Below are 72,089 nucleotides of genomic sequence, written 5' to 3'. Positions count from 1 at the left end.
ACCACACAGTCACTTCCTAGTGACGATTATGCATCAATAGGCAATAAGAATGATTCTGTCACTCCCAATATCTTTGCGCACAAGCATACGATGTAATTTATGCGACAACCTGCAGAATAGTGGTTGCACAACAAAACAGGGCACTTTCCTGAGTGCCTGTGGAAAACTTTCGCCACCAAAATGGGCCTCGAAATGGCCTCGAATCAAAAAAATAATTTCACCACTCACCCTCTTGCCACACAGCAAAGGGCTTCCCAATCTGAGACAGTGCACTCTTGCACTTTTCGGCTGTGCTACCTGCAGAGACTTGCCCCCAAACTCAAAAAAAAAAGGAAAGCAACACTGATCCTCTTACTAGGACATCGCGAACTTGGTTTGCTTTCTTGAGCTCCTTACCACGAACCAAGCTTTGATACCATGTGAAGAGAGTGGGAGAGAAGGAAGGACTCTCACTTGTAGCTTTCTCACATACACAATGGGGGAATATACACAAAGGTGAAGGCTAAAAACAGTTTTCCTCTTCTTAGTTGTGAAAGCCAAAAGAACTCTAAGTACAAAAGAATAGGTGAACCCTATATGTGGGTCTCAAACCAAACTCAACTAACTAAGGTGGCTTACTAACTGAGCCACTAACTAGAGTACATAAAGAAAGCTGTCATCCAGCTATCATTCATGGGTGGTGTACCAACCGCATCTGCAGCTAACAAGTCAGTGACATAAATGCACAACGGTCACCTTGGCATATCACGAGTGGAGCTCGATATCTCAACAATAAGAGCCACATTGCATGAGAATTTGCTACTAAAAAATAAATTATATTAGCAATTCTAATATGATCTACTCAGCCCTACCAGATTTATTGCAGAAAATACAAAATAAGATTAACGACTATTATAGGCCACACAGGCCGAGATCACACTAGAAGATCTCATCATTAGTATCTCATATCTTGTCAACAACCCAATCTTCCACGGACTCCACGTCTGTATCCCTAACATAACTACAATGAAGGAAGAAATTCAAGCAGTCACAGATTGTTTCTTTATAATCTCTTTGGGAGGCCCTTATTGTTCTTTCAGCATCCTGATAATTGGCCATACCGAGTGCTTCGATAACGTAGGTTGCTTAAGAAGACTAAGAGATCTTGACATGCTTTTATAATACATTGTAAAAGTCTTTCGCTCTCTGCTATCTTCTGAGTCTCCTCCCTCTCTGTCACATCTGTGCATCGAATTCCTCTCTCTCCATCCATGTTAGTGGAGAGCCTTGTCGAATTCTTGTGTCTCTCCTTGCTCCTTGGTCAACAAAACATTCTTTGAGACCATCGATTCTAGACTCCATGTCTTCAATGATGCCAAGGACATCCATGGTGGGTGGAGAGATGATAAATTAAGAGTGATGAACGAAGAATGTGCTTGTAGAAGGACTAGGATGGACGAAAGAAGGGACTATAATAATTATATTATTCTTGTCTTCAATCACTTTATTTCATAGATTTAAACCGATTCAAAATCTATCATCTCATGTGTCTCTCACATATACGGTCTTTCTTTTTTTACTTCACTCAATGGACAACTCACCTCTCTAAATTTATTAAATCGGTTTTACTTCTTTTGAAGTCTAACTTATTATATACAATAAATATCTCATGATGAGAATCTAATAATTATATCATTCTTGTGTTCCATCACTTTATTTTATAGATTTCAATGTACTCAAAATCTATCATCTCACATGTCTCGCATTATGGTCTTGCATCTGCAAGTCTAACTTATTATATAATTTTTTTTCCTCATGATGAGATTCTAATAATTATATCATTCTTGTGTTCCATCACTTTATTTTATAGAGTTCAATGTACTCAAAATCTACCATCTCACATGTTTCGCATTACGGTCTTGCATCTGTTACTTCACACAATCTATTCATCTCAGCCTCTCCCAATTCTTTATTCTAAATCTTTCATCTCACATTATGAGTCTGCACTTCTATAAATCCCTCTCTAGTCGTTCTTCTTCTACATCTCGCCCGCAGCAAACACTTCTTCCACTTTGCTCTTCTTACCTTACTCCTCTCCTCAAGCTTACTCCTTCCATCTTGCCCGCAGCCTTACCTCCTCTCCTCAAGCATACTCCTTCCATCTTGCCTTACCTCCTCTCGTTACCTTCCTTGCTCTCGTTACCTTCTTCCTCTTGTTTATATGGATCTTTTTGAGGTAATCAATTCCGTCGAGCAAGCCATTAGTAGCAGCAAATAATGGATTGCCGAGAACTAGGGGAAGAGAGAGGAGAGAGCGAAATTCAGCTCCGTTAACCCAATATGAGAAGGATGACTTTGCTTGTCTTAAGGGCTTAGAGAAGGAGGAGAAAGGAAAAATAAGTATGGCTACTAGTGAAATAGATAAATTGCATTCATATAGGAGAGAGCTAATAGACTTTCAAAGTGAGATATCATCGTGTGTGGCTCATTATGGAAGATTTCCACTCCAGGAAGCGCAAGCCATTCGGAATAAACAAAGTGTTATACAGGAGAAAATTCATCAATCCTTACTTCTCTTTTGTAGTTTTAACTACATCGATGAGGATGAGATGAGCTCAGCCCTTGAATGATGTAGTCACCCACAAGTATAGGTGAAACGCAAAGGACTAGTAACACTTATTTCATTAATTTTGGACTCATATGTCTACATTTGGACTAATCCTAAAACTCCTTCCCAAATGAAAAGTTTACTTTATGAAAATGTTGTTCGAGAATCAAAAGTTTACTTTTTGGCACTGTCATTTCCACATAATAAATTTCATAATATCTCTCTATAACGTTGCACTTAATAACAATTTAAATTAATAATTTAATAAAAAAGAAAGTTTAATTACATGTATGAAAACATTATATGTATCCATGCATGTATGCATGTATGTATGCATGCATGAATGCATGTATGTATGTATGGCCCATGCATGACATTAATTTACCATAAGAGTCCTCTAAAATCTTCAAGATATCATAACGATATTAACAAACACCTTTTGAGAGTTTAAAAGCTCTAAAATCTAGTAGATATGGAGTCACACACGACACTATACATGCATGCAAGGAAAGTAAATGTCCTTGGTTTTTCGATGGAAGGCCATTGATACATATGGTGCAACTAGTGCATTGCACTTGTCCATGTGGCATGGGCATGACCGTAGGGCTTTTAGTTGATCTGTGTCGGTGTGTGATTCATGCTGCGATGACTATTGATGGAGGGGAGGGAGAGGGAAAGAGAGAAAGGGAGGGAGGTAAGAAAGAGAGGAAAAGGAAGGGGGAAGGGAAGGAGAGGGGGAAAGGAAAGGAAGGGAAGGAGAAAGGGAAGGGAAGAGGGGAGAGAGAGAGAGAGAGAGGGGGGGGGGGGGAGGAAGGGGGAAGGGGAGGGGAGGTGAGGTGAAGGGGAAGGGAAGGGAAGGGCAGGGTAAGGAAGGGGGAAGGGGAGAGGAGGTGGAGGGAGGAAGGGGAGGGGAGGGAAGGGGAATGGGGATGGGGAGGGGAGGGAAAGGGAGAGGGGTGAGGAGGTGGAGAGAGGAAGGGGAGGGGAGGGGAGGGAAGCAGAATGGGGATGGGGAGGGGAGGGAAGGGGAATGGGGTGAAGGAACATGTGGCAAGCTATCTCTATGAATGGAAAGGAAAGAATGCAAGACAATGGAAATAAAATGAAATGGAAGTAGACAATAGTATTGAACCAAAATACTCACATGTAGATAGCTTGATGTTGACTGATGTAACAAAACTAGAAAGTACAATGCCTTTATAGAATAGGCACACACACTCTAGGTGTCACATGTATATGGGATAAGTCCCATAGTGACACATGGCACTCTAGGATACAAAGTAGTCTAGTACTACTCTAGAACACTAGAAAACACTCACTTTGGCTTCATGTTCCAACACCCCCCCATGAAGGCAAGGTGAGAGATTACTAGAATGGAGCCAAGAACAAGACATGACATGATGAATCTACTAATCTGTACATCCCAAATAGCTCAGAGGCTCAAAAGAGAAGCATGGCTACCTGACCCAACAAAACGGTCTAGGGAGTGCACCAACATCCTGGAACTCGGCCAGGCCTGATAACGAAATCCATCAATGCCAATAATAGGACTCTCATAGTACATCCCCCCCTGGCTTCATAACATGAAGTGGTAGGAAGCCACACACAAATAAAGTAAAAGAGAATAACATCATTTTAGGAGGACTATCCAAGGCTGAGAACCTTTATTGATTCAACACACATGATTTATTTGCATTCATTTTAGGGGGACTCCCAAGGCAGAGTACCTTCGACACACTCAAAAAACAAAGTCAAGATCATCCAGTGCATAGACCTCTTTATTAAGAGAGAGATCTTGGATGTGAGCAGTGAGAGCATGAATTGGAGTAGAGGTGTCTACATCGTCTTCGTCTTCGTTGGATATAGTCCCAACCAAGTTGGCATGGTCTTTAGATTGTTGTTTGGCCAGCTTTTGGAAGCAACGATCTTCGGTGTGACCAAGCTTTCCACAGTAAGTGCACTCGAAAGGTTTGAAGTTACCTTTCCCTTTAGGAAACCTCCCTTTAGAAAATAGTGCATTGGCGTCAAAAGTATCACTATGCCTTCTTTCATGATCAAGAAGCATAGCAACCATGTCATGGTAGCTCATTCTTGCCACTCTTAATGCTGGTATGATCTCCCGATACTTAGGAATTTCTTCAATGCTCGTGAGGAGCACTGCAACCTGGTCATCATCCCCAACTGGGGCCTTCAACGTAGCAAGTTGAGTGATGAGAGACTCCATATGATTCAAATGGGTGAGAAGAGAGTCCTCATGCTTCATCTGGAGTTTGAAGAATTCTTGACAGAGAAAGACCTTAGAATTGATTACCTTATTGCCAAAGAGACCTTCAAACTTCTCCCATAATTCTTGAGCAGTAGTGGAATCAAAGTCGAAATGATTAACTTCATCACCCAAACCCAAACCAATGAGAGAAAGGGCTTTGTCGTTTAAATTCTCCCAGTGTAGAATTTTCTTCTCATCTGATTGTGGCTTTTTATCCTTGCCACAAACAACATTCCACGCCCCGTCTTTCATAAGGATAAGACGCAACTTTGTTTGCCATGTCGGAAAGTTCTTACCCGTGAACTTTTCAATAAAGGCACTTAACTTCGAGGACTCCATGGCAATCAACTTGCAAGTAGCAAATTCAGGGGTGGAACCTTCTCAGAACCTTGTGAACGTCAATACCTCGTGTAGGTAATGAAGCAGGGAGCCACGAGCTAGATCCAAGGGCAGCCACGAATTGGAGCAAGGTAATCCATGAACGAAGAAGACATCACGGGCAGTTGGAGTAGATGCAACAGGGCAGCGGCATAGGAGAGGTAAACTGCATGTTGTTATGCAGCCAAGAGATGTGCCACAAGGAGGAAGAACATGGTGCTCGATGAAGACAGCAGGTGCATGTAGGAAATGGGCAGAATTCAGTAGCTTCTCCACGCAGATAGTAAACAGCTGTAGCTTCTTCTCGTAGGCAGCTTCTCCACGATAAAATTCAGCAGCTCGAAATTGTGAAGATGATCGTGCTGAGGATGGGCAGCATTTGTGCTTGTTGAAGAGCTTCTCCACGCAGCACGGTGCATGCATGAAATAGACAGAATTCAGCAGCTGCTCCAAACGATCTGCTACAGTAGGAAATGGTGAGCTCACGATATGGAGATGAAGGTGGACAGCGATGCGTGCTTGAGCTGATGATCAATGGCAGCAAGTTCCATGGAAGCTGGGGAGGCAAGTAGAGTGGAGAAGGGAGGAAGAAGGAGACGATGATGAGGTTAAGGAAAGGGAGCATCTCTTTTGCACTTAGAGAAAGAGAGAGGGCGTGGCTTCCTTTTCTAGCCTCCCTCTCCTCAATCTCTAAGAGCAATGTGGCTCTGATACCACATGAAGGAACATGTGGCAAGCTAGAGGCAAGCTATCTCTATGAATGGAAAGGAAAGAATGCAAGACAATGGAAATAAAATGAAATGGAAGTAGACAATAGTATTGAACCAAAATACTCACATGTAGATAGCTTGATGTTGACTGATGTAACAAAACTAGAAAGTACAATGCCTTTATAGAATAGGCACACACACTCTAGGTGTCACATGTATATGGGATAAGTCCCATAGTGACACATGGCACTCTAGGATATAAAGTAGTCTAGTACTACTCTAGAACACTCTTAGAACACTAGAAAACACTCACTTTGGCTTCATGTTCCAACATGGGGATGGGGAGGGGAGGGAAAGGGAGAGGGGTGAGGAGGTGGAGGGAGGAAGGGGAGGGGAGGGAAGCGGAATGGGGATGGGGAGGGGAGGGGAAGGGAGAGGAGTGAGGAAGGGAGGGAAAGGGAAGGGGGTGAGGAAGGAGGAAGGGGGAAGGGAGAGGAGGGGGAGGGAGGAAGGGGAGGGGAGGGGAGGGGAATGGTGAGGGGGAGGGGAGGGAAAGGGAGAGGGGTGAGGAAGGGAAGGGGAGGGGAAGGGGGATGGGGAGGGGAGGGGAGGGAAGGGGGAAGGGGAGGGGAGGGGAAAGAGGGAGGGGGAGGGGAGGGAGGAAGGAAGGGGGGGGGGAGGGGTGAGGAAGGGAAGAGTGGGGAGGGGGCCTCCCTAATGCATGCTCTAGCGGCTATGGCCACCAAGCACCTAAAGAGACAATAGAAGGAAATTTAAAACGGAGAGGAGGGAAAGGGGAAGGGAGGGGAGGGGTGAGGAAGGGAAGGAGAGGAGAGGGGACTCACAAATACATGCTATGGTGGCTGCGGTTGCCAAGCTCCTCCGCAATTTTTATTTATTTATTTATTTTTATTTTTATTTTTATTTTGCAGAGGGGCCACGGCCGCCTAATTGGTGTTTTGGATTTTGGAATGGGGAAGGGTGAAGGGAAGAGAGAGGGAAGGGAGAGGGAAAGACGAGCGGAAGGGGATGAGAGAGGAAGAGGGGAGAGGAAGAAGAGGCAAGAGAGGGAGAAGAGGGGACGAGAGGGGAGAAGAGAGAGAGAGAGAGGGGAGGGAAGAGAGAGAGGGGAGAGGAAGGGGAAAGCGAAGGGAGGGAGAGGGAGGGGGAATGTGAGAGGGGAGGGAGACGGGAGGCGAATGGCGATATATAAAGCATGAAACCCTAAATTTTTTGAATTCAAACAGGGAGAGGAGAAAGGAGCGGGAAGTTTGCATTCTAGGAGAGAGAAGGGAGAGAAGGGCGAGGAGAGAGAGTGAGACATTCGAATTCTAAGGAGAGAGCAGGAGTGGGAGAGGGAGAAGGGAAAAAGAGAGGGAAATTTAAAACTTTAGGATTCCGTGGCTTATATATGGCCTCTCACATTCTCCAACCTTCGCTTTCCCCTTCCTTTCCCCTCTTCTTCCTGTCCCTCTGAGAGTGCTCTAAGCGGAAGCAAGAATGGAAGAGGGAGAGAGAGAAACAGAGAGCCACACAAGTTTTAGTGGGTGCAGAACCACCCTAATCTTCTTTTTCATTCATTTATATATGTGTTTGAGTATTGTACATAACCGGGGTAAAGGCACAGTGACCTTTAACCCCCACACCCTCCCACTTAAAGGACAATGTGCCTTTAAGGTAGAACAACCAGTGAGCATACTATCCAATGCCCATCAATACATGACAATACTCAAACCGCTGACTAGGTAGACTCTTCGTCAGCATATCTACAGGGTTATCATCTGTATGAACCTTGACAAGCTCTATGCGCTTGTCCTCAAGTACCTCCCTGATGAAATGGTACCTGACCTCAATGTGTTTGGTCTTTGCATGAAAGACCGGATTCCGTGCTAGCTGAATAGCACTCATGGAATCACTATGCAATGTCGGTACACCTGTATGAATCCCCAAATCTCCCACTAGCTGATCAAGCCATATAGCCTCCTTGCAACCCTCTGTGGCTGCAACATACTCAGCCTCTGTGGTAGACAAAGCAATGCACTTCTGTGCACGAGACATCCATGACACTGCTCCACCTGCAAAGGTGAACACATAACCAGAAGTGGATCTCCTACTATCCACATGCCCTGCATAGTCTGAATCTGTGTACCCAAGTACATGCATGTCTCCTTTACCAAAGCAGATGCACATCTCCTTGGTACCCTTCATGTACCTCATGATGCACTTAAGTGCCTCCCAATGCCTCTTTCCTGGATTAGCCATATACCGGCTAACAACTCCCACTACAAATGCAATGTCTGGTCTAGTAGCTATCATAGCATACATAAGACTCCCAACCGCTGATGCATAAGCAACCTTGGACATCATGGCCCTTTCCTCATCTGATTTGGGACTATCTGTATAACTCAGTTTCACATATGGAGGCAATGGAGTACTCACTGCCTTCCCCCCCTCCATATTGAAATGCTGCAATACTTTTGTAACATACTCCTTTTGTGAAAGCCAAAGGAGTTTCCTACTCCGATCACACGTGATGCGCATACCAAGAATATGACTTCCAAGTCCCAAATCCTTCATATCAAAGGCCTCATGCAACTTGGCCTTTAAGGCATCTAGCTCATAATTATTCTTGCTAGCCAATAGCATATCATCCACATATAGTGCCAGGATTATCAGGCTATTATCCTTAGCCCTTTTAGTGTAGAGGTAGTGATCAATTTCACTCCTTCTAAAACCCTTGGACCGAATGAAAGCATCAAACTTCTGATACCATTCTCTAGGCACTTGCTTAAGACCATAGAGACTCTTCTTCAGCTTGTAAACTAAATGCTCTTTGCCCTTTTCTTCAAAGCCTTCCGCCTGCACCATGTAAATTTCCTCATGCAAATACCCATGCAAGAAAGCTATCTTGACATCCATCTACATAAGCTCCATATCCTCTGCTGCCACTAGTCCAAGCATTCATCTAAGTGTGGTCATATTCACAACCGGAGAGAATATCTCATCAAAGTCCACACCCTTCTCTTGCTTGAACCCTTTAGTGACCAAACGGGCCTCATCTTGTAGACCCATTTACATGGCAATGCTTTCTTTCCATGTGGCAAAGAAACCAAGTCCCAAGTCTTATTCTTCATAAGTGAACTCATCTCTGATTGCATAGCATACTCCCACTTGCATTGATCCTCGCGCATCATAGCCTCTCTGTAGTAAGAAGGCTCCCCGCAATCAGTAAGCATCACATAGTCTACCCCTGGAACAAACCTATCAGGTGGTCTAGACACTCTAGATGGTCTTCTCAAGGGCATTTCAGCTTGTTGTCCCACCTGCATATCAGCCACATTTGGCTCATCATTTCCACCAATAGATGATCCATCATCTACCCTTGATTGTATGCCTATGGGAGTACTTGGTGGTACCATTTCTTGCACATTTGGTGCATGGACAGCTTGCTATCTATCAACATATGTAGGTGGATTCACATCCTGGAAAGTGATTCTCCTCATTTCCACATCCCTCATGGGTGCCTTATGCATCTTCTTCTCATTGAAGACTACATCATGGCTACGTATGATCTTCTTTGCTTCTGGATCCCAAAGACGATAGCCCATCTCTCCACTTTCACCATAACCCAGAAAGATGCATTTCCTAGACTTAGGATCTAGCTTCTTTCAAAGCTCTTTCAGCACATGTGCATATGTCTCACACCCAAATATACGCAAATGAGAGTAAGAGGGCTTCTTGCCACTCCATGCCTCTTCAGGAATACCACCATCCAAACTCTTACTAGGTGATCTATTGATCACATGTACTGCAGCCTTCATTGCCTCAACCCAAAAACCACCAGAAAGACTTGCATTGGAAAGCATGCATTGCAACCTTTCTTGAATGGTATGGTTCATCTTTTCTTCAACTGGATTTTGCTCTGGATTACGAGGGGATGTGAGCTCCCTCTTAATCCCATGTGTATCACAGAAATGCTGAAAGCCATGAGAGAGATACTCTCCACCATTGTCAATCCGTAGGCATTTAAGCGTTCTACCTTACTGATTCTCAACCAAGGCCAGCCATTTCTGAAATACCAAGAACACATCACTCTTCCGAGCTATACCATAAGCCCACACTTTCCTAGTTGCATCATCAATGAATGTCAAATAGTATTCAGCCCCACCTAATGACTGTGTAGGCATGGGACCACATACGTCTGAATGCACCAAATCAAGCTTTTCAAACTCTTTCTTCCCCTTTCTTTTATGGGCTGATTTAGTCTGCTTCCCATAGAGACAGTGCTCACAAAATTCAAAATCAGAGAAACTCAAATGTGGTACATAACCCAAACGGCATAAGAGTTTCATTCCATTCTGGCTCATGTGCCCCCGCAATGCCACAAAGAAGTGCTTGGCTGCTCGGTTATTCCAACAACATGATCAAATACCCCTGATACATGTAAGGGATACAAAGTCCCACACTTGGCACCCCTGGCCAAAAGCATAGAGCCCTTCTGAATTTTCCAACTCTGAAAGCCAAAAGTGGTGTGAAAACCAGCATCATCTAGCTGACCCACTAAAATAAGACTCTTGGTCAACTTAGGCACATGTCTCACATGTTTCAAAATAAATGCAGACCCATTTGCAAAAGAAAACTTTATGTCACCTACTCCCACTATGTCACATGCATAGTCATTTCCAAGATGCACACAACCTGTCTTTCCACTGTCATAAGTAAAGAACCATTCCCTATGGGGAGTAACATGAAATGAAGCACCAGAATCCAAAAGCCAATCCTGGGAATATGCATCATCTGAAGTGGTAAGCAACTCTACAGATAAACTAGACATGAAGAGAACGTCATTGTCACTATCATGTGTGACTGCATTGATCTCCTCGATCTTCACTTTTCCTTTGTCCTCCCTTGGACTCTCTTCCTTTTGATTTGCACCCCAATTTGCATTCTTTTTCTTATCCTTTTGCTCTCTTTTCAGCTTGTAGCAATCCTTTTTCATATGGCCCTTCTTGCCACAATGGTAACACTGAATGTTCTGTGCCCTGGATTTGCTACAAGACTTCCCTCTTTCTTGGGACTTCCCCCTGAACTGTGATCTGCCCCTTTGCACATTTAAGGCTGCATCCTGCTTGTTGCCGTCCATAGACTTCCATCTAATAGCCTCGCCCAACAAGCTACCCACAACATCATCAAATTTTAGTACTCCACCAGGTGCAGAGTTACTAACAGCTGTACGAAAGGTATCCCATGAGGATGGCAATGAACATAAGAGAAATATTGCCTTAGTCTCTGCATCAAAATTCATCTTTTGAGCCTGAAGCTGGCTGAAAATAATATTGAATTCATTCAAGTGAGAAGCAATGGAGACCCCTTCCTTCATCTGTAGCTCAAACAACCTCTTTATGAGGTAAACTTTATTAGAGGCAGTTTCCTTTTCATAAGTGGCACATAGTTTCTTCCACAAATCTTCCGTAGTCTGCTCATTTACTACTGTGAAATAAACTGACTCTGCAAGATGAAGTCTAATAGTAGATTTTGCTAATGCATCCAACTCATTCCAATCATCCTCAGACATATTTGTAGGCTTAGCTTCAATCCCTGCCAAGGGATTAATCTACTTCTTTTGAATAAGCACATCCCTTATTTATTCTTTCCACAAAGAAAAGTTTGTCCCATCAAACTTTTTAATGCTAAAAAACTCCTTTTCAGACATGGAAGAGGATGCCATGATGCAAATGAAGCAAAAATCCCAAATGCTAGTGCCTACAAGAGAGAATCACACTAAATACCAGGTGCACCCAAATGTATGGCATTTGGGTGCATGCCACAATAGAGTGAAATATCACCAAAACTCATGTCTCAAAGCATTTGACTCATGTGCATATACTATGCATCCATATGAGCAAATCTGGCCCAAAAGAAAATGCCAACTGCAATGGCAATCCAAAATGCCAATAAGTGCCAAATGACTCAAGCATAAACACCGTCCACTGGCATATGCATTAATAATATCTCATCCAAGAGAGCATAGCACTATCAGTGCATCACCTACAATGTGTTAAAGCTGTCCCTCAGCATAAAATAGCATCCATGTGCAAAGCATCTATAAAAATAGCATCCCACAAGGCAATTTGGGCCTATCAGTGCATCCAATAAGGACCGCAATGCATCCAAATGGCCTATAAATCATCCACTGCAACCCAATGCACACCACGAATGAGCGCACACTACTCAAACTACAACCAGAGTGATCTGCATAAGGTATGCTCAAGAAATCATAGTCCCACGGTAATGACCGCTTCTGAAAATAGAACCTGAGATGCCTCAAAACATGGGCGCCATTGCATACTCGGACTTAGCAAGAAAATCTGTAAATATCTCTCTTCTACCGGAACTCCAAAATCCCAACCGATGAGTGAGAAATGGGAGTCAACATTTATCCACTACCATGTGGCATAAATCTAAGGTTTCAAAACCTTAGAATGAAAAATGCATAACAGAGAGATGAAATCGAATACACAAAGATCTATAACTCTGAAAATCCTCCACCGAATTGCATAAGAACTGACAAGTAGAGGTTTTTGGGCATCCGGAACGCAATGGGACAGACGGTTTTGGAAACCGTGGTCTCAATCACTGGGTCCAACACACGGACTGAAAAACGTTTTTGGAAACAGAGCTGTTTGTAAACTCCACCGGAGTGCAAATGATGAGCAACATAGAAGTTATAGGACCTCCTGAGTCCACCGGGACTGACAGATCTGCAAATGGTTGCTCTAAACTTGAGTTCCAACACCCGGGCAAAAAAACGCAGAAACTAACACAGTGAGTCAGAAATCCAATGAAATGATCCTAGATTCAAGAATGAAGGTGTTTCCAAGCTCCTGAAGTGAAGTGGACACCAAAAGCAAGCAATAGTTGCCTCTACAAGTCAATACGGAGTCTCTGTCATCGAACGGAACAGGGAAAAGCTCAAAAAACGACTTTTTCTTTGAAAACACTTAACAGGCTCTCAAAACCACTTTGCAAAACCAAAGTGACTTTTCCAAAGGTTCCTCCAAGGTCTCTACACACTCGGATGCAAGTAAAGTCACCCACAAAGCTTCCCACAGAGCTTCTCCTTCCTCCCACAGAGCTACTGAGCTTCAAGCATTCAGGCACGCTCAACTAGATCACCCGGGCTCTGATACCAGTTGAGAGTGCTCTCAACGGAAGCAAGAACGGAAGAGGGAGAGAGAGAAACAGAGAGCCACACAAGTTTTGGTGGGTGCAAAATCACCCTAATCTTCTTTTTCATTCATTTATATATGTGTTTGAGTATTGTACATAACCAGGGTAAGGGCACAGTGACCTTTAACCCCCACACTCTCTCCCTTCTCCCCTCCCGTCCCCTCTCCTTTCTCTCTTCCCTCTTCTTTCTCTCCCCTCTCCCTCTCTCTTCTCGCTCTCTTTCCTTCCGCTCCCCTCTCCCTCTATCTTCTCCCTCCCCTCTCTCCCTTCTTCCCCTTGCTCTCTCTTTTCTCCCTCCCCTCTCCCTCTTGTTCCTCTCCCCTCTTCTCTCTTCTCCTCCCCTCCCCACTCCCTCTCTCTTCTCCCTCCCCTCTCTCTTTCCTTCACCCCTCCCTCTTCGAATCCAAAACACCAATTGGGTGGCCGCGGCCACTAAACCCCTGTGCTTTTTTTTTTTTTTGCGTAGGGGCTTCGTGGCTGTGGCTGCCAAAGCATGTATTTGTTAACCCCCTCCCCTCTCCTTCCTTTCCTCACCCCCACCCTCCCTTCGAAGAGCATGCATTAGGCCTAGGCTTGGCAGCCGCAGTCGCCAGAGCATGCATTAGGGAGTCCCCCTCCCCACTCCTTTCCTTCCTCACCTCTCCGCTCCCCTTCCCCCTCCCCTCCCCTTATCCCTTGCATCCCCTCCCTTTTCTGCCAATCCCCATTCCCCTCTCCTCCCCTCCCCTCCTTTCCCCGTTCCTCACCCCACCCTTCCCTTCCCCCCCCCCCCTCTCTCTCTCTCTCTCTCTCTCTCTCTCTCTCTCTCTCTCTCTCCCTCCTCTTCCCTACCCCTTCTCCTTCCCTTCCCTTGCTTTCTCCCTCCCCTCCCCTTTCCCCTTTCTTTTCCTCTCTTTCTTACCTCCCTCCCTTCTCTCTTTCCCCCAGTCGCACCGTGAATCCCACACGGACATAGATCAACTAAAAGCCTTGCAGGCATGCCTATGCCATGTGGACAAGTGCATTGCACCGGTCCCATCATATGTATCAATGGCCTTCCATCGATGAACCAAGGACATGTATGTTCAAGATCTAGTCGGTGTTTCTCGAAAAGCTCTTTATCGAGTGGTTTGGTAAATATGTCTGCAACATTGTCTTTGCTATCACAACATTGCAGTGTGATGTCACCAAGTAACACTCATTCTCTGGTGAAATGCTCTTTGACATCAATGTGCTTTGTCTTAGAGTGGTATACTAGATTCTTGGCCAATGCCTGAGCCAATTAATTATCACAGTATATTGTTGTTGGTTTTGACTCATTAAAGTAATCTATTTCTGACAATAGTCTTCTCATTCATATAGCCTCACATCCACCTGTATGAGTGCTCTATATCTTGCTTCAGTCGAAGACAAAGAAACAGTTGGCTATTTGTTTGACAACCATGTCCATGTGATAGTCACATATATAAAGGATCCGATGAGCTTCCTATAGTACCTGTCATTGACTGTAGGCTTTTCTGAATCCTTAGTAAGTTTCAAACTCAGCTCCATGGGAGTGGCTGCAATCTTGCAATCTGCCATATGAAACTTCTTCATGAGACTGTCAACATACTTGACCTGACTCATGAATGTGCTATCTGAATCTCTCCAGAACTCAATTCCAAGACAATAGTGCATAAGTCCAAGATCTTTCATGTCGAACTCAATAGATAATTCTTGTTTTAGAGTGTCTGATGAAATCTACAGATAAGTTGTGTTTTAGAGTTTCTAATGAAGCTATCCTTGCTTCCAGTCACAATCAGATCATCTACGTACAAAAGTGCAATAGTAATGTCTTCCCCTTGAACTTTGTAGTAGAGTGTATGATCTGCATTGATTTCATGTATCCCAAATCAAATACTTGTCGATTCTGCTGTACCAAATTCTGGGTACTTTCTTTAAGCCATAGATACTTTTCTTAAGATGGCAAACCTTATTCTCCTTTTCTTCTTCAACATAAGCTGCTAGTTGTTGCATGTAGACTTCCTCGTCTAGGTAACCATTGAGAAATACATTCTTGACATTGAGCTGATACACATTCCATCTGTTGAGTGTCACTAGTGATATCAAGAATCGTATGGAATTCATCTTTGCTACTAGAGCATAAGTCTCATCATAATCTTGACCATATTGCTGTGCAAATCCTTTTGCAACTAGTATGGCTTTGTATCTTTGAATACTTCCATCTGGATTGTATTTCACTTTGTATACCCATTTGTTTCCTATGGCCTTCTTTCCTAGTGGAAGGTCACATAATTCCCAAGTATTATTCTTATACAAAGCATCCATTTCTTCATTCATAGAAACTTTCCATTCTGTCTTGTCTACTATGTCTTTGAAGTACACTGGCTCTTTTGTAGCCATGATGGTAGTCATAAGAGCATAGTTGGTGGTTTCAACCTGAATTGCTTTGCCTTTTTAAGCATATGTCAATATGGCTGGTGGTCTGCTTTCCCTAGTAGACCGTTTGAGCTGTTGTGGCTCTGCTTGGGGTGTTTCTAGCAATTCTTGCTCTTCTTCATCAACCTTTTCTATAGATGACTATGAAATCGATGAGTATATCTCTTGAGTGTTTAAGGTTTTCCATTCTGATTCCTGATTAAAGATTACATGTCTAGAGATAATGACCTTTCAGTTGATGGGATCATACAACTTGTATGCTTTGCTTTCTTCACTGTAGCCAACCATGATGCACTTGCATGACTTCGCATCCAATTTCCTACGATGATCATCATGTATGTGGGCATATGCCATGCAACCAAATATGCGAAGATGCCCAATGTGTGGCTTATGTCTAGTGAATGCTTCATAAGGTGTCATACCCTGTATCAGTTCGGTAGGAAGCCAATTAAGCAAGTAGTTTGTAGTGGTGGCTAATGCTTCTACCCAATACTCATTCGGAATATGATTCTGCCCAATACTCATTCCGAATATGCTTCTCACTAAGCATTACTCTAGCAGTGTCTACTAAAATACCATTCTTCCTTTTAGCTCTTGCATTCTGCTGAGGAGTATCTACACAAGTGAATTGTCTTTGAATGCTGTGGATTCTGCAAAAGTTCATGAATGCTGAAGACATGTATTCACCTCCTCTATTTGATCTCATGACTTTGATCTTTTTTCCTGTCTGGTTTTCTACCATGGCTTTGAATTCTTGAAATCTGAAAAACACTTCAGATTTCTCTTCCAAAAAGTAGACCCAACAATATCTGCTGTAGTCATCGATGAAAGTCAAGTAGTAAAGTGAACCATTGATGTTGCCAGTCTAGGCATAACCCCATACATCTATATGAATCAAATCAAGAATACCTCGTGCTCAAGAGGTACTTTTGCTGAAGTTGGTTTGCTTTTGTTTGGAATCCCAATTGCCATATTCTAATTCCTGAGATCTAGCAAGCTCTTAAAATTGACATGACCTTATCTCTTATGCCATTTTGCGGATAGTGGCATCTGTTACGGTTGAGATGGCATGGCATGTAAATCTGGTACTATAGCTAAGCATTCTATACAAGCGTCCTTCGTTGACACCTTTTCCTACTAGATGAAATCTTTTGGATTTGTCTTTGTTAGTGCATTCATCTTTGTCGAAGATGACTCGGTAGTTGTGTTCCGTCATTTGACCTACTAACAAAAGGTTCTTGTTGAGCTTCAGATCATAGAGCACATCTTTCACCAATCCTTTTGTACCAATGAAATTGTTCATAGGGATAACGTCTGTCCCTTGAACTGGATTTGGTGTATTATCTGCTATGTAGATGACATTCTTTTGACCTTCTAATGGCTTCTTCTGTGAACCATTCCTGATGATTTGTCATGTGAGATGATGCACCACTCTTGATGTACCAAGGATCTTGATCTGCTTGGTCAACTTGATAACTAAAATCCTCTTTTGTATTGAAATCAGTGGCTAGATATACTGTTTCAGTTTTCTGCATTTCCTCATTTGCAAGAAACATATTCCCATGTTCATTTGCAAAATGACTATGACTAGAATAACCACGATGATTTCCTCCATCACGGAAATTCCCTTGATTGCTACTAGATTGACCGCCTTGGTCGTAGTATGCTTCTTGTGGCAATCTCTTTCATAGTGTCCAAACTTACGATAGTAGTTGCACTGGATGTTTGACACATGGGTATATGCATTCCATCGTCCTTGGAATCTTCCTCAATTGAAATGATTTCCTCTTTGATGATTCTGATGTTGCTGAGGATGATGCTGATGTTGATGCTGATGTTGACTTTGCTGATGACTTTGTTGCTGTGGATGATGACCACTTCTCTGGAATGATCTACCTCTGCCTCTGCCTCTGCCTCTCCTCTACTTTTGTCTGAAGCTATGAATACCTAATCATTAGAATGACCTTTGCATGCATGAATGGCTTGCGTCCTAAGTTCTTCACCAAGTAAGACTGACTAGAGCTCTTCCAGTGTTGGAATTTGCCATTGAATGGAAATACTCTAGACTAGATTCTCGTATGCCTCTCCTAGTCCATTTAGAATGACTTGAACCATTTCTGCTAGATTCACAGTCTGTCCTGCTGCTGCTGTGAGTTGATTGCTATAGTCCTTAATCCGGAGTACGTAAGCATGACCGGTTTCACTGTTGTTGCAGAAACTCTGGTTGATCGGGCTTTTTAGTGTGAGAATCCTGGATGTGTTCTTGGACTCATAGAGAGATGCAAACATATCCCATGCTTCTTTTGATGTCTTGATGGTGTTTAGCTATCCTAGTATGACGTCTTGCACATTCCGCTTGATCAGATGAAATGCATACTTATCTTTCTTATCCCATTTTGCCTGTGCTCGGGCAATGACAGGATCTGCTACAGGTGCGAAAACTGTTTGTGTAGTTGTAGATCCCGCTGTAGATCCCACTGTTGGTGCTATGACAATAGGTGGAGTAGAACTACTATTGGCTGGATCGTCTAATCGTCTAGGTGTAGATCCATCAACATACTCCCATTTGTCCTGCAGTACAAGAATGGTCTCCATTCAGTATTTCCATGTACCATAATTGGAGTTGTTTAGCTTAGCAGATGCCTCCAGATTCAGGTTGCTAGTCGTAGACATGGTGCAAGAAATGTACTCAAAGTGTCATGAAAATCACTGTGTGAATCAAGTACAAAACACTAACTGTGGCAAGTGAAATCTAAACTGTCGGTGAAGGTAGAACTGCAATATATAATTCAATCTGAATTACAAGGCTTGTGGCAAATGATGTCAGGAATAGCAAAGAGGCTTTACAATGCTGAAATGATGTGCACAATGCCGTGAAATAGCCGAATAGGCTTTACAATGATTGCATGTGTGTGTGAAATCAAATCATGTGCTATCTATCCACTGAACAATCAATAATGCCTCTGAACACTCTAAAGTCTGCTCATTGAATTAATGAACATCAGGTTTTAGGTAATGTGATGATGTGAAACCGTATGTGAGCATAGGGACTGACTCCGAGTAGGAACTAGTCGAGAATTTCGGGCATGGCTTAGATAGGAAACTTGGGGAGATTCACAGCATCCCCTCTATGGTGATCTAGTCTACTCTAATCTAGATCTATACCAACCGTCGATTGATGAAAGAACATCAAATAATTTCTTTTCTTTGGTTCTTTTTATGTGCTGGGTCAGATACGTCGATGTAGAGGCTGATGTATGTGTAGGAAGTGGATTTGCCAGTGAGGCTCAAAAGTTAGTGATTCCTGCACTGAAATGTGTGCATGATGTGGCGAGTGCATAGAGCACAAAAAAACGAGCGATTTTCCTTTTAGGAGCACCATCAAATTCTTCCTAGATCAAGAGATACGAGCTGATCTAGGTGGAGGGGCAAAAGGAGTGCAAATGTGCTCAATGATGATGTGGCAGTCAAGGGTGTGGGAGAGGAGAGCACACATAAAGGGTTAAGGAGACACCAAAAGTGGTGGAGCAAAAGCTACTCCAGCTTATTCCTTTATCATATATATATGAGTGGGTGGGCACACTGCCCTTTACCCCAACAACCTCCCACTTAAAGGTAGTGTGCCTTTAAGGGAGTATAGTACACATATAATACAATCATCCATAGGCTGAAAAACAAGATGACCAGACTATCATCCTATGCCCATCGACACTTTATAATGTGCAAAGTGCATAGAGGATAAGCTGCTAGCAGACATCAGGATTGCAAGATAGAAAATGACAAGCTGTAGATGCCTATCAACCAAGATCTCATGCCAGATCTCACGTGCTCCTGTGCTAAGTCCATAGCACCCGAACTGTCACTGTGCAAAGAAAATGTCTCTATACCACCTGTGACCATAAGCACATGCCCTACAATAGACCTCTGCTGGTCTACCCAACCTGCATCACCTGCATGCTGCTCCTGGAAGCATAAGGACCTGATGTCCACAACTGCTTCCCTACTGCCAAAATTTGCCATAATCATGCTACCAACTCCCACTGCAACGGAAGTAAGAACCGGAAGTGTAGCCCCAATGGCAAACATGTGAGAACCAAGTCTCAATACAGTCATGGATGCATGAAATACTATGGCTGCCATATCAACCATAACTTGCTGCTCAACTGATCTGTGATCGTCAAACCTGCTGTGTTTCAAGTATGGAGCCAATACATGCAATGGAGGACTCAGTAACTTCCCCCTCTCCATACTGAAACAACTAAGTATCTGATAAACATCATCAAGACCATGCAACTCCCACTGCAAAGCATCCCTATCCATAAGGAACCGTATGGCAAGTAACCTCAGAAGGATAGCAACCTCCTGAACACTGAGACCATAACCTGTCTCATTGCACATCACATCCTGAGCTCTCATAATGGTATCAAACCTATGAAGCCAAGCTCGAGGGGATTGCTTCTGGCCATGGAGGCACTTACGAAGCAAACATATCAATGATTCTTGCCCATGCGCAATAATATGACCCGAGTCAATAATTGCAGAAACCACATCTGTCCTGGCATAACCAACCAATGGATCATACCGGGCATCATTAGCCAAGGTATCCTCCTCACCATGCATAGCCTCATCCTCATCTGCAAGAGGCACTTTGCATCCTGGGAGTAAACTGTAACTGTCCATAGAAGATGCATCAACAATCTCCATAGGAGTATAAACCTGTGGAATACTCGAGACATCTGACCCCGTCTCTGACCAAAATTAGGAAGTAATCGTGGCTGTCCCAACTTTATAACCTGCTCACCGTGGGAAAAACCTCCCACTCCAAGGGATATGGGCTGCCCCTGCAAAGAATTCGGAGGTATCGGTGCACTTACACCCTCTGGAATACCACTCTCCTGCTATCCACAGTCCTGGGCTATCTAAACATAGCATCCTCTCTAAAATAGACATTATGGCTGCGTATCCACTCTCTAGTTGAAGAATCCCATAACCTGTAGTCCCTACTGGACTCACTGTATCCAAGGAAGATATACCTCCTCGATCGGGAACCATGAGCATAAGCCTCGTAGCCAAACACACGTAAATGCTCATAACATGGTGCCCTGCCTGTCAAGAAGTCAAATGGCACTCTACCATTCAGAGATCTCCTGGGTGACCTGTTAAGCAAGTATGCAGCTGTCTTACATGCCTCAGCCTAATAGCATTCGGTAAGACCTGCATACCGTAGCATGCTACCAATCTTGTCCAATAGAATTCGATTTATGCCTTCTGCCAAGGCATCGTGAGCAGAAAGATGAGGAGTGGTCAACACCCTCTTGATACCAAGTGTATCACATAGATGCTGAAATCTAGAAGAGGTAAACTCTGCATCACCATCAGTCATCAAGCTCAATAGCTTCTTTCCTGACTGATTTTCAGCATTACCCAAGAAGCACTGAAATGTATCATATACATGATGCTTCTGCCGAATCGGATATACCCATATGTACTTTGTAGCAGCATCAATAAATGTCACAAAGTAAGAGGCGCCACCCAGTGAAGCAGTAGGCGTAGGCCCACAAACTGCACTATGAACCAACTGCAATGGCTCAACATACCTCTCACTGACTGTCTTCCTCACAAAACAAGATCCTGCCTGCTGATCATCATCACAATCATGACATAAAATTTGAGATACATCCATAACAGGAATGTATCTCAATGTTGTAAGGGCTTCCATACCTGCAGTAGACATATGTCCAAGTCTGGCATACCATAAACTAACTGATGGCTGCTTACTAATCATAAGCATCTTATCCTGGACACCTGATACATGCAATGCATAAGAGAATTTAACCCGTGATCCCCTAGCCATAACCAGATTTCCTCTAGCAATCTTCCATGCATGATCACCCAAAGAGACATGATAACCTGCCTCAACCAACTGTCCAGTACTGATCTTGCTTGTAGCAAGTCCTGGTATATGTCTAACCCTCTGTAGAACAAGAATAGAGCCACTAGGCATAACAAAATGGATATCCCCATAACCATAGACATCCATAGAATGATCAATGCCCATCAAACCACTCTCCACAATGCATTCCTGATATGCACTGAACCATGACCTATGAGGGATCATATGACATGAAGCACATGGATCTAACATCCAATCACCGAGAATGGGTACATCAGTGGCCAAGAAGGAGGTGTCAGACATAGACAAAAGAATGCCTTCATCACTGCTACTGTCAGTGGAAACCCTGGCATCCACACCTTGAAGCTCAACATGCTTCTTCTCCTTCTTCCTGTCATTCTTAATCTTGCTCTTCTTCTTGCATTTTCTTAGCCATTTCCAGCAGTACTCTTTCATGTGGCCATACTTTCCACAATAGAAACATCTAACACAAGTCCGAAAGCTAGACTTGCTCTTGGAATTCCCCCTTGAACATGACCTGTTTCTACCAATAGATCTACCTCTAGAGTGCATATTAAGGCTGTATTTCAGCCCATCAAGGCATTTCAACCCATCATGATGTAACATAACACTATCATGGTCATACATCCGGCATATACGAGTATAGAACTCATATGCATGGCAGTCTACACCCTGTACACCATCATGTACCTGCAAGTAGACTGACTTCGAGAGTGATGACTGAATGATAGAGCATGCTTGCTCATCCATGTCATTCCAATCACTCTGTTTAATGCTATTAGGCTTGACACCTTTGCATTGAATGGGCTTATGCTACCTCTTCTGCACTAACCCATCATAAATCTGCTCTTTCCAATACTGAAAGTTTGATCCATCCAACCTCTCAATATCAAAGAGGGCACTACCAGCTGTAGATGCCATATCTGTGGCACAATAGCTCACAACCAAAGAACAGTATAGTGCAATAGGCAACCCAAATAACCAAAAAATTGTGTTGTCCAGACCAATCAGGTCTCCAAATAAACTGGCTGATCCAATGCTCAAAAGCACTCAGCCATAAAGAGGCATAAACAAGAATATATGCCGCCCAGTAACCTACCAATGCCTGGCAATCCAAGTAAGAAATGCACTAAACCAAATGAGCAATGCCTCCTCAACCACCAATGGCAATAGGAGCCCAGCTCAACTATCCATAAACATCAGTGCGGCATCCACCAATGCAAATCCATAATGCATCGAAATGGCATTTACTGCATCACAAATGCATCACCTCAAGCGCGCAATCCTTTGGCAACAAAATCAAGCATTCACCACTTGCCAAATGTGCCAAAGTGACTTGCCAAAATGCCAATAATGCCCTTGGACTGAAGTGAGATCCCAATCACTTTCTGTAATTTACTGTGAGTTCCCAATTCACTGTTGTGCAAGAGAAATTCCTACAACAATACCTCACAGCCACTTTGGGCAAGATAACACGCTGTCCTTGTTTTTGAACAGTGATATCTTTTCACCAAAAGACCGGATGCCAAAGCTGTAAACAGCAAAGTTGTAGCTTGTAAAAAGATCTACAACTTATTAGTTGACCTCAAGAGCCAAATCCTTGTGGATTCTCAAATATTCTCACCTGAAAAACAGCTTTCTGCACATTGGTCACAAATAGACAGTAGACTGCAACTTTTTGTGGTTTTGCAGAGGCTGTAACTCCTACAGCTTATACCGGATCAACTTGCTCCCAAAAGCAAAGTTGTAGTATGTTCTGTGAACTACAACTTTCCAGTTCGGCACAAAGTGCAATTCCGCACCAGGAAAGAGATATTCAGTCCTGAAAATGACTGTTTTGTCATAAAAACAGCAACAGCAGCTTCCTTGAATGTTTGCTGCCCTTTACAGCACTCATCTGCTCCGGCAAAAAACAGACCCAAAAATGGTCAAAATACATCCAGCAGATCACCCCGTATGTCAACTGCAACACCAGCAAAATGGCAAGTACAATGCCCAACCAAATCAGCCCCGAGAATGCTCACAGATTAGCGATAAAATAGCCCAAAAGCACTGGACAAATGAGCGCACACAGCTCAGTAGTAGGCTGCAACCAATTGCTCAGTGCACAAGCACAAAAATGCCAAAACTCCACTGTGCAAATCCCGTCAAATGTCCTGCAAACGCGCCTCAAGATCAGCGTGTCCTGAGCTCCAAGAGCACAAATGCAATCACTGGCAATGAAGGGGATCGGGGACAGCAAAGGGCAACAAGAAGGAGAGGAGAACACACAATGTGGGGATGTCAAGAGACACCAAAGAATAGCTATGCATAGTATATATAGTGGAAGCATAGTATACTATGTACATGGGACTGGCCACATGGCCTTTACCCCAACAACCTCCCACTTAAAGGCGATGTGCCTAAGGGGAGTGAGAGTATGTACAACAATGTACAACAATAGAAGAAGGTCACCTATCCAATACCCATGAGGTCTCGGCAGTGTGCAAACCTCGCTGAAGCTAGACTCTTCGTAAGAAGATCTGCAGGATTGTCGTCCGTATGAATCTTGACAAGCTGGATGAGCTTATCACCAAGTACCTGCCGTATGAAATGGTACTTGATATCAATGTGCTTTGTCTTGGCATGGAATACTGGATTCCGGGCCAACATGATAGCACTGTGGCTGTCGCAGTGTAGCACTGGAATCTCCTGTAACATACCTAACTCTGCCAAGAGACGAGAAAGCCATATGGCCTCCTTTGCGGCCTCCGTGGCTGCAACATACTCTACCTCAGTGGTAGAAATGGTAACACAACCCTGAAGACGAGAGACCCATGAAATTGCACCACCTGCGAATGTGAACAAGTAGCTTGTAGTCGACTTCCTACTCACTGGACAACCTGCATAATCAGCATCTACATACCCATGTACCGCTGAATCTGTCTGCCCAAAGCATATGCACATATCCTGAGTGCCTTTGAGATACCTCATAACCCCTTTCACTGCTTCCCAATGTCGTTTGCTAGGATTCGCCATGTATCGGCTCACTACTCCCACTGCATAAGCAATGTCTAGTCTAGTAGCAACCATGGCATATATCAAACAACCAACAGCCGATGCATAAGGTATCTTGGACATTGCAGCCCACTCCTCATCTGATTTCGGACTATCCTCTTGAGAAAGTTTGCAGTACGGAGGCAATGGAGTAGAAAGAGCCTTCGCACCCTGCATATGGAATCGCTCCAAAACTTTCCCAATGTATTCCTTTTGAGACAGGTAAAGCAATCGCCTTTGTCTATCTCTCTGAGTATGCATGCCAAGAATATGGCTCGCAATGCCCAAATCCTTCATCTCAAATGCCTTATGTAGTTCAGCTTTCAAGGCATTTAACGACTGCTTACATGTTCCGGCTAGAAGCATGTCATCTACATAGATGAGCAAAATAAGAAGGCTGCCATCTTCGGCCCTCTTTACATAGAAACAGTGATCCTCTTCACCCCTGCCAAAGCCCTGCTTTCTCATGAATGCATCAAACTTGTGATACCACTCCCTCGGAGCTTGTTTCAAGCCATATATACATACATGACGAGGTTTCCCTTTGTCAATGAACCCCTCTGGCTGCTGCATGTATATCTCCTCATGGAGATCACCATGAAGAAACGTGGTCTTCACATCCATCTGATACAACTCCAAGTCATCTCTAGCAACCAAAGCTAAAACAGTCGACTACGGGAGGAAAAACCTCATCAAAATCAATCCCATGTTCTTGCTTGAAACCTTTTGCCACAAGCCTGGCCTTGTACTTTAGTGAAGTGTCAGCCAGTGTAAACTTTTGCTTATACACCCACTTGCATGGCAAGACTTTATGCCCATCCGGCAAAGGCACCAAATCCCATGTGCCATTCTTCTTGAGAGATGCCATCTCGCTGTTCATGGCCAACTCCCACTTAATCTTATCTGCCCTCTGCATAGCCTCTTTGTAGCATGAAGGCTCACGACAGTCAGTCACCATAAGATAGTCCAAACCTGGCTGAAATCTATCAGGAGGATGTGACAGCCGAGTACTCCTCCTCAGTTGAGGGGCGGGCTGCTCATGTGAGGCTCGTTGCCCATCAAAACACGGCTGTTCTACATCGTTATATGGCTGAAATTGTGGTATATGTGGACCTGTGGGTGGCTGATCTACCTGACACCATCCAATACATTTTCGGGCTGAACTGGAGATTGTACTATCTCCTCCTGTACTTGCCTAACTGGCTGTCCAATGTATGTGTCCTCAAATATGGTGCGTCTCACCACTTCTGGTCTATGAGCTGATCTTTTTGGCATAGAATGCTCTTTGAAGACAACGTCATTGTTGCGTACTATTTTATGATGGCTAGGATCCCAAAGTCTATATCCCATCTCTCCCTCCTCACCATAACCAAGAAATATGCATTTCTGTGCTTTTGGATCTAACTTGTTGCGATCCTCTCTACGTATGTGCACGTACGCATCACAACCAAACACGCGCAAGTGTTTATAAGATGGAGGCTTGCCTGTCCACATTTCTTCAGGCACCTTGTAATCCAAAGCACAATGAGGGGAACGGTTGATTAAATGTATAGCAGTTTTAACTGCCTCAGCCCAAAACCCATGAGATAAAGTAGCCTGTGACAACATTGAACGGACTCTATCCTGTATAGTCCTGTTTAACCTCTCAGCAACACCATTTTGTGATGGGTTGTGAGGTGGAGGGAGTTCCCTTTTGATACCTTTCAAAGCCAAGAAGTTATCAAACTCTTTCGACACATACTCACCTCCATTGTCAGATCTAAGACATTTCAATGACCTGCCTGTTTGATTTTCTACATATGCAAGCCATATCTTGAAAGTCTAAAACACATCATCTTTCTGACGCATAGGATACACCCATGCCTTTCATGTAGCATCATCAATAAAAGACACAAAATACTTGCCACCACCCAAAGAAAGCTATGGCATCATACACACATCTGTATGTACAAAATCTAATGGCAAGAGCTTACGCATAAGCTTCTTTTTGTGAGGTAATTGAACTTGCTTCCCATAAATGCAATGTTCACAACCAGCAAATTCAGAGCCACTAAACACAGGCAAGTAGCCACAACGAGATAAGATTTCCATTCCTTTCTTGCTCATATGCCCCAACCGGCAATGCCACAACACACCTGTTGGCAACTCTGTGGTAGCATGAGCTGAACTACATGAAACAGTACAAGAAAGAGGGTATAGAGAATCAACCAATGATCCCTTTGTCATGACCAAAGATCCTTTACATATTTTCCATTTCCCATGCCCAAAAGAGAGTACATGACCACTCAAGTCAAGCTGACTTACACTAATGAGATTCTTCTTTAGCTCAAGTACATGCCTTACATCATGAAGTGTAAAAATGCATCCATGACCAACCTGGAGATCAATATCACCAATGCCTGCAATACGTAGCTCATGATCATCTCCAAGAAAAACCGGTCCCATGTCACCTGCCATGTATGTCGTGAACCACTCACGATGTGGAGTGACATGAAACGAAGCTCCCGAGTCAATGAGCCAAGTATGCATAGCAGTGCCCATGCTAGCTAGCAATTGCTGGTCATCATGAGAAGACATATAAAGTATCTCCTGTTCTGCTACATACTCATCCACTATGTTATCAATCTCCTCAATGGTAACACCACCTTGGCGTGTCACACCTCTATCATGAGAACCTGGAGAAGTGTACGAAAGAGCATTTGCTTCAACTTTGCCCTTCCCTTTGTCCTTGTTTTTATCATCATCCTCTTTCTTATCCTTTGACTCCACTTTGCCTGCCTTTTTGTCAGCCTGTAGCTTATGACATTGACTCTTATAATTTTTTTCTCACAGTAAAAGCACACAATATCCTTTTTAGATCTAGATTTGCTTCTAGACTTGCCTCTTTTGTCTTTATCTCTGTCCTGTTGTCTACCTCTGACATTCATAGCACTAGAGGCTTTGGAACCTGCTCTATTCTGCCTATTCATGTCCTCCTGCATGATGGCACCCTCTACATTAGCATAGACCTGCAAATGATGAGAGTTGCTAGTGGCTATGACAAATGTATCCCAGCTAGGAGGCAAACTGACCAAGAGCAATGATGACTTAACCTCATCATCCAAATTCAGCCCATGCTGAATAACATGACTGAAAGTCTTATTAAACTCATTCAAATGAGTCAATACAGATTGCCCTTCTCTCATTTGCAATTGCACAAGCTTCTTCAACCAAAAAACTTTGCTAGAAGCGCTTTGTTGTGCATACAATGTCACTAATCTCTGCCATGCATCCCATGCAGTGTTCTTATTCCGAATGCTCATAACGATGTCATCGCAACATGTCAACATAATAGTGGCTTTAGCAAGTGTGTTTAGCCTCCACCATTCAGCATCTGTCATAGACGTAGGCTTCCTGCCTTGCTCTTGAATGGGAACATATTGCTCCTTGAGATACAGTATGTTCATGCATTGTGTCTGCCACACATCAAAGTTGCTAGTTCCCTCTAGCTTTTTAATGTTCATCATAGATGACGAATCTGCCATAATGTCCAAGCCACAACAACAAGACAATAATGATGCTCAAACTCTTAGCTCCTTGCAAGCAATCAATGCCACCAAAGAGTGAAATACACTACAAGTGCACAGCCTGTACAACAAGTGCCCGCACTTAAACCAGTGCCAAAACCTTCAGCAACAAGTGCAGAATCCTTGCATACAATTGCATTGACCCAACATGGCATATGACATCCAAACTGTAGCATTTACCAATTGCAACTGTTGCCCAAAAATTCACTACATATGGCATCCAAAATGCCTCAAAAAACCATGCTCAAGTTTGCACTTTACGTTGTGTCAAATTTGTGTCCTGCACCAAACCTCACCACCACTCTACCAAATGGCAAGCTCTACCACCACATCCGGTGGGCCATGCCAAGAAGAAAATATTGCAACAAATGCAAAAAACAAAATAAGGTAGAGACAAGTGCAAGAAATAGCCTCTTACTTGGTCCTTCACCGAATTGTGAAAAAATGCCAAATGACATGCCAAAAGAGAGCTATATCTCACAAAGTAGTGGTCGAATGGCAAAGCGATGAACAGCAAACTTGTAGCAAGTTGGGAATACTCCAACTTCTCAGAAGTGAGCTGAGCCAAATTCTTCAAGGATGAGAAAATATGGCAGCTCCAAAAGTGCCTGTCAAGAAAAGTGACTGTCACACAAAATGTCTGCAAATTTTATGAGCAGGATTCGCCAGTGAATATCTCCCAAACGGAATGTCGGATGTCTTTATTGCAGAAGGCAAACTTGTAGAAAATCCAAAAATTTCCAAGTCTTGTGTTGACCATGAGTGCAAATTACTGACCAAAAAAAAGATATTAAATCTCAAAATTTTCTGTCCAGCAAAAACAGACTGTCTGAGAATTTTGAAACAGCAATTTGGGGCTGTAAACGATCGAATTCGCTCAGAGCGTCGAAATTGAGTAAAATAGAGTATTTGTTTGCAAAATTTTGACGTCGTGACCAAAAACTACCTGTAGAAGGGAGGACAAGCCAGAGATTCGTCTCTCTTATCCTCAACCACGACCATGGTTCTCCCTCAACACACCAGAGATTTCTTTTCCACAGCTGCAAGTAGCTTAAGGGTCTCTCACTCTTCACCTCTCTCTCAAACTCTCCAGGAAACAGAACTCCTTACTCCACCGAGTGGCTCCGGTCTACCACCAAGCTACTCAAGGTCATCGGGCTGTCACCAAGCTTCCCAGAGCTCTGATACCAGTTTGAAGGGGATCGGGGACAGAAAAGGGCAACAAAAAGGAGAGGAGAACACACAATGTGGGGGTGTTAAGAGACACCAAAGAATAGGTATGCATAGTATATATAGTGGAAGCATAGTATACTATGTACATGGGACTGGCCACATGGCCTTTACCCCAACAGGCAATCCCCCAGGCATCCAACTATCCAACTACATCAAACATGCAATCCAGAGGCTCCCCAACAGCTCCCAGATGAGCTAGAGACAATGGCAAAGAACTATGCCAAGACTGGAACCTGCAAGTGCCAAGAATGGCTATGGCGCCAATATAAGACCCAAATCTGCCGGGAGGAAACCTCGATGTGAGGTGATACGTAGCAAGCACAATTGTAATTTTTTGAGGAAGCTTGGCCTCGACAGAATCGCAATCGGAGGACTGTATGAACTGCAACAAGTAAAACTGACACTCTTTTACCTAGCAAAGGCGCCTAGCACATACGCTTGATTTCCTCCCTCTTGCTCAAGTTTGAGGCTTATGGCCTCAATAGCCTTTGCCAAAGAGTAGATCTTGGTAAAAAACTGTTGCTTGCAATCATGTATGAGCTCACAGTGAGCTCCCATTACCTCCACGACACACTTTGTAGCTTTCTGTAAGAAGCTTCTTCACTCCAAAACTGGTAACGTGACCAGATTTAGCCCTTTCACAAAGAGAAGAGCCCTTTCCCACACTGTAGAAGCTCCCTTGGGCTTTTCCTTCTCTCTACAGCAAAGGCAACAGCCTAAAACAAAAAAACTATGTAGCCACCAACGACAACAGCTCCGAGCTCCTGCGTAGTAGCAGCACATCAATAAAGATAGTGCTCACGAGCCAAGTTGCCTCTGAGCTCTGAAGCTCTATCGTCCAGCCAGCAATGCCCATGGATGGGTTCTGTAGGTTGCTGGAGCACTGGAGCACTAGAAGATAAACCAAAGTGATTCTTGCAGCTGCATTTACAAAGAGCTTCCCTACAGCCCTCCATGCAACGCCTCACCTCCAATGACGAGCAAGATTCACTTGCAAGGGGATCTATGGCTGCTCCACGGCTCCATAAGCTGGCAACACATGACATCATCGATGATCTCCATCGACAGTCTCCTTCCACCGCTAAGCGATCGACTCCACAACCCTTCTCATAAACGAGCTTAAGGGCTCACAGGCAATCTGAAATGCCACCACCAGCTGCTCTACAAGCTTCTGGATGGCTTCCGAACAAGCTCCGCAAAATGGCAAAGAAATATGTCTGGATGATGTCTATCCAAAATCTCTCTGTGAATGAGAGAATCGAGCTCTCCAAAGCTCCTGGTAGATCTCTCAAAGCAGTGCCCATTCTCCTCTCACCGAGCTCCTTGTAGATCGAACGCCATGGGCTCTGATACCAGTTGTGGGAGAGGAGAGCACACACAAAGGGTTAAGGAGACACCAAAAGTGGTGGAGCAAAAGCTACTCCAGCTTATTCCTCTATCATATATATATGAGTATACATGGGCATTATACAAGTGGGTGGGCACATTGCCCTTTACCCCAACAAAGGGGTCACATGCAGTGACTGTGCCTAGCAAGGACTGTGCCTGTGGAGCCCTGTGGTGAGGTTGCACGAGTGGTCACATGTAGTGGACTGCATGTACTTGTAGAGGGATAACTGTGCTTGCAGAGGGTCAGAGTGCCACATGGCATTGATGAGATGGCCTTGATGATGTGGCAAATGACATGGCAGATCAAGTGTCAACTGATGTGGACTTTGACTTTGACTTTGATTGCCAAGGTGGAATGCTGATGTGGTAAGTGGATAAGGTCCACCTAGGCAGTGACATGGCATATTAGCATGCCACGTGGTAAGCAGATAAGGCCACGCATCAATTCTTTGGCCAAGGCTTAAAGCTCCTATGGATAAGGTGACCAGGGTGGTGTGCCATGTGTCAGGTCGTGGAAAGTCAGAATCTTCAGAAGATGCTCTGATATCTTCAGAGATTCCATGGGGGCTATGGATTTCCCTCGAAGGCGTTGCCTTTTGTTGATGATGAAGGCTATGAATGTGCTCCCGCTACCTCTGTAGATACTGCTAGTCTTCGGTGGCGAGATATGGTAGAGACGATTGTTCTAAAGGCACTGTTGAGGCAGCCTTGTTGCTGAAGGGCTGATTGCTTGGAGTGTTGGAGGATCTGTAGAGCCTTAGGTAGAGCTCGCTGTGGTGGTTGACAGAGGATCTGCTTTCTAAAGGGTTGTAGCTTGTCGTTGGTCAGGAGCTTGGAGGTCATGGTGGAAGGGCTTTGTTCGAGAGTTAAGTGCATTGGTTGCTTGATGGCCGGAGTCACGTTGTCTGTAGCAGTTGGACATAGAGGCATATGGAGGCTTGTGTTGCATTGCCTGGCGTTGGTTGGATGTCGTTGGAGCAGCACTTTGGTTGGATGTCATTGGAAGGAGTGTGGATGGGTAGATGGCTCACTATGCAAGGAGGTCGAGCACCTATGAGTTAGGGAGTCGTGGGTTGTTGTTGAAGGCAGTGCCTATTGTTGTTATCATGCTCGTGGGCGCTCAAGCTAAGGAAGCGACTAGGGCAAAAAGCAAGAGGTTGTGGGCCGATTGGCGAGGCTACCGTTGATGGCCGCTGTAGCTAGAGCTCCCTGCAGATAGTCGTTGCCTTTGTTGAAGAAGCGATTGTTGCAAAGTTTGTGGTTGTTGAGCAGTTGGAGAGGTGAACGGCATTGTAGATACTGCCGGGGCTGTAGTTGCTTGCCTCGTCGTATGAAGGCGTTGGTGCAGTCGACGTTGTGAGCAGCCTCCTTTGTTGCAGTTCGTGTAGGAGCTAATACCCTTTGCTCATTAAGGGAGAATTGGGGTCTCCAAAGGGCCCCCAATTAGTGTTTCCTAATTTTAAGGGATTAGTGAGGTATTTGAGGTGTACCAATGGGAGTGCTCCTTTTTGTGGGGCAATGCCATGTTGAGGTGGATGGTGGGCAGACCTACAAACAGCCCCTATTGGCTACTCCTCTTACACCGGGGACCACTCAAACCATCCCCCCCCCTCAACCCATGCTTGACCCTTCTCCCATATGCACCTCCCCCAAACAAACCTACAAAGTCATTCAAGAGGTGGTGGGCCCTTCTGGGTGAATTTTTCCCCCCTCTCAGCTTGTTACAAGCCTGCCCCCTCCTCTTCTTTGGTCCAGCTCCATTCTCCCTCCATTTTTCAAACGTGGGAACTCATTTGGCAACTTCTCTTCCCCCTCCTACTCTGGTCCACTGTCTTTCTCCCTCTCCAACACCTCCTGCAGCAGTTGCTCATTCTCTCTCCATTCCTAGCTATAGCACCTCCTACAGCAACAGTTGCTCATCCCCCTCTTCTCTTTCTACCTCCATTCCTAGCTACAGTACCTCCTGTAGTGGCTGCTCATCCCCCTCTGCTCCTTCTCTCTCCATTCCTAGCTACAATACCTCTTGGAGTAGCTGCTCATCCCCCTCTGCTCTTTCTCCCTCCATTCCTAGCTACAACACCTCTTGGAGCTTCTCTCAAGCTTCAGTTGCACCCTGTATACCTTCTCCCTCTCTCTCCCTCTATCAGAGCTGCTCTCTCCCTCCAAGCTGCACTTTCTAGTCCACTATTGCTATTGTGACCTCTGTACAAGCATGGTGAGGAGACCATACATGTACTTTGTGTCCCATAGGAGCAAAAATGCACTAGGTGAATGGGTGCCTTGCACCTACACACCTATAGCTTGAATGATTGGATAGTCTTGAGAGGATCTGCCAAGGGTCCACATAAGCTTCCCAAGAGCAAAAGAGGTGATCTGTTGCATGAATGGAAGGGCCGCATCATGAAGTTCAAGCTTGGGAATAAAGAATGGCTTGCAAAGGTGCAACACATCTACATGGGGAAGGACATGCGCCTTCCTCCATCAAGCAATCAATCGACAATACCATCGCATTGTAAGTCCGCATTTTGTGTAAGATTTTGAAGTGTAATGAGTCAATTTGAAATTGTATTTTGAAATAGCACCAGTGTAATGAGCCAGTTTGAAATTGTATTTTGAAATAGCACTTGTGCATAGCAGATGTATTTCCTTTAGACTTTGAGGAGTGGGAACCAACCAGTCGAGTGCTTCTTAGGTAAGTTTATTGCCATTCATGAGGATTTAGGAAGGCAAATGCATGCTGGAGAGAAGTCCTCTGCTTTGAAACAGAGAAATATCTATTGGTGTAATGCCAAGTACATTACTCCAAGGACGGCATCAGGCTATGGCCATTTTCAATGCATTGCAACACCACAACTTGAAGACATGGATTGCAGCATGGTGGACACAAGAACAGTGCAATCATACAAGGACAAGATTGCAAAGGATGTGGGCATGGCCATGAAGTTTACATTTGGCTCTAAATGGGTAAGGTTGTCTTGGTTTATGCCTCTGCACGTTTTTGCTTCTTGTTTTTAAAATATCCAGATGCACAGAATAAAAACCATGTGGTCATGCAAGTGACTACATGAGAATGCCCTTGAGGAATTGCTTGGGGTGAATTGGGGAAGCAGGTCAGGTGAACAAAAGGGTGATTTGCTTCAATGCCATGCATGTAAGGACAATGTGGTTGTCAAGTACCACATCTCCCGCCAAATGTTATATTTTGCTTTCCAATATAGGCACTGGAAGAAAACAGGTGGTAATTGGCTCCCCCTTGACTCTAACAAATGATGATAATACAAGGGTCAGTTTATGTATTGGTTCTCATTTAGGAGATGTCAAGAATGTGACTGCCACGTCACAGTGGACTCTCAGGGATGTCTGGGAACACCTATTGGTCATGGAGGATGGCATGTCTAAGTCCTTTCACTTTAGCTTAAATGGTGAAAAGGTAGGAAAGCGTGCAGAGAAGCTCATGCATAGTGCCACTTTTATCCCTCCTGCAATATTGAAGATTGTAAACAATGTGGGGTGGAACAATTGTGGATTTTGACATTTTTCAATTAATAGTGGTGCAATTAATTTTGATGTTTTGAATGGTTTTGTTTCATGTCAATGTCAAGTTTTGCCCAAAAATTTTATAATTCTTTTTATTATTTATATTTAGAACATTTGGCTATATATAGGTTATAAAGTTACTTTAGTTTCAAAGTTTCACTATTATAACCATAGTTCTCGTAGCTACCAAACTACCATGGATTCTGCTAGGTCTGCCTTCCACAGTTTCATCTTCCGTACTCCATTAATTGATAGAGAGGAGGAGTTATTTCCAGTCTTTGATAAGAGAATAGATGTCCTAGGTACCTACTTGGAAGCCCGAGACGATTTTGAAGACCTCATCAAGTACATGCAAGACCACATCGCCAATTTTGCATATCAACTTGATGAGCCTACAAAAAGATGGATCTCAATTGATTATTTGAAGTAATTGTTCAATCAAGAACCCAGGTTCGTGAAGCATTTAGATCGCGCTTTCGAGCCCAGATCACACCCCTAGGGTTTAGGGAGGTGGACACTGATGACCTCCTAGTATGCGGAGTCATCGAAAACATAGGAAATAGGTTCCTATCTTGGGAAATGACCTTTATTTTCCTTCTCGAGGAGGGACAAATGGAAGAGGAGGCCTCGACCTCAAGCCCTAACCCTACCCCTGCCCTTTCCGATCCTCTTATTTATGTAGATGAGCCCAACATCTATAATGAAGAGCCCATAGATGAAGAAGCTGAGGAGCAGGAAGCTGCATTGGCCCTGGAAGTGCTCCAGCGACCTCCTGAACCCCATTCTACTTCTCAAATTCCATCCACCTTGGGCACCACCTCTGTTGACCCCGCAACAGTGATATGGTTTCTTACTCCCCTTCTTGTTGATGGAGAACAATACCTCTTTCTCCATGACATAGAGGTTATGTTTGGTCTCCGGGAGGATGAAGCTCTTGGTGTCCTGTGTGGATACGAGGTGGACACGACTATGCAAGAACCTAGGTTTTTAGGAGCAGATGATTCAATAGAGAGGTTCTTGCTTTAACACTGGTCCAAATCAAAGATGCAGAGACATTAATCTTCTCTGACCTACCTGATGTTCCAGAAGAAGCCTCCACATCTCACTCCAGATAGCAGGAGGCCTCTGGATCCATCCTCATTGACAAAGAGGAAGGGATTGAGCATGACGACTCCATAGTGGTAAGAAACTATGAGCTTTGAATTTCTTCTCTTGGTATACTTTTACTTTAACGGAATTCTAATGTAATGTTGGACTGCTGTAGGAGGCATTTGAGGTCGACCTATTCTCATCTCGGCAATGACTTGTTTGTAGTAGCTTCGGCCAAGATCACTCACTGGCACATTACCTTGGCCAAGCAAAAGGGTGCTTTGTGGTTATCCACAAAAAGTGTTCTCCACATGGCAGTGATGCCCTCCTGAAGTGCAAGGCCTTGTCATGAGTGATCGGTCATGCTGACATCAATCGCAATGCTGACAAGGTCATTTTGGTGAACCGCATGGCTACCCTCAATGCTTTTGGAACCAATTTTCAAGGTATGGCATTGACGGTAGCAGCCATGTCCCTGGCCAACAATGACAATAGCGTTGACTATCTATCGATGACTAGGTTTAGAGCTAGGAGTGTCTTTGGGAATTTAAAGCCCTATGTTCTTAGTGTTTTAGAGAAGAGAGAAAGGCTCTGAAGCCTTATTGTATAGAAAATTTATTTTATATGAATATAGATATACTTTTTATACAGTGCCCCATTTTGTGTTCTTTTACAAAATTTATTTTATACTGTCATTGTATTTTGTAACTTTAATTGTTGTTGGCATTAATATTTTCATTTACTATTCTGTTCAAAAGCATGCTATTAGATAAATTTTTATGCTATAATGGTCAGTTCTGAGCAATCCAGTAAGAATCTCACTGTGGCATAGAAGGCAAATGTGTTCGGCATCGTGCGGGGAGCTCAAAAATGCCAAAACCCACTATGGCGCATATGGGGCCTATCCAAGTCAAACAAGCCTCATACATGCCATAGCAGGCTTTGGCATTTCTGAGCTTCCCGCACGATGCCAAACACATTTGCCTTCTGCACCACAGTGAAAAAACATCATTTGATCACTCAAATTCACACTAAACTTGCATAAACTTATGGAAAGCATCACGTAACATGTATAATAACATGGGAATAGTAATAGAACATAAAAATATATTTTATTCATTGGCCTCAAAGAGTAGAGATTTACAAAATGATTCAAGTTACACCAATTGAACCTAAACAACATCTAGGGCCTAAGGGAGGGATCGGAGCAGATGGGCTTGGCAAGTGCAAGGTCCTTGTCCATCACTGTTACTCTTTTGGCATGGATATCACATAAGTTCGCGTCTTCAAAAAGACCTACTATCATCTGCTCCATTGCCTCCTGAATTGCTCCCATAGCACCTGAAGTGAAATGCACATCATCCTTGTAATGCTGTGCTATTTCACGTACAATACGCTGGAATGGTGCACAGGGAATGAGATTGTCCACTAGTGGTTTGGAACTTGCGGATCTCTTGAAGTGCCTTCACGCCTGATTTTTTGTGCCTCTTAATCTTTCGGGGACCTTGCATTAGCCTTTGGACATGGCCCCATGGCCGCTTGTCCGCCTTGAACTTCTTTCACCTCTCCTCCCTTGCAACTGCCTCTTTAGACTCCTCTTCCTGTGTCTAGTGGGTCCTTCGAGGTGGCTTATCGCACCTAGGGGTCTTCTTTGTCCTTGGTCTCTTTTCCTTTTGATGAGGCTGTGAGACAGCAGGCTGAGGCTCTTGCTTAGCTCGTACTAGAGGCTCCTCATATGTGATAATATCAAGGCACAGAGGATTGATGGTGCTCTTCTGTGCGGTTTGCTTGGTTGGAGGATTGGGGCCAAGGTTCATTATATCTGCGAGCCCGTCGAATACTTCCTCTTGTTGTGGCCCCTTTAATGTCTCCATCTCCTCTCTTTGCCTTTCTTGCTCCCCTTATTGGTCTAGATGCTCCATGCCAGGACCCCACGGAGGAGGGAGGGGTAGTTGATCATGATTGCTTGGACTATTTTGCCCCTCTTGGGAGATCTCTCTACTTCCACAGTTAGTTGTGTGGAAGGACTGAGAGGACCCCTGATCGTGCTTGGATCCTTCATCGTGCTGAGATTCCTCATGGTGCTGAGATCCCTGGAATCCCCCATGAGAGTCGGATGGAGGGACTCGCATTGCTGGGACTCCTAATGTGATGAGAACCACATTCAGATCCTTGCTGATCATTGCCCTCTTAGCCACTAGGGCTTGTAGTGTGTTCAGAGGCCATGGAGGTGTGAGGAGAAGAGCGGGTAGCATCTAAACGACGTCTAGTGGATCTAGCAGTTTGTTTAACTCGTGCCATAGAAATGAGGGATTTTAGGGTTTTGAAGTGCTTTATATAGTCTTTTTTAACGCACTTTAGGGTTTTTCTTTTAAATTAGGGCTTTTTGAGTGCACCCCCCCTCCCCCCAGTCTTTTGTTGCCAGTTTAGTAATACTTAATCTTCACCACCCTCCCTCCCAACCCACTCACCCCTCCGCCCTGCCATGTCACACATGCAATTCTGCAATTTCCCAACAAATTTGTGAATTTTGGAATCTATAATTGACTCAAAATAGTGTTAACTTTATTCATCAAACATTTTACATTTGGGATTCTCTTAGGACCCAACGTCTCCCCTATCTAACTCTACGTTGCAACCAAAGTGCAACCCCTTGGCTCCCTGTTGAGGACTTCCAAGCAACACATCTCCTTTTCTTCTTGACATGTTGAACCACTTTTGCAAGACTTGAGACCTCTACCTTATCGCGCTTGAGAGTCCTGGCCTCTACACATCTATAAAACTAGTCAAACATTTCGTGTAGTGCATTGCTTCGCACGATACCACCCCCATGCCTTGTATTCTTGAAGTATGTTGTCTTTGCTCTGTAGTGTGATTTCTCCATTCCTTGAGTATTCCAAATGGATAGAGGGCCCCATTGCTCCACAAACCATGGTGCATGTGTGAAGAATATGCTGTAAAGAAATACATTGTATTAGAAACATAAACTGACTAGAGTTTAAAGCACAAAATTTCAACCTAAGGAGGATTACCATGTAATGTGTGATATGTGACTCCCCCCATGCTTCTACCATCAATGATATGAATTCTCCCAATGGTGCCCTGAATCTCTCATAATAAAGCTTATCTATTTGACCTTGTCTAAGCAACTTTATAAATGCATCAAGCTTTGTCCACAATTTTGCTCTCAAAGTAGCAATTCGCGGATGTGAAGCTTGATTTGCAGTGCACTCACACAAAGCTTTCCAGTACTCCCAACCTAGGGTGCTTTGAGCCAATGTATGTTTTTCTTTATCATCATTGTGGTTGGACAAGAACCTCCTTGCCTTTCCTCCACCCATGGACACTTTAGTAAGAAGATTTTGTGTCTTTCCTAATTGTTTATTGACCTGCTTAAGCTTCACATTACCTCCGTGAAGTCTCATTAGTGAGAGTAGTTCTTTAGCTTTTGCAATGCATTGTGCAGATACTTGCTGTGGCCTCAAATTCCAAGCATAAACTAGATGGAGATAGAGTAACTTATCAAGTTTATGCAGTTCAACATGCAACGTACACACGTGTACCCGCTCCAATGGAATTGGTAGAATGGGGTCCCACTTAGGATCCTTTTTGTGACGATTAGGGGTTGCACTTTGGTTGCAAGAAAGGATGCCATTTTTCCACGGTAGGCTTCCCTTTTGTATAATCTGAGAGTGGGTGCAATACAAGCATGTCCATTTTGCATCTACATTTGTATCACAACCATACAAGCACTTGAGGGTCTTTAAATCACCAGCTAGATGCCATTCAACTTGAAACGTTCCATGCCCATCCACTATTAATGTTTGCCCTGCCTCTTGTCTTCGAATAATCGACGGGATGCCGGTTCTCTCCAAAACCCACTTCAATGTCTCGTGGCACTCCTTTGGGGTCTCAAAGGCTGCAAGCCACCATATGTCCTTCTCATATTGGACTGAGAAACCCTGCTCAACTTCCTCATCACCTTGAGAAAGACGCAAGGCGTCATTCATAATACAAATGCTCACCCTCTCTAGCTTGTGCTCTTTTACCAACTGAGCTTCATCCATTTTTATAACAAATACTAGCTTTCCATCTGTACAATGAAAGAGAAATACAGTAAGGATATAGAAATGAGAAGAAATAAAGTTGAATGCGAAGAGGGAATTTCTCTTACCTTATTCTCTCATTCCATAGAATTTGACCATGGCTCTCTGCAAATTCTCTACATCCACGTAAACATTATTGAAAGCATTCATCTCAAACGTTTGGATGCCAGATTTCTTTTTACTCTTCCAAGTCATTGTGCCACTTACACAATGGTATCCTCGAAGCTTTTCTCTAGCACATTGGTTTGTTTTTTGATGTGCAAGCCTTAGAGACCACACTGTTGGTAATGGCATTGTAGATATCATATACTTTTCTTCCATAGCAGACTTGAAAATTTTAAAAACAGAGTTGTAAGCTTCACGACTTACACCAATAGCATCACAAGCTCCAAGCACCTCCTTTGCTTGCACGAGGCCCTTGAAGTCCTTCATTACCTCTCTAGCAACTTGTTCACATAGCCCTTTTTGTCTAGGGTCCTTCAACACTTCCATGACATCACTTGGCTTTATTAAACTTCTTAGAACATATGAAGGATCACTATCATCCATTTCCATTGTTCCCATCACATCCTCCATGAAATTCCTAAAGTAGAGTACAAATGAGTCTTAGTGGAAACAATGCAACACCACCAATATTTTGGAGTAAGAAATTTCATTGAAAATTTGGGGAACTAACCTTGCAGCCCATATTCTCCTCTTTTGGGCACCACTATTGGTTGACAATGCATCCATAGATTGCAATTGTCTTTTCCTCTCCTTCAGTCCCAAAGGTGTTCCCTTCAACTTTTGTACTCATTCTATCAACTTCTCTTGATCCTTCTCCACAGCACGTTGAACTTGGCCATAGATAGACCTTTCCAGATTTTGTTTGGTTTCAACGAGCTTCTGGATTGATTCTTCCAATTCATGTTGCTCCAAGTCTAGTGCATGTACTTTGTCACTGAGTTCTTTGTTTTGCAATTGGAGATCCCGCATACTATTATGCATTGCCACAATAGTAATATTTCCCAAATGTGCAAGTCCTTCTGCTTGGTCTCTCTGCACCTCGCTTGCTTGCATAGCCAATGTCTGAGAATGGTTCAATTGATTGCAATAACCGAGCAATCCAGCATGTCCCTTGCCAACAAACCAAACAACATCATGCACTGTATGAAAAGGAGGACTCTTTTGGGTGGAAGGATCTAAAGGATACAAGTTTCCATCCACCCAAAGGTCAAGATGCTTCTTCCCTTGCAATCAAAGACTATGGAGCACACTTTGAGGAGTTCCACTATATCCCAAATAGTGTGTGCTTGCATATTCTGCCTCCAGTTGTAGGTTCACATGGTACTTGTTGGATATGTCCTCGAATGGTGCCATGAGTACTCAAAGAGAGGTATCAGTGATGCAGGCTAAAATGTAGGGGAGAGCTGGCAAAGATGGACCAGTGAGAGGGAGAGAGTAGCAAGGAAGAGGGAGGAGGAGAAGCAGATGAGGGCAAGAGGAAGAGGAGGAGGAGAGCAGGGCAACAGGTGTAGAAGGGAGGGAAGGAGTTGCTTCAAAAGGGAGGAGGAGGGGAGAGATGCTATAGGAGGGAGGAGGAGGGGAGAGATTCTACAGGAGAGGGAGCTTGGGTGACTAGAGAAGGAGGGGAGAGGAAGGAGGGAGGAGGAGCCAGAAGGAGGAGGAGGAGGGGAGAGGGAGGAGGGAGGAGGAGGAGCAAGACGGAGGAGGGGAGAGGAGGAGGGAGGGGGAGGGAGGGAGAGGGAGAGGGAGGAGGAGGGAGGGAGGGAGGGAGGGATGGAGGAGGGAGGGAGGAGGGGGAGGGAGAGAGAGCGAGGGAGGGAGAGAGAGAGAGGGAGGGAGGGAGATTCGAAATTTGAAATTCAAATTTCAAAAAGTGGCCCCCTCCCCTCATTGATGGGGGGAAAGGTGGGGTCAAATGTGGGCTTAACCCACCTAGGTTGGGCTGGTTAGGCCTCTCTGGGACCTCCAAGCCCCTTGCATTAGCCCACTAAGAATTCCCTAATCCATTCCTTATGAGGCCGTTTTGAGACCCCAATTCTCCCCTAATGGCTAAGCATTTGCTGTATAGAGAGGCAGCTTGTAGCTAGGAGTCATGAGCAGTAGTGCTATATAGATGGCTTGGCTTGCTACTTGTTGTTGCTTGTAGCTCGCTTCGGGTCACAATTTTCTACAACGAGCCATCTCATGGCTCCTTCAATCAAGGAAATCGTTTAATCCTTGATGTTGAACTGAGTAGTAGAACCGTAGTCGAAGAGGCTCTGACTCTCTCAATCAAATGAGCCTCTATCTCTCTCTCTCTGTGACTATATCTCAAATGAATGAACGGAGTTTCCTCTCATCGGAAGAGAAGAAAGCACTCAACAATCTCACAATCTTTCTTTCTCTCAAAGTCGGAAATCACTCTCAGAAATGTCTCACAAACTCTCAAAGGAGATGAACGGAAATATCTCACCAAATAGACGGAATTTTTCTCTATCACTCAAGGGAAGTGAAAGAACACTCAATCACTCCATCTCTCTCACCCTCTCGAGGATCGCAATGCCTCACCGGAAGGCAAGGGGGCTCTGATACTATGACAAAATATGAAGAGGGGAGAGGAGAAGAGTGGAGATGAGGAGAGAGGGCATAGCTAGAGAGCACACCACAAATGACTAAAGTGTATACACTAGATTTAGTTGAAAATGTGGAATATATACAAAGCCATTTAGGGTTAGGGCTAGGGCATCTAATCCTTTCCCTTATATCACTCTATTGGGTTAGTTCTATGCACATATGATCACATGATGTTGAGCGTGATCTCTCAACAGAGGGAGGGTACGTTGGGTACGCCCTCATGGGAGAATGCAAAAGACTAAAGTTACGTGGCTATTGGGGCGATTCGTGATTCGTGGATGGTTGACAGTTCCTCATTGGTCCTTGCAAGTAGGGATAGGTGATTGGTTGACTCATACATTAGAAGATACATGGCATAAATTTGACGTGTAGGTGCGAGTGTAGGTGACTCTAGACGGTTCGGTGCATGGCAGTGATCTCATCAGTCGGGTATATGAAGAGACGGCAACCTCCTTTCTCTTTCTCTTTGCGAAGCCATGAGCTGTAGAGCCATGAACTATTACATACGTTTGTTGGAGAAGCTTTTTGGAGGTCTTTAGAGTCCATAGATCATAAGAGTCTTTTTTGTATGACTGCAACAAAGCTGGTAAGCTTGATCAGATAATCATAGGTTCTAGTCTAGTCTTTAATCGTGTCCTTATGCAGTTGCATCCACCAACAAATTCAGTAGAGGTGAGGCAAGGTCTATGATCATAATGATTGATTATAATGAATTGAAGAGTTTCTATCACGGTTGATTCCATGCTGTGCCAATTTGCACACCATGATACATTTTTTCAGTCGAAATCATTAACAACACCCTAAAGTCCAACATCATGCAACGGACACAATCTAGGTATGGATTGTGAATAGGAAGGGGAGCATTGTAACCGCAATGGTCATGTTGTACTGATAGAGCAGAGATGTAGGAGAAGGTGTGGGGATTAGAATATGCTATTTGCCTTGAAGCCATTATGGGCCCAAGTGTTTGTAATATGAGAATGAGAGAGGTTTGAGAGAGTACAAGGGTTAACTGTCCCTTCCAAAGGTGGAATGTATTTAAGGCCAAAAGTTTGACTTTCGTCTACATTGTGTACTTGCAACACTAGGAATAGAAGCTCTCTCTTTATCTAGTTTCCACTACTACACATGGATCCTATTGCGACGTTTACGTATCGACATTTAGTGCATGCGGGGTGCTAATCATCGGTATGAAAAGTGCGTTCTGTAAAGCGTCGCTATATAGCGACACTAGACAAACGTCGCTATATAGCGACCATAACAAAGGTTGCTATATAGCGACTTATGAGTGTCGCTATATAGCGACACTGAGATACTATTTTATAGCGACGTTTTCCAGAGAGGTTTTTTACTCATATAGGCCTTAAAAGTTAGTTTTTTCCAATGACAATTTTTTTTTAATTTTCATACATGTTTGATCTAATAGAGAATAAAAATATGAGAGCATGCACATCAAGCCTTTGAAGCTCATATATTCATGTCCAAGTTTGAGATGAAAAAAATCAATTAAGAGCATTTACATCAACTGTTTCATCTTGAGCCAAGTCTAAGGCACCAAACAAGTCTATCTCCAACTCTATACCGAGTTGATCTCCTATATCATCATCGTACTCTAGCATCGTACGTTCACCTAAAAGTACTTAATCATCTTCTTCAATAAAGTGTGGTGATTCTTGATGATCGTTGTCTTCTTCCTCAATATCGTGATCTCCATCTTCCTCCCGTGCGATGTCATTATGCGCATCTTCCTCTTGGCTCATATTGTGATCTTCATCTTCTTCGCTAGATTCATTGAGATCAATTGGATCCGGCATTGGTAGTGGCATCTCCATATCCACATCTCGATCTTCAAAAATTTGCTTACTTCGTGGTGCAACTTGGATCACGTACCACCATCTTGGATCAAAACGATCCGGATGAAAAACTACCTATATTGAAGATGGGTGCCAAATGTCGTCAATTATATATATGAAATTATGCTCAAGTACATGTATCAATGGCTCTTTAAAAACGAAAGCTTCGATTAATTAAATCATTAGTATGCACCTGCTCACAGTGCTCGGGAAGAACAAAAGTATCACTTTCATCGGTCCAATGTTTGGTGGAATCTATTGCAAAGAAACTACTACTATCTTTTCTCACTGTCACATGGGGACCGTTGTAAATAGTTCTAAACCATTTTACATCAAGAATGAAAATACTAAATCGTCTAAAATCAACTTCATAGATGTCGCGTATGGTTCCACAATAATCCAACTGTGAGGAGAGAAGATTGGTATCTGAAGCACTTGCTCGACTATCTTGTGTAAAGTTAGCCATGACTCCACAATCATACGTGACTCTCTTTAAATCGATGCATTCCACGCGAAAATGTCGTCCATATGACCATAATGCACTATACTTTTTGTACTGTAAAAGAGCATCATTATAACAATGAAGATGCATCTATTTTACAGTGTATATTGCCACAAATAATTACTTAATTACGTCAAAAGGTAAGAAACTTACATGCACCATACATCTAGATGATAACTCTCGGTCGCGCTCGTTTATTGTCTCTCCATCGCATTCGGCTTTACGTAGAGCCAGTTGTAGCCAATCAAGTGACATGTGAGTGGGGAGAAGAGCCAGATCCCGTGGATATGGTTGTGATCTCCTGTACATTACTCTGAATCTCGTCCTTGCATTTATTCTTTCTGCTTTGGCCACTTCATATCTCTCAATCCACTTCTGCATCTCAGGGCTATTGAGGATACAAAACTTATTGAATTTCTCCATTTGCTCTTCGCTCATCTTTCTTTCAATCCCTTTTCCTTGGGGAACCTCACCAACGATGCGATCATCATCCTTATTATGCCAAGCTTGCGGCATATCGGGATCCGTGGATCCAAGAAACTCTATGATATATACTAATGACTCTTGCACAAGCCATCCCTCTACCATGCTTGCTTCTGGTCTTGCTCTTTGTCTTACAAATCCCTTTAAAGTTTTCATAAACTGCTCGAGAAAAAACATCCATTGACTATGAACGGTACCTGCAATAGCCACCTCATCAACTATGTGCACAAGCAAGTGGACTTGAGTTGTCATAATGCTCGAGGGAAAGTGCTTCTCAAGCAAGCATACGGCTTCGATGGATTCCACCCTAGCCTTCTCGATGCTCGATATGGAGATCTCTTTTTGAGATATCCACCTAGTTCACATGTCCATGTAAGATATTTTCATAATCAGTCTACAGATTAATCAGCTTAAATTGAAGAAAATGCAATCAATGCGATTTGATAGTAAGCATACCTCACAATACCACAGATCTTGAATATAGCATTTCTAACATCTTCTTGTAAGCACCCTTTTATTGTAATTGGGAGGATGAACTATCAAAGCAACAAAGAAGTCATGTCAACAATATAACATAATCATAATTACGCTAACGCATCACAATTATCGGTACACTAATTCTACTTAGAATACCTGTAAGACCTTGTGCCAATCATGGGACTTGAGCCCACTAAGCTTATTGTCCTTTGAAAATGCTCCTTTCAAGCAATGCATGTACCCTATCGGTGTTTGAAAAGAGGCAATGTCTGCCTTGATTGCTGCCTCCTCCCTCGTAGAGAGGATCCACGTTGCATTCGGGAGGACAACTTTTCCCGAAGCATGCACTTGGGGCCACAAACAAGACATCCTATTCATAGTACGCAAGTCTTCTCGCACTCCTCTCGAGTCTTTGGAGCGAACCAAGTGTGCCCAAATAGTAGCCCCCACATTCTTGAAGATATGCATGGGATCCAAGAGATGATTGATTTGTAACTGACCCCAATAAGGAAGCTCGTGAAAGATTGATAGCCTCTTCATACCAGGAGAAGGTCCCTCTCCATTCACCCTCCAAGCTTGAATCCAATCACTTGCCTTCAAATATGATGGTGGTGGATCAAGCTGACCTCCACGTGCGAGATGGTCGAGCGGAAGGTATCGAGCGTGACCTTCATAAACATTTTTCTTCATATGTTTGGAGTAACATGCAAGCGATTTCAAACCTGGTCCACAAACAGGACAAGCATGGTACCCACTTGTAACAAGTCCTGCACGCGTGCATGAATGTGTTAGTATAAGACATGCGTGCAAAAGAGAGTCATAAAAGCATAATCCCTCATTATACATGTAGAGACACAACCACGTACCTGCGTACTCTCCATATCTTGGGTAGTCATGCATGGTCCACATCAAGATACCCCTGACCAAAATATCATTGGTATGTCTAGAAGCTCTGGAAATATCAAAGACCTGCACTCCTCTCCATAATATTTGTAACTCCTCTATCAAAGGTGCCATGTACACGTCCATATTTTTTGCCTTGTACTTTCCTGGCACAAGTAGTGCAAGCATGAGGTGTCCCTTTTTTATTGTTAGCCATGGTGGGATATTGTAATTCACCACGACTATGGGCCATGTTGACCAAGATGTCGAGCGTAACCCGAAAGGATTCACGCCGTCCATGGTGAGCCCAAGATGTAAGTTGCGTGGCTCCCTCGCAAAGTCCGGCCACTGATTATCTATGTGCTTCCAAGCTGCACAATCTGTGGGAATCCTCAATGTGTCATCAGTGGACCGATGAGATGCATGCCATGTCATTAACTCCGCTATGGATTTGCATCGGAACATGTGTTGTATTCTTGCAATGATGGGAAAGTGTCTCAAGACCTTTACCAGTATCCACTCACCCTGCAAGTCATCTCTATATCATTGTTCCCCACACTTTGGACAACTAGCCAAATCTCCATGCTCATGACGAAAGAGAATAAAATCATTACGGCAAGCATGGATGGTATCAAAAATCCATACCCACCATTGTTAGCATCTTTTTCGCTTCATCTCTTGATGCGGGCATGGTATTTGGTGCAGGCAACATCTTCTGGAGCAACCTATGACAATTCAAACATACATAGGCTTCGAACAATGATGATTCGGTATACACTATCCAAATGATGATTCTCAAAACAAACATGATGATTCTCAAAACAAACAATATCCAAATAATGAGTCAAATTAAAGCAAGAGCTAACCTCATTAAGGCCGAGACACTTGTATCCGACCACCCATACTTTACTTGCAGATTCAAGATTGAGAGACAAGCACATAGTTTAGACATCCTAGCACCCTCATACAATTGTGTTGATTGCAACTCTCGCATTTTGACCTCAGACTCTAACATCACATGTACATGGGATGTAGTGCCCCTAAAAATAGAATCCATCATGTCGACCATACCCTCATCATAATCCGGGAGACTATAGTCTTGCTCAAAGTGTGAACGTATATGCATACCCTCATCAGCCTCCTCATCCTGTTTTAAGATTTCGTGTAAGTATAAGATCTTGTATTTCCTGCTATCCAATAAGACTGTGAACTTAAATCGCTTTGACTTACTGATAGTCCATCAACACGTGCAACACCAACGATGGGTACTAGTTCGGGCTCCTCCCCATACATCTGCAAGTGGCGCATGATAATACGATGTTGATGTCGTACTTCTCGCTTGCAATGAGTGCAATGACAATATAACCTCTCCGTAAGCCACTTTGTGCTCCCGGGCGTTGGCGCATCATCGGGACGAGCTTCCACTCGTCCCTTCCATCTACACTTATAAAATCACAACATAAGTTGCAAGAAAATATATTAACAGTTATAAAATAGCATCTATGAGCTTCCCTTCAACTTAGAACAAAAAGTGTCTTAAAGCGTCGCTATATAGTGATGTTTTGCTCTGTTCCGTCACTATATAGCGATGTTTAAGCGTCGCTATATAGCGATGCTGTGGGTTAAAATCGAAACCCGATGCTACATGCGACGCTTTCTTTCGCACTCTCTAATCTTTTAAGTAAGCAAGGCAATCTCTCCTCCCACCTATTTTCGATGACCTCCCACCTATTTCTGACAACCTCCCACTCTATTCTCCACTCCTCACCCTTCTCCTAGCTCTTGTGCTTCCTCTCCACCCTTCTCCCTCTTTAGTTTCTTGAAAGGAAGTTTTTCAAGAGGTGAGTCTGTTTCAACAATGTAGGTTATTTGTTTGTTAGCTTTAGTTTTGTGAGTGCTTCTCCTTGTATTGCTAAACCTGTAAACTAGTTTTCATGCTTGTTTTCAAAGGATTGGAACAAAAAACGAGATTTCAAGAAAGAAAGAAGACTCACCTCTTCTTTTCCTTTTTTGTATTTCTCTTCCTTCTCTTTCTCCTTGTCTCCTCAATATCCTCCTTTCAAGAAGTTACTTTTGTAATCTCCTCCTTCCTCTAATATCTTATTTGAAAAATGGTATGTTTCCTCTCTTTTGTAGGGCCAGTCCACAACACCGAGCAAGACGTACTATTTTAGGTAAGTACTTCCTCTTTTTTCCATTTGTTATTTTTGTTATTTGCATTGGCCTGCAGCTAGCGCAGTGATGGGCATAGGAACCCTCTCTCCTTTAATCTTTCAATCTCTTTCCTTCTCTTTTCCCCTCTTTCCTTTCCCTCTTTTTCTCTCTTTCTTTCCCTCTTCTTCTCTCTTTTCCTCTTTTTCCCTCTTTCCTTTCCCTCTTCTTCTCTCTTTCTTTCCCTCTTTTTCCCTCTTTCCTTTCCCTCTTCTTCTCTCTTTCTCCCTTCTCTTATGCTCATGCATAAGCATAAGCATGAGCATATGCTCATGCTTATGCTTATGCATGAGCATAAGAGAAGTAGACATATGCTCATGCATAAGCATGAGCATATGTCTCTTTTTCCCTCTTTCCTTTCCCTCTTCTTCTCTCTTTCTTTCCCTCTTTTTCCCTCTTTCCTTTCTCTCTTCTTCTCTCTTTCTCCCTTCTCTTATGCTCATGCATAAGCATAAGCATGAGCATATGCTCATGCTTATGCTTATGCAGGAGCATAAGAGAAGTAGACATATGCTCATGCATAAGCATGAGCATATGTCTTTTTTTTCCTCTTTCCTTTCCCTCTTCTTCTCTCTTTCTTTCCCTCTTTTTCCCTCTTTCCGTTCCCTCTTCTCTCTCTTTCTCCCTTCTCTTATGCTCATGCATAAGCATAAGCATGAGCATATGCTCATGCTTATGCTTATGCATGAGCATAAGAGAAGTAGACATATGCTCATGCTTAAGCATGAGCATATGTCTCTTTTTCCCTCTTTCCTTTCCCTCTTATTCTTTCTTTCTTTCCCTCTTTCTCATTTTCAATCTCTCTTTTCTTTCCCTCTTCTTCTCTCTTTTCCTCTTTTTCCCTCTTTCCTTTCCCTCTTTTCCTCTTTTTCCCTCTTTCCTTTCCCTCTTCTTCTCTCTTTCTTTCCCTCTTTTTCCCTCTTTCCTTTCCCTCTTCTTCTCTCTTTCTCCCTTCTCTTATGCTCATGCATAAGCATAAGCATGAGCATATGCTCATGCTTATGCTTATGCATGAGCATAAGAGAAGTAGACATATGCTCATGCATAAGCATGAGCATATGTCTCTTTTTCCCTCTTTCCTTTCCCTCTTCTTCTCTCTTTCTTTCCCTCTTTTTCCCTCTTTCCTTTCCCTCTTCTTCTCTCTTTCTCCCTTCTCTTATGCTCATGCATAAGCATAAGCATGAGCATATGCTCATGCTTATGCATGAGCATAAGAGAAGTAGACATATGCTCATGCTTAAGCATGAGCATATGTCTCTTTTTCCCTCTTTCCTTTCCCTCTTCTTCTCTCTTTCTTTCCCTCTTTCTCATTTTCAATCTCTCTTTTCTTTCCCTCTTTTTCCCTCTTTCAATCCTTCTTCTTCCCTCTTTCAATCCTTCTTTTTCCCTCTTTTCTTTCCCTCTTTTTCCCTCTTTCAATCCTTCTTTTTCCCTCTTTCCTTTCCCTCTTCTTCTCTCTTTCTTTCCCTCTTTTTCCCTCTTTCCTTTCCCTCTTCTTCTCTCTTTTAATCTCTCTTTTCTTTCCCTCTTTTTCCCTCTTTCAATCCTTCTTCTTCCCTCTTTCAATCCATGTTCTTCTCTCTTTCTTTCCCTCTTTCTCATTTTCAATCTCTCTTTTCTTTCCCTCTTTTTCCCTCTTTCAATCCTTCTTCTTCCCTCTTTCAATCCCTCTTCTTCTCTCTTTTTCCCTCTTTCCTTTCGCTCTTCTTCTCTCTTTCTTTCCCTCTTTTTCCCTCTTTCCTTTCCCTCTTCTTCTCTCTTTCTCCCTTCTCTTATGCTCATGCATATGCATAAGCATGAGCATATGCTCATGCTTATGCTTATGCATGAGCATAAGACCTCTTCTTCTCTCTTTCTTTCCCTCTTTTTCCCTCTTTCCTTTCCCTCTTCTTCTCTCTTTCTCCCTTCTCTTATGCTCATGCATAAGCATAAGCATGAGCATATGCTCATGCTTATGCTTATGCATAAGCATAAGAGAAGTAGACATATGCTCATGCATAAGCATGAGCATATGTCTCTTTTTTCCTCTTTCCTTTCCCTCTTCTTCTCTCTTTCTTTCCCTCTTATGCTCATTTTCAATCTCTCTTTTCTTTCCCTCTTTTTCCCTCTTTCAATCCTTCTTCTTTCCTCTTTTCTTTCCCTCTTTTTCCCTCTTTCCTTTCCCTCTTCTTCTCTCTTTCTTTCCCTCTTTTTCCCTCTTTCCTTTCCCTCTTCTTCTCTCTTTCTCCCTTCTCTTATGCTCATGCATAAGCATAAGCATGAGCATATGCTCATGCTTATGCTTATGCATGAGCATAAGAGAAGTAGACATATGCTCATGACATATGCTTATGCATAAGCATGAGCATATGTCTTTTTCCCTCTTTACCTTCTCTCTTTCCCTCTTTTTCTCTCTTTCTTTCAATCTTTTTCCCTCTTCTTCCTCTTTTCCTTTGCCTATGCTACAGCTTATGTTTGTTTTTTGTTTTTTGTTTTCGTGTTTGTGTCTATGTTAGACATGGGATCACATTGCACATCCGACGAGTACGGACAGCCTCGCAGGAGGAGAGCTCACCATCTATATGCTCCAGAGGACTTTGATTCCTCTCAGGCGACTACCTTGAGGACTACCGACTCCTCTTGGACCTAGCACTGCAACTACCCCTAGTCCGACTCCTCTCGGACGTAGCACTGCGACTACCCCTCGGGGAACTCCTTTGCTAGTCATGCATGGCTTTGTCGGGAGTCCCGACGAGTTTGTAGCGTAGATGAGCGATGAGGAGGCAGTGAGATTCTTCTCTCTGCTATCTCAGAGGACCTGAGCAATTCCCTCCCCTACACCGACAGTTGGACGTACTGCCCAGCCGTCCCCTCGTGCCCCTTCAACCGAGGGGTCATCACCTGCGTGTGCCTCTCATAAGGGAAGGAAGAGTAGGAAGGGCAGCTTATGTTGTGCTGACTCGGGAGATGTAGATGAGTCAGCACACTCACATTCCTACAGGTCTCCACTTGGTCTGGAGACACAGTATCAGTCAGGTCCCTTGCCCTCTCCTACTCCCACTACTACTCCTCGCTCCAGAAGCGCTCGCATAGCTTCCACTCCTTCTGACTCTGCTACCATCAGTCCTCCTTACTCATTAGGGGATCTCTCCTATCAAATCACGGCTACCGGAGAGATAATAGAAGATAGAAAGGGCAAAGCAGTGATGGCCACTATGAGGCGGTTGATGAGCCATCACTTCAAGAGCGGCATTGCTACCGATTGGCAGTATCAAGATGACCAAAAGAAGCAGGCGGTCATCAATGAATTAAAACAAAAATACCCTAACCCGCCAAATTTGGAGTTTAATGAGGATTATATGCGAGAGCGCATGGGTTTGGTCTTGAAGCATCGTAGATCAACCTTGCGTACTTCTATCACAAAGGGGTTGGCTAAACCCAGCTGGGCAGACAAAGCTGATTGGAAGTTCTTCAAGAAGCAGAATAGGGACAATTCCAAAATGTTTGAGGGTCAGAGGAGGGCTGCAAAGAGACGGCTGGACATCATAAGTACTTCGCACTTTGGTGCAAACAGACAGTTGGCGTTCGAGGTAACCGTGGTAAGTCTACTTCTTCTCATTTAATGTATTGTTCTATTTGTTTTACTACATACTACATGTACTTTAGCTAACTCTAACTCTCGTAAATTAGATCCACAGCAAGCTGCGATGGGTCGTCTTCCTACAGATGTAGAGACGCAACGCGCATTTCGCATAGGAACAAAGCCGTGGTTTATTGAGCAAGAGGCAATGGGAGCGACGGTCGATTGGGCTGAGGTGGCTGCTCGCACGGTATAAGTCTACTCCTACTTGTAATCTCACTTTTTAAATTGTTTTATTCTTAAGTTCCAATATAATTTTCAATTTATATGGTTCACTCTTAGGGTCAAAGCTCAAGCGTCCCATCATCGGAGACGAGCGATCACCAGGGCCAGGGATCAGACACACGCGACGAGGATCAAGAAGAAGGCACAGCTCACGAGGACCAAGGATCAGGCCAACAAGATGAGGACAAGGATGAGGACAGTTCGGATGAGTAGTAGTGTTAGTGATAGTAGTAGCAGTTTGCATTTTCTTCGCCATGTATATCATTTTATATATCCGCTTGTTTGAGCAATTTTGTATCACCCTTTCGAAGGGGTAATTTTATAACAAACACTATTGTATATGTTCGACATGTATATGCTTTTGTTGCTCAATCATTTCATTTGAGCGATTTTGTATCACCCTTTTCGCAAGAAAAATTTTGTTATAAAAAACTTTTTTTTATAATTACAAAAAAAAAGGATTAGTGGGGCTAAACAGGGCCATAGCAAGCCCTGTTTAGCCCCACTAATCCTTTTTTTTTTAGTTCTGTTAATCGTCACTATATAGCGATGTTTACCAGTGTCGCTATATAGCGACGATTATCAATGTCACTATATAGCGACGTTTAATAATGTCGCTATATAGCGACGCTTTATAGCGACGGTTCTTTTTCGACGCTTTTAGCGACTTTTATAACGATGTTTGCGCTCGTGAAAAAAAAAATTTAATGTAAAAAGCATCGGTATTTTCATCGAAAAAGGGCCTATGCCTTGTAGTGTCCCATTGCCAATTGCCTTATGATTTCCAATACCCCCCCTTCACCATTCTGTCCCTCTTCTCATCCCCATTCCCTTTTCCCCCACTCCCTCCCCTAGGGGGTTCACTACGGTTTATCGTATAGTACCATGTGAGTGTAAGGGAGGGGGGTTATATAAGGGAAGGAAGGTACATTTTATAAGGTAAGGTCCCATAAATAGGGGGTAGATAAGGGGAATTTTCATATATTTATTGCACGCAGGTGACGTCTCCTTATTACTACTAGTGAATCCCTCGTGCTCCCTCCCCTCTTCTTCCTCTCTCTCTTCACTCTCGTGGAATCACTTGAACATAATCCACTATATGCTGGGGTGACACAAGTGTGAGGCTTGTGCAATACAAAGCTCCCATAAGGAGGCGTTTGGGAGTGGAGAATCTGATGGCATTCTTCCAAGAACCCCACGACACGAGTCACCGCCAAACCACACATTGACCATCAAAATCATGAATGTCTCTCCTCTTGTTATAAACTATCAATAAGGAGTTCCCCAATGAGTAAGGGTCCATTGAGGAGCCTATTTTTGAATATTGCCTTAGTGATATGAAAACTAAGGTGTCGTTGGTTGGTACTTGGTTAGTATTAAATTATTTGAAGGAATAAATTAACCTTGTTTATGTGAATCTATTATATGAACAATTTTGTATAAACATTTTAGAATAATATAAAAAGATCACATTGTTCCCAAAATGACTACCATCTTAATAATGACATACATTTATTTGAAATTCGGTTGAAAACTTGAGTACCTCACATGTGAGAATGAATGGCTTGTGACAAGGACGAATAATTTTTGCATTATAAGCCTCTATAGCACATATGCTACTTTTGGTGGGACCAAATCAATAAAAAGATCTGAAGAAATAATTACAAAGTTCTCTTTCAACTATTCTTTTCAAAAAACAACATCGAATCACTTTCAAGAAAGTAAAGTTTGGTGGCAATAGGAGGGGGAAAGTTTTCTCTTCTCACCATTCCTTACAAATCGTTTTGACTCCACTCATCCCACCCGCAATCCTTACAACTCTTTCACCCATTCCTTTTTAAGATGCCCTCAAGATAATTTGAAGCGAGTGTTCAAAAAGTAAAGTTGAGTGAATCCCTCCCCCCTTCCTTTCTTCAACCCATTCCTTGCATGTATTTATAAGTCGTTAACCTATTTTTATTTAAGATGCTCTAAATTTTTTTATCCAAATAGTATGTCAAAAAAAAATATTGTGTACACTTTGTAAAGTGACCAAGGACTATTCTTTGCTCTACATCTCCCTCCCAAAGAATAGATGAGAAATTGACAAATCCGCCTATTTCGATAGCATTAGGTCCAATACGTCCCATGTTTTTCAAAATGTGATATTTTAATATTCATCCTATGTTCATAAGGTATGTGTGACCATACATTAAAAGAATTGGTTAGTCTTGAAAGTGGGTATGCTTTGCACATTTGTCGGTTTAAACATAAAGCAATTAAGAAAGCTAGAAATTTCTTTTTGTGATTTAATTCTTATTGTTGCTTTGGAAGTTTCTTTTCATGCAATTAGTTATCAAAAAATTATTTTAGTTACATATTGACACATCGTATCGTTTGATGGTTCACTTAAAGTGCATCATGGTCAAAACAAAGAGTGATGACAATTAGATACCACTAGTTGTGTTGAGCAATGCTTCCCTTGGTGTTAAGTTTATAGTTTTGTGTTGTTATGTGCTAATTATTTTGTGTTGTTACATATATGCACACATTTCATCAGATGAAGAGTATCTATTTTTGTAATCCTATTATGTAAGTGTGTGTAAATTTTTTTGGCAACCCTACCTGCTCTCGAAAAAAGAAGCAATAGTAGCACATCGTATTTATTTATTTGCCTTGTTCATATCAACAATTACATCTTCTAATTTATTAGAGAACATTAAAGTATAAGGAGAATTATTGTTTAATCCTCGAAAAATTATCATGAACTTCCCAGCTATGATTGTATGCATCTGAATACAATTTCCATGCAACAAGACATCATGCCATCTCTGATTCCTGAAAATTGGAAAGGATCACATTAGTTGGCAATGTGGGTAGCCATGATTTCCACTTGAAAAGCTCATCGAATTGAACAATAATAAATTAATTTTTCTTGAATGTGAGTCCATCCCAATGAATGGATTGCAAAATTAGCACTTACCTTGTCACAAACCATTTTAAGTAATGTATGATTAGAGACTATTTGCATTTCTGCCAACTTTAGTGATTATGAGCACCTAGATGTACTTCTTTATGTGCATAGCCATGAAGGAAATTGTGCTACATATTTGTGCTCGCCATTTAATCAAAAAATTTTGTGGCCATACTAGAGGGTATGGGCCTTCTTTTTAGCCCATCTAGAGGGGTGGCATTCTAATAAGATTGATGCAATTTATAGTGTTAGACCCTGTGGGCTCTCTCATGAGCCGATCACGAGAAAGAACTCCATTTTGTCTTCCTCAATTACACAACCCTATCCACACGGATGTATGAATTGCCAATTATAGACGTTGGAAGAGCCTCCGGACATGGTTGGTTGGGCAACGAGCGAGAATGTTCATGAAGGACGTGTGTGGAGAATGTTGGAACACATGTGGAGGCAATCAGTGAGAGTGAAGCCTATATGAAATGTGCATATTAGTGCTTTTTGTTGTTTAAACGGAGCAATTGGACACCATGGCGAAACTCTCTTTAGAGCTGGTGAAATTGATGATCGATAAAGATACCAGTGACACACCGATCGACCCAAACATATGTATGGTAAAACAATTCGCACTGTGTTTCACGTAAAATCTTCAGCCCGTAAATCGCGCCGCTTATCGTGCATGCGCCCATTGCAGGGATCCGTCCCGTCCTTCCTTACGCTACCATCAGCTATGCAAGTGAAGTGAAGCGTATCACCGTTGCTAAGGCTGGGAGCGACCCCTTTCCAGCTTCATCGGGTAGCTCGTGGGGATCGGATTACGCTCTCTGGAAGTCGAATGAACTTCAAGGTGTAGAGAGTCGAATTCATAACATGTCTGCTGCTGTTGTTGGGCAGAGTCGAATTCATCAAATTGTCGTCACAACATCAGCGCGCGCAAAGTGATCAATTCTAATGCTGCGCAGACGCGACGGAATTTACGTGGAAACAAAAGATCTCCTTCGACAATGAAATGGAAGCTAAAACCATAACCATCAAAGTCTATAACTTCCAATTCCATGTTCTTCAAGGCGACATCTTCATGGGGTCCGTCTCGTGAGTCCGTCACTCTCCTCAATTGTTTGTTCCGAACGATGAACGGGCGTATAACAACGAATCTCTGATTTCTAAAGCTTCTTTTTTGTAACGCATAAGAGCCTACACATATGGTCGCGCTGGAAGGTCTTGCAATGAGAACCTTATGGATGCCTGGAAATTCCTGATGTTCTTCTTTATCCATCCTACTGTAAGGTGTTTCCTTCGCTTTCTTTTTGGACCCTCAGCTTCTACGATGTATCATGACTTTTTGTTTGCTCCAAATTGCAGAATTCCCGTATCAGCGGCATTTCAAGGAGGTACCAAATTCTTCAACCTCTCCCGTGACGACAACTCCATCACGGGAAAGGTGGAAGTCATGCTTTCCTTTTCCTTTGAGCTGAGGTAATACAACTCTCCTTCGAATATTTCATTTACATGGATATAGCGGTTAAATGCTTGGTCTTCTGTTCGATCATAAGGTTCAGCCTATTTAAACACATTTTTTACAGCGTGGATCTGTTCGCATTGCTGACATTCCTAGTCAAGTATGCGGTATTTCAATGCCCGACTTTCAACGACACATATGTAGATCACTCTAGATATTTCCTCTATATCGTGGGACGCTTGGACTATTGTGCTGTCGGAATGTCACATTACCACAATGAATTGACTTTGTTGCTATGCTCAGACCAAAGTTTGATCGATGTCAATATTATAGATTTGCAAAAATCGTTCGCCCGTTGAGTAGCTTTGCTTCTTCGTTTTAACATGGGAAGTAGAACAGGATATGTTATATACAGTCGTGAAAAGCAAAGTTCATATCGCTACTGTATGATTGACATGCTTTTCAGATTTGCAGCCTAAGCTACTTGCTCCATTTCTTATGCTCTTGTATGCAGCTTTAAGAGTAGGTAGAGTGGGCGGGCAGAGGTTGCTATGCGGATGGGTAGGCAGGAAGTAGAGCTGGCCATGCTGCTGCTTCAGGGCAGACAAGATGTCAGTTGGCCGACCGTAATCAAGGTGGGAATTTGGGTATTTGACCTGACATGAGCTAAGGTAGTGCGCTTAGGTTTGTCAATTCCCAGTCAGATTGATCCAGTTTGTTCCGAGTGCTCAGTTTTGTCAATTCCCAATCAGATTGATGCTTTCAGACTGGTCTGTAGCTAGCGTGGCTTACATTTGGCCTGATTTTATAGTTTAATGATTAATCCCTAATTATCATCAGATCTGCGTCAACATACAACGAAAGCCTGAAGCCAATATCCTTCTTCACTACCGCGCATGTATGCCATCATGGAGACGGGTCAGGTTACTCTTGTATATATATATATATACAAGAGTAACCATATATATACAAGAGTAACCTGACCCGTCTCCATGATGGCATAAAACTTTTCAAGATCTAAGTGCATACCCTGTGCACTGATTATGTATCTCAAATTCTAGATTTCTAGTAGCCCAAATTCACTTTTCTTTGCTTAAGGTAGAGCTAATTGTCACACAAAACGTGAAGAGCGTTCATCACATCTTTTAGATGTTTTTTAGATAGTTGCCGAAAAGATTAAATTGTCATCCAAGAACATAAAGAGCCACAAATCTATATATTTTGCAAAGATCCTCACATCATCTTGTTGCAGGTGATAAATAACACAACTTGGAAAATATTGCAATGACTAGTTAGATCATAATTATATTAGTCATCGAGAAGAAAGACGATCCTCTACCCATTTGATATATTCCATAAGCCCATATTTATAACATGTATGCTTTTATCAAAACTATACTTTTATATTAATATAAAATCTTGGCAAAATATTATCAAGGTAATTTTTTTAGTTTCATGATATTGAGAAAACATAGAAGATTTTATATGTTTTCTTTTGAATTTATAAGCAAAACATGTAAACCCTAGTGAAAATTATAAAAGTTTGGCATAAAAGTTTCAAACCTTGGTGAATGTTTCGAAGTTGTATTTTTATTGGGGCATATATACTTTCGATGCCAATATAAAATGTTCACTTCTTAACGAAACTAACAAGAAAAGTTCATCCATAGTTTATATTTCATATTAACTAAGGCTTTGGACTTAATAGTATATTTCTTTGACTAGGATTTAAGGAGGATTGATTTAAGGGTCTTTCAATGTCCTACCTGAGAACTCATCATGGCAGGATTATTGGTGGATACAAGAGAGTATATTTGTTGTCGATAAGGCCAAAGTGTCCTTTTGTGGCTTTTGATTTTTATCTTTGCTCTTGAGGCATTAGATACTTGCTGATGGTACGTTAAGGTCGTAGTTTTGTGAGCTCAGTCGTCTCTTAGAGCGAGGTATTCTTATGACAATGATCAAGTAGATGGTCCAAAGTTTAGCCCAAAAGGGTTTGCTTTGCATTAGAGATTTCTTTTTTAGTGTCAGCATTGCTATGGACCCTCTATCTTTTATTTGCTAGATGGAGCTCCCTTTTCTACTCAAGTCAAAACACCTTTTTTGGGTGTATGGATCTAGATTTGGGAAGATTCTTGCTAGGTCTCCATCGTTAGAATATGACAACCAAGTATTGTAACAAGATCAACAATAGAATTATATTGTTGTATAACAAGGAGTTGTAAACATCTTCCATCTACTACACCCCCATCCTCCCTACCTGGTTCATCCTAGTTGCAAACCTGCTACAAGCAACCATGGGCTAGTTGCCCAGCTAAACCACCCTCTAGGACTGCTACTATAGGCCACCACGGGGCCAAATCTAGTTCGAGTCTAGTCCTTGCTCACAGACCTTCTCCATGCCATCAAGGACCAATTCCATTGAACAATGCGCCTATGTTTTGAATCCCCCTCTAGATCTATTCAGTCGGGTGCCCTTGACATAGACCTGTATTTGCTTCAGCTCCTTCACAACATTGCCATGGGCCTAGTCCAAGACTTGAGATCTTTCACAGACAATGCATGAGCGTGGTCACTGTTTCTTTTCTTGATTCTCTTGGTCAAATTTTTGCCTCAGCAAAGCACCCTACATTACAATTGTTAGATGGTTTTCTAGAGTCATTTTTACTCAAATCTCTACTCAGTCTCTTGAGGTCGACAAGTCAACATCAGAGTAGCAAAAACAAATATCTAGGGTAGATCATGGAGGAGTTCAAGAAGCATAATAAAAATTATATGGATGTCCATTCTGCTAATGGGGTGACTCCCCCCCCCCGGTGTGAAATATGCCTTTAAACTATAGCATTTTTGCCTCTTATAATGTAAAACAAGAAAGTTTCATGTTACACCACTTGGAAAGGTTTTTTGGAAAGTGGTTTGAAGGATCCGTCGTGGTACTTGAGGACCATGTATTAATAATTTTATTGATGCTTAGGAAGAGTGAAAACCAAATTGTGAAGATCATTGTGCCCTTCTCGCTTCCATAATCTCAGCAAAGGTAATTTTAGCAATTATATGCCCTTCTTACCTCCATAGTGTCAACAAAAAAAAAGGGGAATTTTTGCAAAGGAGAAATTTGAGAAAGCAAATATCATGGAAAAAGGGACAAGGTTGAGAAGCCCAAGAAAAAATAGAAGGACAAAAAATCAACTCAAAATCAAGGACATGAATAAACGGAGCAATTGTAGTGGGCTACATATTGCTGGCACAATGACATAGAAGACAGCTTCATCCTTAGCCTCAGCTTCCATGTCAGCATCACCAACACACATTGTACCATTATTGGATGGGGAAGTATCACCATCTTCATCGAGGATAGCAACACCACCATTGATTTCAAAGTCGACACAGCTTTGACATGCCCTTCCAAATCAACCACCTCCACACCACTCTACATTTTCTCACAATACACAATGTTTATGTCACCTCTACCCCTCATGTAGCCAGCTTTTCCCTCTACCATAGGAAATTGCCCAACCTACCTTTAAAATGTATTCTCATTACTCTCAATCTCATGCCATTACCTTTAAAATGTCTTCTCATTACTTTCAATCTCATGCCACTATGTCCACTCCCCCATCACTCCAACAACCCTTTATCACTCAACTCGTATACCTGTATCCATCACTCTAGGCACACATGATCCCACTCAAGGCTTGGGAGTAGCTCCTCATTGAGGTCCACCACATATGTGCCAAACAGGACTCCACCTCATTCACAATCTTGGTCAAGAGATATCACAGAGCTTCGTAGGGAGGTGGAAACAATAGCAATAGTTGTAGTGGGCCCGTGGTAGAGGGATGTATATCCACCATACATTTGGCTATTGTAGGCCTAAATCATGAGATTTAGGGAGCCTAGCGGGTAGGGTGAGACCCTAATCGAGAGTAGCCTCTCATCATCAGGTTCAGGGATACTCATGCTTGCCTTGCAATACTATGCAAATAATTAGCCCTATAGGATCAAACAGAGATATTCAAGAATGAGGACCTCACATGCCTTTATGATCTTTTATGATTATGGTTATTATCTATATCATCATGGTTATTGATGCCCACTTTGAGGCTCCATCCTTTCAACTAATTTTATCAAGTTCTTTGAGCCTAAAACCCTTCGGTCTTTCTAAGACTTCTAATAAAATTTCTTTCCTTCCTTGTTTTGGTGGATGATCACCACAGTGTGCCTCAAATGACTCTCATGAAAGAATGATGAATGAGTATAAGACCAAGGGGTCCTAGTTATAGGGACTTGGATAGCCAATTTGAGACAAGTGGACTATTGGACTAAATTAGGTCCATGTCCACACTAGCCTACCCATAACCCGGGGTTCACTATATGTAAATCCTCTATATCAAGTGCATATGTAAATCCTCTATATCATGTGCATTCAAGACTTAATTTAAAATTCCCTCATCTATGAATTTTTCACAAATAAAAACACACCGTTTTTCTATTCAATCTGCGAATACCCCCTTTATATGGTACCCTTCTGTATGTAAAAAATGTGTAAAAATACATTTTAAAAAATCCCTTATTTTGAACCCACGTGCTATACTTACATATTTGTGAGTGACCCCCTGAGATAACCCCAAAAGCAATTTTCCACAATTCAAGCAAATATCCTAGAAATGATGCATCATCGACGGTATCCCCAAGGGAACACTCAACATGGCAATGCCCATCAACACATCTGAGCACACATATTCCAACACCCCCCTTGATAAGACCGACTCCATGTCCTCAAAAAATCTTCTTTCATACCTCTATCAACTTGTCCTCTCAATAATCATCGAAATGCTTGATCAAACACACTTTGAAACTTTGTAGAAGGAACAAATCATGTGAGCAATAACATGCTCAAGTCCAAAAGCACGCTTTTGTCAATGCAAGCTCTAACATCAAGCTATCCACATACCACAAGCCTCCAAGGTCATGATAAAGTTTAAACAAATCTCGTCCTTGACTTTCACAAGGAGAAACACCTGATGATCAATCTTGGGAGCTAGTCATGATGATTCCAAAAGCATCTTTGCCTCTTGTCTTCTCACCTCCAGGAATGCACTCCCACTTACTGATAAAGAAACAAATATGGACTTGTCAACATGTGTAGATCTATGCTTGGGACATCATAAGTTCACCTCTTGATCTCAGTACCCATAGATATTGTCTCCAAAAACACCCCAAATAACCATGATCCAACATGTTCATAAACATTGGGAGAGACCCTTCCCCCTTGGTCTATGAAAAAAGGGAGCAATGCTAAATCAATATACCTCATCATATAGTTTGACATTCAAAATCCATGCTGCTCCCTTGTATAATCTAGAATATGCTCATGATCATAGTCAAATGCAGTTGCACACTATTCTATCATATCCATTTGCCATGGACATTGTTTGAGCCACTTTGGCATTTTTATACCCTTTTTCCACTCATTCATTTTAGGAGATGAGATCATCTCCTAAATCCTACTAAATCATATCATTTCCTAAGAAGAAATCAATGATTTAGCACACATTAAGAAGAAATCAATGATTTAGCACACAGATGGATGATCATTGTGAGGAAGAGGACAATAGGTTTATGATCTTGGGCTGTGCTTGGATAGAAGAGCTTGGCTATTGAGATCCATAATTTAGTGAGTCTTCTCGAACATTTTCTAACGATCAAAATGGTGAGGTTCGGGATAAACAAGGACTACCAAGCTTGGGACAACCACCTATCGGTATTTTCCTCTTTGCTCAACCAACAAGAGAAAAGGGATTCTTTGTGTGAAGCCCATGATCTTGTTGCAAATACTCCATATCATATTCTAACATGGTATCAAAGCACATGCTTTTTATTCAACTTACCACTATGAGGGAGTGTTTCTAGTGTTTCTAGTGGATATACACACGAGTGGTGCTAGCTTTCCATGATGCATTTGGAGGTCTTGGTGCAGGCAATGGCCTTGGATAGAAAAAATTCTTAGTAGCATCAACTGTACCATTTGCTTCTTGTTTGGTGGCAATGTTGATGGCCAACAATTCTTGATCTAGGGTGGTTTTCTGGCTATGAGGTGCACCAATGTTTTGGAGAGGCTTGAAGGCTGGGCCATCTGGTGGACCAAAATGGATGGTGGTAGGTTAGCAAGAGCTAAGGGTTGCGTGACACAATGCACATCACATATGCAGTAGAAGGGGTAGCACTTTTTAGCTAATAGGGAACCAGCACGATGTTACAGCATTATATCAATTGAATCATTGAGTAGAAAGAGTGCGTACACACATAGCCCATATGTTTTTTGACTATTCAAACGTGCAAACATAGAGCTTGTACTATTTAATCAAGTGATATATACAATGGGTTGTGTCTAGCAAGTGATTCTTATTAATCAACTATTTCCTTGAATGCTTTATTGAAAAATGTCCAAGCTCTCAATGTTTTCAGTCACATGCTTTATCTCGACTTCTTGAGTATGATGGTATATAATGTAGACTCATGAGTCGTGACTTGTTCTAGACATGTGTTGGAGAATCATCGAACAAATTAATAGTGCACACAGTATGCAGTCAACCCATTATCTTGGTCATTTCCAATGCCTCGAGGATTCATAGCCAAGCTCTACAACAAATCCATGCTTCACACCTCATACAACTTATCTTTCAATCATGTGACTATTGCCCAAGTTATTGTATTGACCCCTTTTAGAACTAGAGGAATGAAATCTACAAAGCAGACGTTTGCCTATGGTGGTGGTGGTTCTTCAATGTCATGTTCTCAGTGTGTTTCCAAGACTCAAGATTGAATACATTTTCATTAATCGTCAAGGAAATGGACCTTTACTACCTCACCAGTTGCAACCTATCAATCTTAGACCTCTAGGCTCAATCCTCTATTATAATGCAAATCTACCCTCCCCAATACTTGCCTCCAATGGCCAAATTAACCAAAAATCTTCACATAATTGCTCGATCAGTGGAAAATAAAAGATAGATGCATGCCAAATATAGACACAGTATGATACACAAGAGTAAATAGATCTAATACTATGGTGGGTGTGAGTATTATTCCTCTAGATAATAGCAAATTATCCGTTACCCATGATCACCAATCCTCTACATGGTGAAGTGTTACATAATGATCCACAACAAAGAATCCATCCCCATATACTTCCCAATTTAGGTTTCTTGTGTGATATTGCAACAACGCTAGGATTGGGAATGTAGTTGCAAATGCACTTGGCCAAAAAGACTTGATATCGGTTCAATACTCTTGAAATGGAGAAGGTGATCAAAGTGAACCGTTACCTCAATGAAGAGAGGAGTACTACACGTTTGAAAAGCATGGGATCAGTGATTGTAATAATCCAAGGAGGATCCAAGACAAAGAAGCCGTCTCCATATACTTCCCAATTCATACTTCTTGTGTGATACTAAAGCAACACTAGGATTATGAACGTAGTTGCAAACATACTTGGCCAAAAAGACCTCGTGTAGATTAAAGTACTCTTGGAATGGAGAAGATGATCAAATTGAAACATTACCTTAATGTAGATAGGAATTGAAAAGCACGGGATTAGCGACCATTCCATTAAGCTAAGCACCAGAAGAGAGTCCAAGGCATTTGAAGGAATGATCATTGCATAGACCTTCTTGTTCCCTAAAGCCACCACACAGAAATAAAAGGAGCCCATGATCTTATACAGAAAACAATCTATCAAAATCCATGAACGATGTAGGTTCACCCCAACTGAGACACATGGATGTACCTTCAATTTATTCTTTTCAAGAATAAAGAGTAGCCATCCAATGCTTGAAATATGTATACTAATGCTAGTCCCTATATGCCAATTGCAATGCAAATGTCAAGATTGCCATAGTCATGAGTTTGCAACTCAAAAGTCGTATGTCCTTGGTATGCAAATACCATGGTGACACGAATCAATGCTCCTCTATCCTCCATATGCCATGTATCTTCTTATTTTTTGGGGTATTGTGGGTAATTGATAAAAGAGACAAGCCTTTTATCTAAGGCTAAGAGCCAGCCGCATGGATGGCCATTTGGAAGAGCTGTTGGATATATGGAGGTCTAGATGGAAGTCCACATGTATTTGTGAATAGAGGAAAACTGGGCAAGTAGATTGTCTACTAACATCAGATTGTAAAGTAGATTGGGCAAGTAGATTTTCTACTAACATCGAATTGTGGAGTGGAGGCATGCTACAGAAATGAGAGGCCTCAAAACCCCCCTCCATTCTACCTTCGTGCCTCTATCATGAAAGTTTGGGGGTTTTAAGAAAGTTGTAAGCTCCTTTACATTTGAGCGTGCATGTTTTGGAAAGTGGTACTTCTCCTACTTTCTACCCATCTAAACTCTTCCTACAATTTGCCTCCATCTAATGTTGGCAGTGCAAAGCCTTTAGACAAGCTATCATTGGTGCAACATATTATATAGTAGTTGACCTCAAAACAGCCATGCATGTGGTCATGGAAACACCAGAATTATATTACTTAATAACAACCATTACAAATATCTTTTACATCTCTCCACCTAGCCTAAGGCTCACCCAAGCCCTTCAGTTGGTGGATAAGTACCATAGTATGCCTCAAACAACTCTCATGAGTGATTAATGAATGAGTACAAGACCAACGTGCCCTATTTATAGCGATTTGGATGGCCAATCCTAGAAAAATAGAGTAGGCGAATAATTTAGATCCATTTCTATGCTAACCCTAGAAGTAGTTCCGCACAAGTCAAGAAAATATGCTACACATCCGATCACACATATTCCAATAGTAGTAGATAGTAGCTTAGTGAAATAGTTCATTCTTGTTATGCTTGCAAAATCCCTGATGTTTTTCCATAATTGGTTGGCATGATTGGTTATGTCATTCTCCATAAAGAGATGAATGTGAGAATGTGATTCTGTAGTTGGAAGATGGAGCTCCTACTTTTGGTTAAGCTAAACAAAAATAGTTCTTGGACTTGAGATGGATTTAGAGGTGGAAAATTGTCAAATTCCCTTGGATTGTTAGGTTGTCTTTGATAGTAACTATCTGTTCTTGTGGTTTAGAGAATTTATAACATTTCATGTAGTTTTGTTGAGTTTATCTTTTTTTGTGGGATGTAGATAGCCCCCAAGATGTAATAGGTACATTTGCCCAAAGTTTTGGTTAAAATCATGATTTGGGCAGGGTATGATAGGGGATTTGTTATAAGGCTTACATGGAGAGTTGAAATTGGTTACTATTATTGCTTGCAAGGAGTGGTTAAAGGATTACAAAAGCAGTCACACCTTGACATTTCTAGGACCCTAGGAATATATGAAGAGGATTCTAAAAGTATAATTAGTGATCGCAAGTGCCAAAAAGAGTTTCTTAAATATGTTGCATAAATTTTAAGATGTGCAAATGCTTTCTCTCTTGGTAGGGTGACTAGATTCTTTGTTAGTATGCTCAATAGTGATATCTAGTTTTCCATTTCTACGATGGCAATGTTGTAGTTATATACCTTCATATAGTTGGTTGTTAAGGTGAGATAATTTTCTCTTCCTAAAGCTTTTGGATCATTATAACCACTTGCCATTGATTGTGAAACACATCTTTTTTAACTAAAGTATTATTAACTAATCTTTTGGATAATTATAGCTGCTACCATTGATTGTGAAACAAATCTTTAGCAACTAAATTAATGATACAAAGCAAACATTTGCATTTGATATTGCAATGCCATTTTTTATTTTGCAATCACTCTAGAGATTTTATTCGAGAGGACGACAACTGCAACTCAAATTTTGGGAATTTGGGGGGTTTGCTCATGGAGGAGGACAATCACAGCCCATTTAGCCGAGTTTGGAATGTCAATAGGCGCATCCAAAGGAAGCCTCCAGGCTCGTCTTTATTGTAAGCATAGCATTAAGAATTTGTAGGAGCTCATTTTTCTTTTTTCTTAATATATCTTACAATCTTGATATTATTGTTCCATTGCTTGGTTGATTCTTGACCCTTTGTGAGCTTTTTTCAGCTTTGTGTTTGCTAAGGTGGGAATTTGTGATTTTTTTTTTGTAAAAGCATTTTTCCTCTTTACATATGAGCATCAAAGTAATAGTTTTTTGAAATCACTCGAAAATGATGGAGAATGAAGAAGGGAATATTGGACCTACATTATTGCATCCTTTTCATGATTTCCACATGTACTTGGAAGGATGGTAAAGGGATTTGTGTCCATAGATGTTGCATTTCATTATTGGGTGTTGTATAAGGTGCCTTGGGTGGCATGAAGAAGGGAGCATTTGTATGAACATAAATTAAGAATGTAAAGGGAGAGAAAGGGGAGTGAATAGGAAGAAGGGGCATTGGTAGGTGTCAAAAAGAGAGAGAGAGAGAGAGAGAGAGAATTATATTAATGTCTTCGTGTGGCCTCATGGGCCTATAAGACAAAGTACAATCAACAAAATAGCTCATACAAGCCACTACGGGCTGAAGCAAAGGGCTCGTTAAGGCCCTTGCTGAGTGTAAGCTAAACTAGTAGTCTCAAAAGCTCATAGGCACACTCTCAGAGCTCTCAAGAGACTCCAATAGGCAATGCAAAAGCTCCAAGGACATATCCAAGAGTCATGGTATCTCTCCGATAAGAAGCAAAGATGTCGAGTTGTCTCCTATCTTGGTGGGTGTCTTGGTCTCTGGGACCTGTTTATCAAATGGGTAGCATCAAGGGTGACACCCCAAGTCGATCGGTCTCCTCTGAGTGAAGCAACAATGGGTTGAACCTCTATCGTGCATGTGCTCTGGTCCCCCTCTATTTCTCCCTATCCTGTGCTCCATGTCATCTCTCCCCACTGATCCAAACTGCCCTCATGTCGGCTATCTCCTCATTCTGTGACTACAATGTGTCCTAGAGCTAACTCAAAGGCATTAAAATTGGCTGGTTGGCCAAATGGTTGGCAGTTCTACAAGACTATGATTTTTCTTTCAAAATTGTAAAAGGGGGTTGTTCCAACTTGAAGAATGCTTTGATTGATTTAGAAGAGTGCCTCGATGTAACCCTTGTAGTGGCCATAGAAGTTGGGGATCCATGATATGGTGGAATCTATAGGTTTCTGACTGCTTTCTCCTTTCCTTTAGAAAGTACTAGCTATGAGAGAAAGAAGATCTACAGAGATAGTAGGCACTACACCCTCTTTGATGGGGTGTTGTACCATCAAGGCATGGGTCGGGCCATTGATGCAGATGAACTACCTAAGCTATTGAAGCATTATCATGATGGATTTTGTGGAGGCCACTATGCCAGTGACTATACAGCTAAGAAGATTTTACATGTTGGATACTATTGGCCGACCTTGTTCAAGGATGTCACTTTGTATTGCAAAACCTGTGAACAATGCCAATTCTTTGGTAGGAAGGATTTGCGTCCTGGGCAACATCACCCAATGATGTCCATCCATCCGTTTCAGAAGTGGGGAATAGATTTTGTCGGGCCCTTGCCCATGACTTCCCGCAAAAAGAAGTATCTTTTGGTAGCCACTCAGTATGTCACTAGTTTGTAAGGTAGAAATGCGATCTAGGATGGAGTGTTGTAGCCAAAAACTTGCCTTCCCCAATGTTCGCTAGTCACTAACACTGATCCATCTATCTTAGCTAGTGTATGGCCTATCATGAGTACGCATTAGTTCCCTATATCCATTGGGTCTCTTGGCACAATGATAGTGGTGCTCCAAGTAAAAGGAATCCATGACATACTGCATGATTAAACATTTGTGTTAGGATTAGAGCCAGGATCTCATGCCCATGCGCAAATTATTTCATCCTCAACCCCTCATGGTCCATGGCTTTCTAGTTGTGGACCCGATGTAATGCAGCCCGTACATTCTATGCTATGAACAAGGAGGACGTGGTTGGCCTAGGTAAGTAAGATAAGTCTGGTGGTGTCTGCATCGGGACATCATATAGTGAGGTCGCATATGTGTGTCAAACCCCTGTATCAATGATATGAATGGATGACTTACCCTGAGAGAAGAGCCCCATGCAAAGTTGGGATCTCCATCTCACAAAGACCTGATCAGAGAGAGAGAGAGAGAGAGAGTTATATTAAAGCATCTTCAAAAGGCCAAGATGGCCTATGAGACAAAAATGTTACAATGATATCCATAGTATACTTCATCATCAAAAGTACAAACTAAAGTTAAACTAGATTTAACCAAGTAAATATAGGAAATGAAACTTAAAGTCCTCAAAAAGCATGAAGGGTGTAGAGGCAATTACTAGACTCCACCATTAACACACAATGGTCATGTAGGACGTTTTCCATCTGCGTAGTGTTTGAACAAATCCACAAAATAGCTGATTCTAGATGTTGGTACAATTATAGTAGACCTGGTTCTCCTTTAAATCAAAATAGAAAAGCTTATGCTCCACCTATAGAGTTTTGGATACCAGCTCCAAATCATTTCCAAGGCATCTAAAGAGCCAAAGTCGTTACTAGAGCTAGCTGCAATAGTGTAGTCCCCAAAGCGCATGTCAATCAAGGTGCTGTTGTTTGATGAGCTGAGGCTAAGGATCTCTTGTCTATTGTAGCTTCAGCTTGTAGAAGAATCTCAAGTCTCAGAGGACCTCTAGGCTCTAAGTAGAATTCTCATTATAGAACATCTCTCCCTCTCAAAGTAGGATAGGCTCCTCTCTTCTCCCAGAAAGCTCTCAATGGATTCTCACAAGAACAATGGGAACGGAAAATCTCTCTCTCTCTCTCTCGGAAATGAATCGAATTGAGGAAGATTAATGGAAACCTTTCAATCTCACTCAATGGACAAAAGTTCCTCACATAATGGAATTTTCAAGAATACAGTGAACGGAAATGTCTCTCTCAACAGAAGTGAACTTGCTCGAAGAACACTCAAGAGAAACTCTCAATCTCACAATCTCTCTTGCACTCTCAAGAATCACAATGCCTCAGCGAAAGGCAAGGATGCTCTGATACCATGACAAAATATGAAGAATCCAAATCAAATGAGAGGGGACCTCCCAAATCCTCTGAGTCTTAGACCTCATAGCTGTCATCTAGAGAGGGTCCTTCATCATGGGGGATGGGTTGCCTAGTGCTCTGAATGGCAAATGCCGCTCAAGTGGATGCGTTTGAGCTAGGGAAAAGATGTCACAAATACATATGAAAGATTACCATCAATTGCCATATCTTTTATGGCTTTGAAGAAGATAGGTCAAGGACCTCTAAAGAGAATCTTAGTGCTCCTCCATCTCCACCTCAATGAGAGAGAGTCTATAGATCTAATCTATCGAGTCTAGTCCTGTAGGTATCCTAGTGTCATGTAAAGCCGATGTGATGATACCAAGATCTTTCCAATGGCAATCCTCATGGGAGGTGACTATGCCGATGCACAGTGTACTATGATATTTAGGGGAGATTCCACTGCCTCTTGAGGCCCTATAGAGAGGGGGGGGGGATGTAGTATGAAGCGAGTATGAAGCCGATGGACTTGAGATAACAATAATGATATCCTAAAAGTACTAGTTGTGTGTGGTTTTTCCACGTCCATGGTGCCAACACTCAGCCCTAGTTAGGGAGGTTAATGGAACTCTAAGCTAGGTTAGTGTGTTACTCTGCCCCCTTCACTCTCAGGTTGCCATGAAATTTTATCATACAATATGCCCTTCCACTTCATAAGATATTCCAAGTAGACATTGTAGCCAAGGACTTGATCCCTAAAACCCAAGATGCATTTTGGAATGTAGATAATGTGCCCTCTTTTCATTCATAGGTGGTTGTTCTGTGATGAGTATTGGATTAAAAAACTAGCATGTAGTTTGAGTTAACATGGGACATATTTGTATCATAGAAATTAGGGGGCATGTTCAACCCGTAAGCAACTTCCTGTAAGGTCTATGATACCTATGAGCCAGCTTGGCATTTGTGTTTCCTTTGAATGACGCATGTCTATTTTTATATAGGCTCTAATACAAATGATTCTCTTCTTTAAATTCCAAGTGCCTTTTCCTCTCATTTGCAAAATATTGTTGTGTGGCTTGAGATTTTTTTTTCCATGGAGAATTAAAGTGATGGTGAGTGGATGAAGAGTGGTATAAAGAGAGAAAATAGTGATTGAATGAGAGTTGATGAAAGCAATGATGATTGGATGGACAAGATAGAGAATATGAGATTGGGACAAGATTATGACATGTGTGGACCCTTGAGTGGATAGATGGATCATGTAACCTTGCCTTTATATTGAAGCATTCTCCTAATGGAATTAGTATCACAATTTGCTCACTTTGAATCTTTTTTTCTCCAAGAGTTTCTAGAATGTACATTGATCCTCCTTAGATTCATACATTCTCCTTGTATGTACTAGGCTTAGCATGATCCCAAACTAATGACATGGTATCAGAGCATAGGTTTTAGCTAAGCATAGGTTGGTGAGAAAATTTTAATAGTCCATTCGTTGCAAAATATTTTATGTCCATTTTCACTTAGAGAGTTGAGATATTTCCATTGTAAAATAGTTGTGAGAATTAGGGGGCTTTTACACCCGTCCACCTGCAACGGATGAGGTCCCCACCAATAGAAATGTGTGACACCATGCTGGTGTGACCCATACTTTAATCACAAGAGGAAGAAACGGAGGCAAGAGCGATGGTAGTAGGAGCAATGGTGGGGGAGGCAGCTCTCAATCCCTCACTGTGTAGCTAGGCTATGGCGGCACTATTTATGTTCTCTCAATGGACTCTCTATTTATCTTTCGGTTGCTAACATCTTGCTATCTATTTGATATCTAAGTGTGGGAACATTGTTTAATGATTGGGTACACATATTGAGTAGGATCTAGATCTTAGGTTTGATCACTCATTTTTCACTAGGTATTGATCTTTGAAGAAAGGCCCATTTACATAATTTTACTTATGGTTTCAAAGCTAATAGCCTAGCACAACAAGGAGTAGGGAGCATGAACATATAGCAAAGTGCTAAGGAGAGATCTACCAACATGGGAGTACACATGGGTCCCATTACCCTGGTGGATGCCATATAGGAAAATTTTCTTATAGACTGCATCCTCAAATTACGAGTTCACATAAAGGAGCTCCATTAAAGCCAAAAAACTCAACATTGTTGGTACACAGCCAAAAGACTCAACATTGTTGGTACACATCTCGCCCCCTTCTATGTGATGAATGTAAATGTGCAACATGATGAGATATGGGAGACTGAATGCCCCCATAAAGGACATTTAGCATTGGACAAATTCAGTTAATCTTGGATGCGTATGGCAAAATTTAAAATACTAAACACCATAACAGATGAAGTACCATATCTCTTAGTATCCCTAT

General features: G+C 42.4%; 1 protein-coding gene across 1 annotated transcript; it reads left to right on the top strand.

The window, feature by feature from the left end:
- Positions 1-55,796: 55,796 nt before the first annotated feature.
- On the top strand, positions 55,797-66,898 carry LOC147896108 (uncharacterized). Its single transcript, XM_087382219.1, has 6 exons — positions 55,797-55,886; positions 55,972-56,124; positions 56,240-56,369; positions 56,640-56,753; positions 66,513-66,659; positions 66,781-66,898. Exons 1-6 carry the CDS (start codon positions 55,808-55,810, stop codon positions 66,896-66,898), a joined length of 741 nt encoding a protein of 246 aa, XP_087238345.1. The 5' UTR covers positions 55,797-55,807.
- The last annotated feature ends 5,191 nt before the right edge of the window (positions 66,899-72,089 follow it).

The sequence above is a fragment of the Dipteris shenzhenensis genome, chromosome 12, assembly GCF_047967505.1.
Source record: "Dipteris shenzhenensis isolate YYH24624 ecotype China chromosome 12, Dip_SZ_1.0, whole genome shotgun sequence".
In the NCBI taxonomy this organism is placed as follows: Eukaryota; Viridiplantae; Streptophyta; class Polypodiopsida; order Gleicheniales; family Dipteridaceae; genus Dipteris; species Dipteris shenzhenensis.
Note: the sequence above shows the minus strand (reverse complement) of the source record. Positions and strands in the feature narration are given on the sequence as shown.

Excerpts from the sequence above, each read along its gene's own strand:
- LOC147896108 (XM_087382219.1), top strand. The coding sequence starts at position 55,808 with ATGGCGAAACTCTCTTTAGAGCTGGTGAAATTGATGATCGATAAAGAT. Across the intron at positions 56,125-56,239 it reads GAAGTCGAATGAACTTCAAG|ACGCGACGGAATTTACGTGG; the intron begins GTGTAGAGAGTC and ends AATGCTGCGCAG. Across the intron at positions 66,660-66,780 it reads CCTCCAGGCTCGTCTTTATT|CTTTGTGTTTGCTAAGGTGG; the intron begins GTAAGCATAGCA and ends AGCTTTTTTCAG.